At 43.9% G+C, this 72,089-nt stretch overlaps 2 protein-coding genes across 2 annotated transcripts; one reads left to right on the top strand and one right to left on the bottom strand.

Moving 5' to 3' along the window:
• Positions 1-19,770: 19,770 nt before the first annotated feature.
• LOC147427549 (uncharacterized) lies at positions 19,771-21,493 on the top strand. The gene has a single exon (XM_086497554.1). It carries the CDS (start codon positions 20,415-20,417, stop codon positions 21,048-21,050), a length of 636 nt encoding a protein of 211 aa, XP_086353680.1. The 5' UTR covers positions 19,771-20,414; the 3' UTR covers positions 21,051-21,493.
• A 3,408-nt stretch (positions 21,494-24,901) lies between these two features.
• On the bottom strand, positions 24,902-47,244 carry LOC147427548 (uncharacterized). Its single transcript, XM_086496348.1, has 2 exons — positions 47,012-47,244; positions 24,902-25,449 (listed from the first exon to the last, which is right to left on the bottom strand). The coding sequence occupies exons 1-2, from the start codon at positions 47,197-47,199 to the stop codon at positions 25,263-25,265; spliced, it is 375 nt and encodes a 124-aa protein (XP_086352474.1). The 5' UTR covers positions 47,200-47,244; the 3' UTR covers positions 24,902-25,262.
• Between the last annotated feature and the right edge of the window lie 24,845 nt (positions 47,245-72,089).

The following is a 72,089-nucleotide window of genomic DNA, read 5'->3' as shown; positions in this document are numbered from 1 at the left end:
TACTGCACAAGCTATTTCGTCATTTTGTGCAGAATTTTTGTTAGTGCCGTTTTCTGCATAACATGTGCCTTATAGTCTTCTACGGTTTGTGCTATATAGCAGGTGTTGTTCCCGCTCCGTTTCTCCTATTTTCGGGCAGTTTTCACATCGGGTGCATCATTTACCATGTGAAAACAACAACTGGGGACAACTACCCTATGTGGGCTTATATGATGCAACATGTTCTTGTGTTAAAGGGCGTCTGGAACATTGTGCAAGGCATTGATGTATGTCCTAGTTCTGAGGATATAGGCGATGTTGAGGATGTTGCAAGTCTTGTTGCAAGGATTGTTGTTGTTAGAGTTGTTTTGCCTACGGCAGAACAAGCTCGTTGGGATGTAAAGTATGCGCAGGCTCATGCATTGATTGTGTTGTCTGTGAAGTGCACCATTTTTCCTCACATCCGTTCAGCGAAATTCTGCAAAACAGGCTTGGGATATTTTGGCTGGTCTTTATGCAAGTCACAATGAGGCTAAAATTGCTTGTTGCGTAAAGAGCCGGAGTCGAAGATTATGCATGAGGAAGATGATATGGACACTTTCCTTGCTAGTGTCAAGGATATCAGCGAGCAACTCATTTCTACAGATGAAGTCATTTAAGACAGTTCCCTAGTGTAGACTGTTCTTGATGCCTTACCAGACTTTTGCTAGTACTTAGAGACTTATGACCCAAGGAAATCCTGAAGTTGTCAAGTTTGATGCATTATGCACATTGCTGTTGCAAGAGTCACTTTCCAGAAAAAATAGGACTAGGCAACGTGCAATTGAACAGGCTTTTATTCACCCTTTCTCAAAGAAAGGGTGGTAACAGCAATGCAGCCACTTCTTATGGTTCTGCTGCGAGTGGAAAAAATTATGTTCCTAATGCTTCTGCTGGCAGCAATTCATCTGGAAATTCTAGTGATAAGGGCAAAAAGAATATGCGTTTCCATTATTGTAAAGCTAACGATCACTTGATCAAGTTGTGTCCTAAGTTGAAGGCCAAAGAGGCTAAGAAGAAAGACGGTGGTTCCACTTCAAATGTTGGTTCCACTACAAATGCAGCCATTGTTGAGTCTTCTGTGAAAGGAGACTGTGATGCTGATGTTGATGCAGAATGGGCTTTTAGCGTAGAGTGCACTTACAATCCTGTTGTCCATGATGCATGCTTGTCAGTTGCTGCAGATTCACATGTGTGGTATTTCGACAGTGGTGCTACAAAGCACATTACCTCACATCGTGAATTGTTTACCTCTCTCGATTTTGTCTCTCATGGGAATTCAGTCACTTGTGCCAACAATGCCTCTTATCCGGTTCAGGGAGTTGGAAAGATTGTGCTTACTGCTGCAAATGGAAGTTCTTTCACACTTGTTGATGCACTTTATGTACCTGGGATCAAGAAGAATCTCTTGTTTGTATCCGCACTTGCTAGACTTGGACTTGTAGTCAAATTTGTGGATAACAGATGTACAGTTCATGATCTCAGTTTTGGTGATGAAATTGTTGCATCCGGCCTTTTGTGCCGTGGGCTATATAAGCTCACTTTGTATGACAAGTGTGGACAAAAGTTTGCAAATGTTGTTGTAGATTCAAGGGCTATTTCAGATGCAAAACTTTGGCATGCACATTTTGGTCATCTGAATTTTTCCAGTTTGCTGTGTTTGCAGAAATCTGATATGGTTGCTTCTTTGCCACCTCTTGAAGCACCTGTCAAACATGTTTGTGAAGGCTGTATTTTGGGTAAGATGCATCATTCTAAGTTTCCAAAGGATGGTTCAGTTCGGGCCACATGTAGGTTGCAGCTTGTGCATAGTGATGTTTGTGGGCCCATGCAAACTCCGTCCTTGGGAAATTACCTATACTTCGTGACTTTCATTGATGATTACTTCAGGCATGCATGGGTATTTCCGCTTAAAGCGAAGTTCGAAGCTTTTATGTGCTTCAAACAATTTCTGCTATGGCTGAAAATGTCTCGAAATGTACTATGGATACCCCCCGTTCCGATCGAGGGGGGGAGTATATGTCTCATGAATTTAACGCATTTCTGGCTAGTCGTGCGATAAAACACCAATGTACAGTACCTTATACACCTCAGAAAAATGGTGTTGCTGAGAGGAAAAACAGGTCACTGACAGAACCTGGCATGATGTATGGTCAAAAGTCAAGCTTTGCCACATTCTTTTTGGCTTGAGGCCATCATGTGTGCCACTTATGTACTTAACAGGTGTCCTACAAAAGCTTTGCAATCTATTACTCCATATGAAGCATGGCATGATAGAAAGCCTTCTATTGAGCACATGCGTGTTTTTGGCTATTTGGCATATGCTTTGGTGCCACAAACACAGCACAGAAAATTGGATGACAAGGCTGTCAAATGTATTTTTGTTGGTTATACTGCTAAAAGCAAAGGTTACAAGTTGTATCATCCGCAAACAAAACGTATTTTAGTTTCACAGGATGTAGTGTTTGTGGAAGATTCTGTTCAGCCCTTGCTGTCATGTACTAGAGACAGTAATGTAAGCTCACATGACAGTTATGACACTTTGTTGCCTCTTTTCAGTGGTGGAAATACAAATGTAAGTTCCAACGAGGCAAATGTACAGCCTATGGGGGTTTTTGAAAATGTTATAGATCAGCCTATTACTAATGCAGATGTACATGATGTACTTGATGAGGAAAGGGCTGAAAATGAGCAGGCTAGAGGTATGCCAAAATGGCTGGTGCACACTTTGCATGACAGTAAATTGGATGCACCTTTGTCTAGTCATACTCGTTCAGGCTCTCACCATGCATCTTATGCATCAGATTGTTATGCTTTGGCTGTGTCTAGTTTACATGACGTTGAGGAGCCTCTGTCTTTTGATGAAGCACAAAATTCAGAAAACTGGATGGCTGCCATGCAATCAGAATATGATGCACTTATAGAAAATGACACATGGACTTTATGTGATTTGCCTCCTGGCAAAAAGGCCATTGGTACGAAGCGGGTTTACAAGTTGAAACGCAAGCCGGATGGTGAGATCGATCGCCATAAGGCTCGACTTGTTGCAAAGGGTTATGCACAACAAAAAGGCATTGATTATGAAGAGACTTTTTATCCCACTTGTCGTATGACTACTGTGCGTTTTCTATGTGCAGTGGCAGCTCATTTTGATTGGGATGTACATCAATCAAACATTGTTATTGCTTTCTTGATTGGTGACATATTTGAGGAAGTTTATGTAACGTAGCCTCGCGGTTTTGTCATAAAAGGACAAGAGGACAAAGTGTGCAAATGTAAGAAGGCTTTGTATGGGTTGAAGCAATCTCCTCGTGCTTGGTATGAGAAAGCTGACACTCATTTGGTCAAACAAGGCTTTTGTAACAGTCCAACAGAAAGCACATTGTATGTAAAGCGTGAGGGTGATGTACTTCTCATGTGGTTCTTTACGTTGATGATTTGCTGATCACTGGACCAAATGAGAGACATATTGTTAAATTTAAGGCTGATTTGAATGCTACTTTCAAGATGAAAGATTTAGGGCTGTTGCATCACTACTTGGGTATACAGTTTAAGCAGTGTGATGGTGGTATTGCCTTGTGTCAGAAAAGTTACATAGAGACATTTCTATGTAAATTTGGACTTGAGGATTGCAAACCTATTGCCACTCCCATGGATACCGGTTTGAAGTTGAGTCTACATGATGTTGGCGATCCTGCTGATGTCACTCTTTATCAAACTGCTGTTGGCTACCTCATTTATGTATGCAACACGAGGCCAGATATTAAGTTTGCAGTCTCACGGGTAAGCAGATTCATGCATAGCCCAGGGTCTAAGCATTGGCAGGATGTCAAGAGGATTTTCCGCTACCTTAGTGGCACTTTACACCTTGGCTTGTTTTATCCCAAGGGGGGATCATTGCCGCCAGACTTACATGCTTTTTCAGACTCAGATTGGGCTGGTTGTTTTCACACGCGGGTGTTCGCAAGTGGTTTTTGTTTCATGCTTGGCAGTTCATGTATATCATGGTTGAGCAAGAAGCAACCTATTGTGGCCACTTCGAGTTGTGAGGCTGAGTATAGGGCAGTCTTCACAGCTACGGTTGAGTGTGTATGGCTCAGACGCCTTACGGCTGAGTTGGGTGTTGGACAGGACACTGCCAACACTATCTACACTGACAGTCAGAGCGCATTGGCAGTTGCGAGGAACCCAGTTTTTCATGCTCGCACAAAGCACATTGAGGTGCATTACCACTATGTCAGGGAGAGGCTCTCAGTAGGAGAGATCAGCTTGGCTTATGTGCCAACACAAGACAACCTTGCAGATCTTTTCACAAAGGCATTATCTCGTGAGAAGCTTGAAGCTTTCCGCAAAGCTTTGGGCTTACTCCCCTTTGTGGACTGATCATGTCCTCAGGGTATGGCACTTCCCTTTACTCATGTGACAGCTCTCGTTCACCGCATCACTCCAGGGGGGATTTGTTACCATATACATGTGGTAGTGATGTGTGTGAACATACTAGGACCGCCAGGGGCATTTTTTCCCTCTTTAGGAGGTTTTTTCCCCCGTGCATTGTATATAAGCCCATCACTCTAGGGCTATCTATCTTTCCATTGCACACTAAGTAACACACTCTCTATTGTGTGCCTTGAGCTTCCTTCATCTTCTCCAAGCTGTGTGCGTTTCTCTGCAACCGTAATTCCAGCATGGCCCCGTGTTGAGATAGATCCGTAAGCACATGTCTATATTCTAACCCTTTTTTCCATTTATTATCCCACATTTAATGATCGATTTAAATATGAGAAAATCATTTGGGTTGGTTAGATATTAGATATTTAATGACAATATTTTTCCAGAGATTGATGCAAAGGATGAGCTATTTAGTAGCTCAAAAAAAAAAACTGAGAAATAAAGAGGTGATCTCCCATGATTTACCTAACCAAAAATCCAAGAGAGAAGAAAGGTATCGTGCATAATGAGCAAGGAAACAAAAGCAGATGCAAAGAAAACCTATGCTTCTTATGAAGAACAAAACACAGTATTTGATGCTTATAGGAGCAACTAATTGTGTCAAAGGAAAAATTACATGAGGATACAAGAAACCTACTACAATAAAGACCAATCCTAAGAAATGAAGCATTTGATGCTTATAGGAGCAACTAATTGTGTCAAAGGAAAAATTACATGAGGATACAAGAAACCTACTACAATAAAGACCAATCCTAAGAAATGAAGCAAACCTAACCAAGGACACAATTGAAATGTCATCAAAGATGACCAAAACTGAGTGAAAATGAGAACATCAAAAGTTGAAAAAAACTTTGAAAGAAGTGTGGACAACCAAGATGGGAAGTGAAGAGGGCTTGGACATGGACATATTTGATGCACCCTCACACTACAAAAAATACACGGTCCAAGATCAAAAGATTGTAGTTTGAAAACTGATGCATGAACTTAAGGAACCAGGGACATCTCATGATGGAGCGAAGAAAGCCAAGCGCATTGACTTAGCTGAACTAGGAGAAGAACCAAAGTCAGCATACATTGATACTGACTTGATGGAGGAGGAAGAGAAAATATTAATAGCTATGCTCAAAGAGTATAGAGATGTGTTTGCATGGTCACACAAGGATCTTAAGGGTGATCCAAGCAATTTTTCAACATACAATACCCCTTAAGAGTGATGCTAAGCCTCGCAGAGACAACGTCCCTATACCTACAAATAAATATTTTCTAAAAAGGTCAAGGAGGAGATAGACAAGCTTAAGGAATCAAAGATCAAGGAGGAGATAGACAAGCTTAAGGAAAAAAAGTTTATCACAGAGATTGAGTGTCGTCGATTGTGGTAGTGCCCAAGAAAAATGGGAAATTGCGAGTGTGTGTAAATCTTAAACATGAAAACACAACTACTATCAGAGATAACTATCTATCAATTATTGATCAATGTGATAGAGCGAGTCGTAGGAAAGAAATCTTATAGCTTTCTTGATGGCTTTTCAAGCTACAACCAGCTTGCTATAAAGTCGGAGGATCAACATAAGAGAACCTTTGCCACCGAATGTGGCATATTTGCCTAGAGAGTGATGCCATTTTGCTTAATTAATACATTTGTCACATTCCAAAGACTGATGAATCATGCTTTAAGGAGTATCTAAGGCAATTCTTAGATATTTACATGGACTACTTATGCATGCATTCTCTCTTGAGAAATAAGCACATAGGACACTTGAAGAAGATCTTTGAGAAGTGAGAACATATCATATCTGTTTAAATCCAAAGGAATGTGTCTTCATGATAAGATGCAAGAAAAATCTAAGGATCCACGAATGGCATTTCCATGTATCTTGAGAAGATTCAAGTGATTGTAGCTCTATCGATACCAACAAAATTTAGGGAGGTACAAAACCTCATGGTCCATTGCAGATACTATAGAAGATTCATCTATATGTATGCAATCATTGTTGCCAAACCTATTTACTCTCTTAACTACGAAATTTGGGTGGACCGACAAATGTGAAGAAGCATTCTTGAAGTAGAAATTGATTTTTGCTCCAATTTTGAAAGCTCCTTATTAGACAAGGATCCTCCATGTCCACATTGATGCATGTGCTTACACTATAGGATGCATTTTAGAACAGCATGGAGAGAACAACATGGATTTTCCTATGAGTTACTCCAACAGTTAGCTAAATAGTGCAAAAAAGAATAACACAACCACACAAAGAGAAGGGCCTTAATTGTATGTGGCGAAGAAGTTTAAACACTATCTTCTCGGTAACAAATTTGTGTTTTTCGTGGATCATCAAGCACTTTTGTACTTCATGAAAAAATCTTGCAATACAGGACGTACTGTTAGATGATTCATTATATTTCTTGAGTTTGATTTCACAGTGGTGGTAAAAAAGGGGACCACTCATCAAAGAGCTAACCATTTGTCAAGACTGACTCATGGAGAAGCATCTTACCTTTTCAACATTGACATGGTGCCAAGGTGGAGTCAACATGTCATACCTTTGCTCACCATTGGGTCACTACAGATTAAAAGGCAATCAATTGTCATTAAGGAAACCCGAACAATCATATTGATAGCTAGAAGGCTATACAAGCAAGGAGCTAATAGATATTGACATTCTGTATAGATCCAAATGAGAGAAACGTATGCTTCAACCAAGCTCATGTGGAAAACACAAGAATTCATAGTGGGAAAGCACAAACATTTTAAAGATTAATGAAACTAGGTGTACACTAGCCTAAAATGAAAAGAAGCATTCATGAATATGTTAGTTCATGCAGCATTTGTGCAATAAAGACCCTATAGAATATGCGACTCTGTTGAGACTCACGGTTGCACCTAAGTGGAACTTATACATTGTGGATTACTTGAAGACACTAAGCTTACTAGAGGGGTTGACCAAATCAATACTAAAATCCATTCAGACCAAAGCAAAGAAACATTCTCTAGCTGTATCCAATTAGCACTAGAATATTGCACATCATCAAAGTAATGAATAACATCGTCTTCAAGAGATGTCAGAATAATACCTAATGCTTGCTCGTCCTTGCGTTGTTACTTGGCAGATAATGCTCTCGTAATAGCAACGAATGTGCTTGCTTCGTTTATTGATAGAGGCTTGACAACTCTCCAAAGGCGCTCCCGCATGCGGTCAGAGCTGCCCTGTTGTCCCTCTAGCTATCCTCTGAGAGTATGAATCAGCTCTAGCCAAAAGTCAAGAACAGTCTCTACTGGTGGCACAGAGCGAGCCTCAAAAATGCAAAAATAGCGGGCCCGCTAGATGAACCAAAGTGTCAGGCCACTGATGAGCTCCCAACAATCCTCTCTCTCACTGCACCACTCCTGTGGAGTAAGCTCTGTAGGCAGGCTGGAGTGTAGGTCGCCCCCCCTGTATCACTATCATCCTCATGGTGGAAGATAGCTCAAACTGAAGTACCGGGCGCGTGAAAGTGGACCAAGCCACTGCCCCCCAAGTGTTGTCTAGCCATGGAGAGAGTAGGCATTAGCCGAAGAACTTGTAGCCACACCTGCTGGGCCAAGGGACATTCCCAAAGACAATCCACCAACTGGTCACAGGCTGCACGTACGGTCGAGAGACCACTATGCACAAGCCAACTCCCTACTGCTGTAGCTCTGTGTGCAACCAGCCACTGAAACAAAGTGACACGCCTCGGCTGTCTGGAGTCCCACAGCCTCTGCCAAAAGGCTGCCAAGAACTCGACTATGAGGCCCTCCTCTTGCCAATGACGTGCTGCAGCTGGGCGGGCCTCTCTCTATTCTGCAAGTATATGACGTCCAAGCCGAACAATGTACTGAAAGAAGGGGACTCCTGGGTGATTTGCAGAAGAGAAGGGGTCCCTCCATAGCCACTCACCAGGATCCCACTGTACTTGTGCTAGTGGACAACACTCCCAAGCCCATAGCCTCCAGTGTCCAGTCTCAAGAGCTGCTGGGTCAGGGTCTATGACGCAAGTCCTCCCACAGATGCCCACAACTCGGATCCTCTAGAAACAGCACTCTGCTACCTGCGAGGCCTCTACTGCAACTCGCTGTAATCGTCCCCCACCATGAAGCTCGAAGAACAGGGCTGGGACAGTCTCTGAGTAGGCCCTGACTGAAATGAGAACCTCCAGTTGTGTGAAGGCTCCCATCCACCGGGGTGCTACTGGCTCGAGAGGCGTGATCCACTCAGCTGGAACTGACTCTGAGATGTCTGACACATCCTTTGCACCCCTCTCATGCCCTGTAGCTGGAAACCCTGCACCTCCTCTGACAAACCTGTGAACTCTAGCCAGTCACCTAGAAAGCGCGCTGGACCTGCTGCCATGCGACCCCAATAAACATGAGGCCGACTACCAACCAAGTGGACTCTCTGAGAGCTAACCATGGGGTTCCAGACGAGGGGCTTTCGTAGGCGCTCCTTCATGCACGTCGGCTGTCTCTTCTCCAGGCCACGCCATAAGAGCTCCCAAGATCGAAGCAAACTCACAGCGAAGCAGTCCTCCAGTCTCCTGCTCAAACCAACTCGGCGCATCTCTGTAAAGATCCATCTAGTCGAAGGTTGCCAAGGGCCTCTTGACTGAGGCACCCTGGCATGAAGCCGTTGCAGCAAGAACTCCTTCCAGGGCTCCTCATCTGGAAGAAGTCCTCTGACTATGAACTTCCCAAGAAGGGCTCTGCTGTGCTGTGCTGGATCAGTGATCCCAAGCCCTCCCTGAGAACAAGGAAGCGTGATGACCGACCAAGCCACCTTGGCTCGAGCTATCTGAGTGTCACGTCCTGACCAAAGGAAGTTACTGATCAGCCTCTCTACCTGGATGATACAAGAAGTCGAGAAGATCCAGCAGGAAGTGATGTACCACATAGTCGCCAACAGCACCTGGTTGGCAACTACTACTCTACCAGCCAGCGAAAGTCGTGCTGAGCTCCAATGTAACAGCTTTCTCCTGATGGACAGGAGAAGAGGAGCAATCTGCTGCTCAAGAGACAAGTCCAAAGCAACCTCAAAATCCAAGTACCGAACTGTAGTCCCTGGGGGAATCCACCTGAAACCCTCTCCTGGCATCCAATCTGGCACAGAAGCACTACCAACCGAGAAAGCCACTGTCTTTCTCTAGTTGATCAGTGTGTCGGATGCACAACAGAAGGTCTCCAAAGTGTGCTCACATCTGTGAAGATTGGCCTCCTGGCCATCTAAGTACAAGGATGAGTCATCGGCGAACTCAGCATCCAGTAGCTCATCTCCCCGAATAGGGAGTGCTAAGCCTCGTAAACCAACCTGCTGAGACACCAAAAATCTGCTCATCGCCTCCGCATAGAACAGAAAGAGAAAGGGGGCAAGAGGACAACCTTGTCTGACCGAGCGTGTGAGCATGAAACTCTCACCTCTCCCTCCTGCCAAAAGCACCTGACTGTGAGCCTGTCTGTACAAAGCTGACACCCCTCTGATCCAAGCATCTGAGAAGCCCATCCTGCGTAGAGTGCCCTCTAGAAATTCCCAGTCAACTCTGTCGTATGCCTTCTCAAAATCGAGAAGAAGAATCACAAGGTCCTCACCACGGAGCTATGCCAGGGCAGAAGCCTCCCAGAAAGTAAAGTTATTGTCATGGATACTGCGTTCCTTGACAAAACCTGTATGAGTCCCATGTATAAGGCTCTCTGAAAGTGGCTGAATCCTCAAACTCAGAGCTTTGGCAAGAATTTTGTAGGCTGAGTTGAGGATGGTGATGGGGCGCCACTGTTGAATCTCATCCAAGGAGCCACTTTCCTTGGGAATGAGGTAGATCAGGCCCTCACTCATGCTGTCAGGCATCACTCCTGTGTGCAAAATGTACTGAAAAGCACTACAAAGATCTCGGCCAAGCAGATCCCAGTACTCGAAGAAAAAGCTGGGAGTCAATCCATCCTCACCTGGACAACTACCACGAGGGAGGGCCCTAAGAGCCGTGTGCAGCTCCTCAAGCTGAAGTGGCATCTCAAGCCTCTGGCGCATTTCCTCTGTCACAAGACATGGCATCTGTGCCCAAACCTGCTCCCTGCATGTATCCTGCCGCTCTGACTGAGGCTCAACCGACAGTAACGCACGGTAAAAGTCAGTAGCAACTGCACGCATATCCTCGGGCTCACAAGCAACTGACCCATCGTGCCTCCTCAACTGAATGACCTTGGCATGCGAGTGCCGAGGTCCCACTGTCTCAAAAAAAGCACGAGTCACTCTGTCACCCAACTGAGTCCACTGAGATGCCTATCGGTAAAAGGCAAACTCATGACGCCTGTGCTCTATGCTAGCAAGCTCCTGTGGAGCCTGCTGTAACTGCTCCTCCAACCATGGACTGTCTGGATGTTGCTCCTCTAACCATGGACTGTCTGGATGCTGCTCCTGCATCCTCTGTAGTGAAGCAATGCCTCGTCTGAGACGCTGCTCCACCTCTCTCGCTGCAGCCCGACGAGCCAGAGACTCCTGTAGAAAAAAGTGGCTAAGCTGAGCTAGGCTTGAGGCCACTCTATCTGCGGGTGAAACCTGGCTGTCCATGCCCTCTGTCCAGAGAGCCTCTACCCTCTCTCTGAGTGCTGAGTCCAACAAGACCCTCTCTGGGATGCGAAGCATCCTGCTCCCACTCCTATGCCTGTCTGCCACTGTGAGGATCACTGATACATGGTCCGAGAAGGATGTCCACGCCAGGATGCCCACTGATCCCCCCAAGTCACTGAAGTGGTCACTATTGTAGAAGCGATCTATCCGCCGTGATAGATTCACTCCTCCCACTCTGCGGTCCGATCTAGAGAAGGCAAGACTGTCTGGGGGCCTCACAAAACCAGAGTGCTCCCATGTATTCGAGACCCTCAAAGTCATACACAACCTCTCCCAAGCTGCCAACTTGACTCTATGCATAGTAGCATGGTTGGTACCAATCCTGTCAGAAGGGTCCTCCAACATGTTGAAGTCCCCTCCTATACACCAATGATCGACCTACGGCAAAGACTCAACAATCTGAGACCAAAACTCTGCACGAGCACTCGCCACAGTGGGCGCATAGATGTTTAGGAAGCCCACAAGGCCACCCTGAACCTCCATAGTAATCCACTGAGCCCTGCCTGGCACAATAATCCCTCTGTCCACAATGGCCTATTGCAATGAGTCCGCAATAGTCATATATACCCCACCCTGGATGCCTCCAGGTCCAAAAGCAGCTGACCAAAAGGTATCATATCATCCACACAAAATCTGACCACATCACCGAATGCGTCTCACACAGATGGTGCTCCTGAACCATAAGGAGATCAATATCTCCTCCCACAAGGCAACGTTGAAGCTCCTGACACAATCGGTCCCACTATCGCTGAAACTGGGGCCCACCTAGTCCCTGCACGTTCCATGAGACAATCCTCATGGGGAACGAGAGAGAACAAATGCCGCCGCAGGAGTAAGACGGGCTATCTTCGAGGCTGGCTTGTATGGGGAGTAATCCGCATCCGAGCGTCCTCTAGATAGGCGTGACTGCAGTGAGTGCCTAGCCCAAGCCCAAGCAGAGCGAGCCGTGCGTAAAGCAACCTCCTCTGTCTAGGAGTCCTCATGAATGTATACATAGCAAGGCAAACACTGCGTATCAACAAATAAGTACACCACAATGTGCCTACATCCTGTTGAGTCTGGGGGTGTCACCGCAAACTTGGCCAATGGCCACAAAGTTTGCAGCATATCTGTAACTCCAAGTTCTCCCATGTGGTGAGAGAACTCTAGGATCTGTGTATGCAACCATCCCACCACTGAGTCGAGGGACCACTCTGTCTCAGCCCTACCATAGAGGGGGAAGGAGAAACCAACTGTTGAGTCCAAGGCCTCTGTCCCCCTAGCGGCGAGGAACAAAACATGGACCCTGAAGCAGGCTGCCTCATGGTCTGCTGCGAAATCGTCGAGAAAATGAGTGAAAGTCGAAGAAGTCCCAGCGGCATCGGATGTCAATGCTCGTCAGACCACGAGGGATAGCTGCAAGGGAAGACGTCTAAATCTCCAAAGGGGGCTGCAAGAAGGGCTGACCCTCTCTTGCTAGGCGACTCGTGGCAAAGGCGCTGCCAAGAGATCTCCTAGCCGCCGGAGAGGGACCTGTCCACTGAGTCAAATGTGAAACTGGAGTAGGAGGGGGGGAGAAGGAGCTGGGGGAAGCGGAGGAGAAGAGGGGCGGGATGGGGCGACAGAGGTAGAAGGGCGAGGTGGAGAGGCGACGGGAGCAGAAGGCGGGGGGGAGGATGAGAAAGAGGGGGGGAACTCTGGGGGGGAGCGGCCGTCGAGGGTGAAGCGGAGGTGGGGGCTGGCGCAGGGATCTCCTCCTGCTCAAGAGGACCAAAGCGGTTCCCTGTGGGAACCCACTGCTGCTGAGTAGGCACCTGAGGGCCACTCTAAGTACCAGGCTGACGTTGTGGCCCCTAACATCGTCGGCCACGGGCCTGCTGCCGCCCCTCCTCCGCTGGAGCCCCAGGCTCGGAGGGTGGCTCTGTATGTGTGCGCTGTGCCGCTGACTGTGGCTGCGGGCTAGCCCTGTCAGGTTGGGGCTGAGGCTAAGGCTATGGTGCAGGTCGCGGCCTCCTCCGTGGACAGGCCTTTGCTAGATGGCCCATCTGTCGAAAAATGAAGCACTGGTTCGGGAGGCCCCAGTACTCCACACTCTGTCTAAACCAACCCCCACTCACCCGAGGTAGAAGGATAACCTTCGGGAGCGTGTGGGTATCTCTGACCAAAACTTGAACTGAGAGGATGCCTGCCGCCTTGGCAGCTACTGATGCTGCCGTACGAGGTGTCTCCAGGACAGTCCCAATGACGGAGCCGATCCTAGAAAGAAGTGGTAAGTACTATCTTTGTAAACCCGGAAAGCAGACTGAGATGGGGATGTCTGCCTCCTCTACTAGAACATCCGAAGCCGGGTCAAAACCATGTCGCCACCACTGTCGAAAGTGGGCGCGTGATGCTCGGATGGCCAATGGACTCATAGCTATGACCTTGGACGCCGTCTCGGAGGTCTCAAACTCGATCTGATAGTAACCCCGTCCGAGAATCTGGACATCCAAGATCTTGCCCACCTCTGCAAGAAGGCGGGCCTTGAGAAGGTCTCGCAGCTCTCCTCTGCTAGGTCGGGTACCGAGAACCTTGCAGATGACCGAAGTCGCCTGCAAGCACTCTACCTCTACGGCTAGGCTCGCTTGCTCTGAAGGTAAAAGAGCAAGTCGAATGGTGGGCTCAGCGGGGTCGAGCGAGGGGGCTTCGGGCGATTCCCTCTGTGGCGGAGCTGGAGCCTCCATCTATGTCTACTGCTGTGTCGGAGAAGTGGATATAAAGATAACGCTGCAAGCGACCTTGATGAGCACTTCCAAGGAGGAGTACTGCCAATGCCGGCTGAAGGATACCTTCGGGAAGAAAGGCAGAAAAACAAAGGAGGCCGCGGGGGGGGGGGGGGCGTAATGCAGATTGGGCTGGGATAAGGCGGCGGGCACGGTAGGGAGGGACAACGCGCTAGAGGGGCTGTGGGCTGGGATTGGGGGCCGTAGCAGGCCGGGGGGGGGGCGGGGCACGGGGCGGACAGGGGGGGAGGCCGCGCAGGAAGGCAGGCAGGGCGGGCTGCGCAGGGTAGGCTACGCAAGGGGGGCAGGGGCGGAGGTGCAACGCAAGGGCAGGGAGGAGGAATGGGAATGGCGAGGAAGGGAGAAGGGGAAGGGGGGGGGGGGGGCAGCAGTAGCGAGCCCAGAAAAGATCAGATTGCCGCCATAGTTATATCCAGCATTGTAAGGCTCTTCTTTTAGTTAATCAATCAATAGCATAGCGTGTTTCTTTTTGGGGTGGGTGGACTCTCTCTTTCTCTCTTTTCTCTCTTTTACGTTCTCTCTCGCCATGGCTTGCAGTTGACTCCATCCTCCCTAGACTCAAAGCTCAACACTAGTATCAGAGCACGAGGATCTTGGAAGCCTCGACTCGAAACACTGCTGTGGGAACCGGGGATTGAAAGGGGAAAGCCAGTGCGTTGACCTGCATCAAACTACTCAGAACCGGCATCAAACATATTGCCTTGATTTGAGAAGCACTTTTTGACAGTGTAGCTCCTACTATTTCCGCCTCCTCAGCCGATGGCAAGTGCAATTTCTTCATCCACGCCGTCGTCGGGACTGTCTGCAATAGAGCTCGTTTATTCTTGTGTTCATACTTTATTTAAAGAGGTCACCTTAATTCCCTTATTTGGTCTTAGGCCTCTAAGAAAGTGGGCATTCACAACATTCACACCCTCGATTATTCCATGATTACACCTTCTGTGCTCGGTGCTCAATAGCATATTGGCTAGTGATTTTGAAGGCATCTTTTCAAGCTCAGAAACAATAAATTACAGTAGCCAAGTCATAAAGCATCAACACACACTTTTTGGGACATACTACTTGCTTCGGAAGTTGATTGGCTTGGGAATTCTTCCACAGGCTGAATCTTGCCAAACCCTTCATCTTCTAAAGAAAGTTTCTGCAGTATCTCAATATGCAACCAACGCACCTGCCACAACTCGTGAAAAACTAGTACTCCATGGACGCAAGTATGCTTATGTTCATAGCCAATCAAGAGTATGGTTCAAAGAACATTCTTACCAAGCAAGAACAACCATTGGCTGGATTGTCAGCTATGAAACAAGAAGGTCCATGCTATGAATGTGGAGAGGTGACCATTGGGCACGAGGTTGTCCAAACAAGGGCCCACAAAGTGTATGATTTGCTGTTGGGCAATGATATACATATATCTCCTACACCATCTATGTCACATGTTGAACCATCAATGAGTCACATACACCAAGTCTCCTACTAGAAAAATTACTAAACCACTCGCGACATGGTGTGATGTGGAAAGCAGCACCGCCATCTAGTAACCACTTTGGATAAAGTGTGGTATCCATAAACATATATGCAAGAGATATACTTGAGGCAAGCATGACATCGCCATCGTTGGCATATACCACCACTACAATTGCCTCTCTAACATGTGTCAAAGCCGCATTTGCATCTCGCATACCTCTCTTCTACTACCTCATACATTTAAGCCAACTCCTTTAATGTGCCTTGTGTGACCACAATGCCAATATCTCAAGTGCCCACATGAACAAGACCGCTATCTCACATGAGCCATTATCATGGACTCAAAACTATCACAACATATCAGTTGGCATAAGTGAATGTCAAACTAAGAGATCAACTCGACCACTATCACCAAAACAATGACAAATCTATCAAGTACGGAGCATGATTTACCCCTTGTAATTTTCTGTATTAAAAATGCACATTTGTAAGGCCCCCGTTATGTTGAGAAGCCATCATGCGTGAAGAAAAATCACTCGTCGAAAACCAAAAATTTCACGGCCAGCAGTCCAGAGCTTTGCTGGAGACTAACTTCGTTGGAATGTTCCTTTTTGTCGGAATATTATGACCGGATGGCGGCCGATCATTTGGCCGGTGGCCGGTGGTCAATGGCAGGTTGCCCATGGTCGAATTCAATGACCGGTGGCCGATTTCTAAGGCGGACTTGTATTCTCAAGGGCGGTCACACATGGGGCGATTGAAGGGTCCAATTTGGACTTGCCTACACAAGGGCGGCTACACACGACTGCCTCTCATGAGAGAGGGCAGCCCTTTTTGCTTATAAAAGGAGGCCATTTCTACACACATTTGGAAGTGTGAAGTTGATGCAACAAGGTGGGTGTGAGGTGGTGAGAGTGAAGCAAGGCGGGAGCTCTATCAAGGGTATAATCCCTTTGTAACCTACTTCTCGTTTGAAGTACTAAAGCCATTGAGTGGCTGCTTTCCTGTGGATGTAGCCCACATTGGGTGAACCATGTATATCGTGTGCGCTCTCTCTCTCTCTCTCTCTCTCTCTCTCTCTCTCTCTCTCTCTCTCTCTCTCTCATCTCTCTGTGTGAAAATTTGTCTCTCTCCATCAAGTAAGCTACTCAAATATCTATTTAGCTACGTCCTATTTCCTAACAACTGGTATCAGAGCAAGGTTTTCTCGTAGCTAAAGTATCTCAAGGAAAGGATTCCTTGAATTGAGTGGGAGTAATGGCGGAGAAAGGGAAGCTCAAGATCGAAAAGTTCAATGGCAAAAACTACCAACATTGGAAGATGAAGATTAAAGATTATCTCTACCAGAAGGACCTTTATTTTCACTAGGCGGTCTTGCAAAGAAGCCCGCACAATGGCAGATGAGGCATGGATTGTCCTTAACCGAAAGGCATTAGGAACAATCCGGCTAAGCTTGGCGTCAACGGTGGCCTTCAACGTTTCGGAGATGAAGACCACGGAAGACTTGATGAAGTCACTTGACGCCCTCTACAAGAAACCATCGGCATCCAATAAGGTATTTCTCATGAAGCACTTGTTCAATCTAAAGATGGCAAAGAATGGTTCAGTTTTGCAGAACACCTCGATCGGTGAAAATCAATTTCGATGACGAAGTGCGAGCTCTCCTTATACTATCTCTCTATCGGATAGTTGCAAACAACCTTGTAATGGTTGTAACTAACTCTATCTCTAGCACAAATACTCTTAAGTTTGATGACGTTGTGGGTCTTCTCCTAAGCAAGAAAATGCGAAGGAGAAGCACAGGTGAATCATCAAGTGTTGCACTGTCATTGGAAACAAGAAGAAGGCCTAAGGAGAGGTTCAAAAACCAAAAGGGTCGTGGTCGCTCAAGACGGAGCAAGTCACGCACAAAGTCAGTTCTTGAATGTTGGAACTGCGGCAAGAAGGGCCACATCAAGAAGGATTGTTGGTCCAAGAAGAAGAAGGAGTCAGAGTATCAAGACAACAAGCCAACAAGCCAACATTGGAGGCCAATGTGGCAGGTAAAGTAGAGCAAGACGCTCTAATTCTCTCTTTAGACAATGTGTCTAATTCTTGAATAGTAGATTTCGAGGCTTCATTCCATGCGACACCACACAAGCAGCATTTCCAAGATTGCACCAAAGGCAATCTTTGGTATGTATACTTGGGAGATGATGAAGCTTGTGAAATTGTCAGTAAAGGTACAGTTTGTGTCAAAACTGCTAACGAAAATAAATAGAAACTTAAAGATGTTAGGCATGTTCCTTCTCTTTGCAAGAATTTAATCTCTACAGGACAATTAGACGATGAAGGTCACAACATTGCAAACAAACGGTGGAAGATCTCAAAGGGATCAAAGGAGAAAAGGTTGGCACACTTTACTTGTGTACTGTCAGCACGCAATCTTCAACTTGTACAATAGCTACAGAAGTCGACAGTGCGGTGTGGCATACCGGGCTTGGGCATATGAGTGTCAAAGGAATGCAAATCCTTCAATCAAGAAGCTTCTACCAGGTTTGAAAGAAGTAAACTTAGAGTTCTGTGAAGATTGTGTTTATGGTAAACAAAAGAGGGTAAAATTTCAAAAATCAAGAAATGAATGAAAAATTACCCTATGCCATCTGTGAGAGAAACAATAATATTTGAAAATGCCTTCCTCTTGCGCAATTCAAATGATTTTCTTTACTTAGGGGTGTATAAGGACAATAACAAGCTAAAGGATGGGTTTTCACAAGAAATGCATTATATGCTCATGGGATGGAAAACAAGTAGAAACTTTTAAGTAAATGATTGGCTTTTCATATCGTCATTGTGGACAGAGGTCTTCCTCTGTCCTATGGGCGGCCTCGTCTAAACCCACCTTTTTTTTGTTCTTTGAGGTAAGTAGAAAATTGAAATATTAAAAAAAAAGAAGGAAAAATACAAGCAAAGGCACCCAGATTCGGGGTGTGGGGATAGAGCACAATTTAAAAAGCACATGATACCATAGTTTCTGGTATTTCTTTGGACCTCAATTAGTTGAATATCTCCAATAGTGTTTATAAGCTTTGAAGCAATTTCACAAGTTCAAGCTTGTCAAAAAACAAAAGAGTTACCACATATCCATACATGCTACATATAAATACTTCTCCACACATTTCATAGAAGAATGTCCATATCCTTACAAATTCCTAGCACAATTTCTTGACCAGAGAAGTCCTTCATGTGTACAAATCTGCAAGTGTCCGAAGTGCTTTTAATAGAACTTGCATGAATGGGAATAAGTGAGTCACTGATTCATCTTCCAACCTACATCTTGGGCATATCCGATCACTTTTCCCTATTCTTCTAGCCTTTTGTCCACACCCCCTAATGCATGATCAACCAAAGCAAGGAAGGTGCTATGCTTGGAGCCTGGGGGACGCTGATGATACTTTAAACCTATATGCCCATTGTTTACAGCTCCAATTAACCTTCCACTTCTTGTTCAGGGTTTGGTTGAGGGAGTTATTTAGAAGGCCCTGGTTTGTCAACTGCAAATAGACGTTTTGTGCAACCTTACTAATAAGGCACTGCACATTCTGGGTAGAGTCCATCCAAGAGTGATCCCTATAGACATCCATGCAGGAGTGAACCCACCGATATTGACGGGCTTCAAGAGCTTGATTAATGCAAGGGCTTGTGGGACTAGACTCCAAATTCAAGATTTCCAGAATAAATAGCATAGATTTTGAGTGGGGTTTATCCATTATAGTAAGCCAATCGCAAGCAAGCATTTTCAGGAGCGTTGCTAAGGAGCAGTAAAAACCAAAATTTTCAAAGGTTAGGAGCTGTACCTACTCTCCTCTTTATTTTTATGTGACCAAAAGTCCCTCTTCTTGTCAGGACCTAGAGAAAGAGACGCTGCCAAGAGAGAGAAGAGAGGGGGATAGGCTATAAGGAAGAGAGAGAACGGACACAAAGCAGATGCTTTAGAGAGAGAGAGAAACAAAAGGTAGCTGAAGAAGATAGTGATGAGAAGGAAAACGCTCTCCGCCTCCTTCACACTAGGTGCCTATGCAGCAAAAGGCTTGTAAGGAGGCTGCCATTGATTTCTACCTTTCACACATTCTCAATCTCTCTCTCTCTCTCTCTCTCTCTCTCTCTCTCTCACACACACAGTGCACACACCGCCCATGCTACCCATCTTGTCACACCAGGCTACTTCCTCTTTCAAATCGAACAGAGAGAAATGATGGGAGTCGGTTTGTGCATGTGAGAGGAGATTGGAGAGAAAGGGGAGAGAGAGACTCTGAGAAAGAGAGAGGATCGCATCGTTGCTCTGTAGCCACATATCGCCCCCTCTGGCTCGTTGTCTCTTAGAGAGAGAGCCATGCATGTTTTCTTCCTTTTGAGAGAGAGTGAGAGAGTGTGTGTGAGAGAGAGAGAGAGGGCCGAGGCCCATTTGAAGTGAAGCTCTTTTGAGAGAGAGAGAGAGAGAGAGAGGGGGTGGGAGAGAGAGATACTTCCTCTTCGTATAAAAGCATCTGCAGAGCACAGCAAGATTCTATTGCGCGCAGAGAGAGAGAGAGAGAGAGGGTCAGGGCTAGAAAAAAACATTTTTCCTAATCGAAGAAAATAAGGGCAAACTTGAAATTCTCCCGGTTTTTAGGTCAAAACTTGAAGCTTTTGCCGGTAATTACACTAAAACTTTCCCGGTTTTCTTCAAGGCCAACTCAAAATCTAACCGAGATTTTAGGATTTCGGCCGGTTAAAATACACTGGACCCCGGTTTTTTTCTAACCCTGGAGAGGGTGTTCCGGAACTTCTTTTATTTGAGCAAGAGAGAGACTGTAAAGCCCTCTACGGCCTACGTCCTTAGGCTCGCTAAGAGAGAGAGAGAGAGAGAGAGAGAGAGAGATATAGGACCCCAATTTACGCCTGAAAGATACAGAGGCTCCTAATTTAGGCCGACACGCAGAGGGAGAGAGAGAGAGAGAGAGAGAGAGAGAGATGGCAGTTCCGTGTTAGCCCCCCCCCCCCCCCCCCCCCAAAGGAAAACATACACACACAACAATCCAAGCTACATTTCTACTGTCAAGGGGATATGGAAGGAGGAGGGAGGAAGCGGGAAATGGACTCGCAAGGCGTTGCCCAGAAGCTATCCCCAGCAAGCGAGACCACCGTCTATGTCGACAGCGATCAAGACCCGTCTGAAAGAACCCCTGTTTTTGTTGCCCGCGAGACGGCAATGCAGGCACTTAACACTATTGTTCAGGTGCACTTTGAGAAGACACTTGAGAAGAAGAGGTCTGTAGATCTGCAAAAGAAAGAGCTATGGAAGCTCTTCCAGTTCTTCTTCTTGTTCTTGGCAGTGCTCTTTGGAGCCGTGGTGCAGTCGACGCGCCTCCAATGCAGGCATGCCTGGATGCCCATCCTACTATGTGGGCTTGGTCATGGAATCTTCTATGTGTCTATGGCCCAAACTTTGAGGTGCATCAATGGGTTTAAGTACCAGAGGAGATGCCATAAGCTCACTCTTGGCCTCGCGACAGAGAAGCTGAAGAGATTGAAGGTTAGCTCGGGGGAGAACGTACCGGAGGATGAGTTCGAAGTGAGGTATCAGGAGCCAGGTGAATCCTACTTCAACAAATTCAAGAGAAAGTGGGCTCTTTTCTTTGCCTTCCTTCTCATCACGTTCTTGTCAATGGTGGCTACTATGGTCTCTCTACTGTGCGCATAGATTGGCAATTTGCTCGGCTCGGATACACCGCAACATCTCACGATGTGCAAATGGCTGCGCTTAATGCTAGAACCAGCTATGTCCATCTGTATTCCCAACACAATTAGCTTGGGAGAGTAGGGTGTGCATCATGCACATGCTACTCGCCACTTTCAAGAGAAATGTCATTGCATGCTGCACGTCTGCTGTAGCATCTCTCATCATTACACATGACCAACACTGGACACTTTTGGGGAAGTCCATCTTTTTGTGGTACATCATTTGAGCTTGTTTTGGAGGTACTGCTGCTCTCCTGAATAGGAGGTTTGTCAATTCACTTAGGTTGATGGTCATGGGTGGTTTTGAGAAGTTGTAATTCCACATTGCAAGCTGAGAATAAAGTCTGCACACAGCTTCAATGGTCGACAATAGGCCGATCTATGGGAGTGATTATGTCTGCTTAATGCATGTGCTGGAGAGAGAGAGAGAGAGAGAGAGAGAGAGTTACAAAATACATTTGTCACTTAGGATTGTTAGTGTTTGACCTCATCTCTGTTTCCCACGGGCATGCGTCCACACTATCTCACATGGGCATGCTCAAATGGGCGACGGCTGAGGTGATCTGGGCCATCGGATGCGCACTTGGTAAATTCGGGAAGAAAAGTAAATTCGGACAGGCTTGTATATTCGGGTCGATACGCACCCATGTCTCAAATCCCCAACCTCCCCACCACGAGCTATGTGCACTAACCACTACACCCTCATGTGTACGTTGAAATATAGGCGATTCGAGTATGTCATATCCGATTTGTAAATTCGGGGCAACCTCAGATCTGACGGTCCATAATTGTCGCGCGTCGCTTTTTCCTCCTCCATTGATCCCATTTGACCATGCCCGTGTGATATAGTGATGAGGGCGAGCATGGGTGGGAAAGAATCAAGGCCGAGCGCGATTTTGGGAGACGCAGCCATAGTTTTGGTTCAAAGTTCAAACCCAGCCATTGTCCCATCAAAGAGACTTTGCATTTTCTTAATGGATGTGACTTGATGGATGTGTGTACAGTATCTGTAGTCAACTACTATGGTGGAGCCTCTTAACAAGCTGGGGGACCCAAGTTTTTACAGATTTTGGGTAGGAGGAGACTAGACTGTAAGGCGCGGTGCAATGAGGGCATTTTCCTTGTGCATATTTCCTCTCAAATTATGTTGCTTACTTGGGGAAAGCACTTGTCATGAGCAAATGGTTGGGTGAAGTGATTTCCATTTACACACTATTGTTTATCATGTTAGATGCTTGTAGAGCTCCTTGATTTCTCAGTGTTCTCAGTGTGAAGTAGTCTAATTTAATATCCAGTACCTCCAAACGCAAATACCTGATAGATGTCATAGAAGACTTCTTTTGTACTTGGTAAGTGTAGAGTGTACTTGGTAAGTGTAGAGTGTAAGTTCATGCATGGGAAGCATGTTGAATGTCACCTTCCAAGTGCTTCTTGGGCAATAGTCGCGCTAGACACAGTTATCAATTGCTTTTGTTCACAACTATGACTCCTAGTTGGTTGCTACGAGTTCTCTCCGTTGTTCCCATCATGAGGTGCATCAATTAGGTGGCCATGGTGATGCCTACGTGTGGCTCTTGCTCGATGGTACGCGGCCCTTGCTTGACCATGTAACATGGATAATATTTGGAAGGGATAAACACCTTCCCCGATGGACCCTCTGGTGTGTCAATAGAAAAGAAAAAAAGAAAAACTCACACCAATGATTTGTCACATCTAACTATGTAATTTCTTGCAATGACATAGTTACACTAATGAGTGCTCGTGTGGGCATAATCTAAGACACACTAAATGTGATACATGACCAATACTTGGCTCAAGGGTGCTTGGTTGAAGTTGGTTTAAGGTTATGTGATAAGAAGGATAGGATGTCACCTACTATAGTAAGAATCCGAAAAGTGTGAATGGTGAACGTGAAGGTTGGAACATAAGGCGAAGTGGAAACCTTGGAGGTTAAGGTGAATGGCAACAAAGATTGTATAAAATAGGGGCAAGAACTTATGTTTATGGTATTAGCTGTGGTGAGTAGTATCAAGGATGCATGACCAAAAAGAAAACAATATGTATGTTCATTTAAATAAAATAGTACGCATTTGTTTTATGCATAAGCTATAATCCTTGATTTGCATTTTTAGCGTCGAATCACATGACATATGATACATTATAAGAACTAGTACTACCGACAGCCTTCAGCCGGCTCTCTCTTCGAAGTTCGTGCAATCTCTCTCAGCACGCTGAGCGCATAGGCTGCATGGCACATTGCCAGAGCTTGTGAGATTGAGGAGCTTACGCCACATGTTTGGGGGAGGGGGTTGGCGTCCCTCCCCCTTTCATAATAGTATAGATAGATAGGTCCACTAATGTTTTATATGAGTAAAATTTAGGTGGTGTAAAGATAGTGTAATGATTGTACATTTAGGAAACTCAGATTACATCTGGGTACTCAGATCTCCAACGCAAACAAGACAAGAGCTAGTCTAGCCCAAACAAGCTAATATCTAGATCATACTCCACAATTCAATGACACCATGTTGCCCCTCGTTCAATGCATTAATTCATTCTAGATCATTTATGAATCATTAATTCACAAAAATCCTTTTAGGCATATTAAACTCGTTGTTTAATCTTCTAGTGATCTCCCTTTTAAAGTAAAACACTAAGCTTTTATCAGCTATATCTTGTGAACACTGCCATGGCAATATGTCATGCCTAACTACAAGTCCAATTATTGAGAAGACTCCAGAATAACACCACCATCAAAATGCATTAGGTATCCCTACTTCACAATGGAGGACTCAAAACACCTGTGGACCACCTATGACTAGTTGATTCTATCTTGTGTGAATATATGGTCGTGGTATGAAAAATTATCCTCTCTCTCTCTCTCTCTCTCTCTCTCTCTCTCTCTCACACACACACACACACACACACACACACACTTTTTTTCATAAATCGATTGATTAATTTACTAGTGGGAAACCTCAAAGCGAGGAAAACCCACCGAAAAGATCATATACAAGGGGAGGAGCACAGAACTCCTCATCTGTAGAGCGTAACTAAAAACATTCATATGAAAGCTGATGCATCTCCAAGGTGATATCACCAGCTTCCAAAGCAAACCGTAACGATTGCCTAAGAGAAAGCCTGAAGAGAGGGAATGGATCCGTATGAGTACGATGAAACATGTAAGCATTACGCTGACTCCACACGGTCCAGAAAGCCGAGTATCTGACCCACATGAAGAAGACCGCAAAATGCTGTAACGTCGGTTCTCTCTCTCACACACACACACACATCAGGTCTAGACTTGTGAGATAGATCTTTGAGGTCTCTTGGGAATACTCCTACAATTCAAAATATCTCCTCTCCACATTTACATATCGGCATGAATCTCGCTTACACTATTAATCACTTACAAGGCTCAAACACGACATGTGAACTTGTGCCAAAAGGAAGTACATGCATGAGTGGCCACAACATTTGCTAGAAGCCACAAGAGACGTCAATATTCTGCAAATGTTGATGCACATTAATTAGGAGGATGAAGAAGACATGGACACCCTCCTAGTGTGAACCCCTCCACAGCTGCTTCTTTACGTAAGACATGCACTGTCTGCCCACTATGTATGACCCTTAGTCCCCATGATACTCTTGCTTTTGTATAAATTCCTTTACCCCTTCCTTGGATACTTCGATGTAACATTTTCTCTCTCTTAATATAACTTACTAACACTTATGGTTTTTTTAAAAAGAGAATCTTTCTCATGTTTCAAGGCTCATTCATCATCACAATCAGAATACAAAAGAAGCCCACAGTACCACAAACTTGGAATCCTTTGAAATGGTATGCACAAACACATAGCTAACAATGGTAGTCACCATCTGTCTTGAGACAAGTGCAGTAGTCTGATTCTGCATTCCTGCATTGCTTGGAAAGGGAACACAAGATGCAAATTCCAAAGAGAGAGAGAGAGAGAGAGAGAGAGAGAGAGAGTAGATTTACAAAAAAAAAGTGTGTGTGTGTGTGTGGGGGTGTGAGATTAATTCTGTCCATGCTACAAGGCAATCTGCACAAATGCCACCGCTCAGAGATTGAAACATTCTCTGGCTCATATGGGTAAAATCCCAAGGAACTTTAAACTACAAAATTTGCAATCCTCGGTAAGAGATTCCGTTCCTAGACATAGTATCCCGTGAGAGTAAAGCCTCTCCCAATAATCTCACCGACACAAAACCAAGCATAGCATTCAGCCGTGAACAAGGCAGCTACTCCAAGCTCTTCTATCTTCAAATCGTGCCTATTTTTTATCTTCTGCTTCAAAAAGTCTAGCTCTTTCCAAAACAGATCATAGCGCTGTGGCAAGCTGACGTCAGAATGCAAATAAGAAATTGAGCCAGAAACCTTTGCAAAAACATCAGAGATGCAATGCTCAAGCCATATTTACCAATCATGCATATACAATAATTTCATCAACAGAAACATGTACCTCCTTCTAAGAAACTTCTTACAAATGATACAACATGCCCAGAATACATATACCTTCATAAGGTCAGAACTTATGAATTATAACAGAGGCTAAAACTCTCACAAAAATACAAAGGAAAGGCACAAATGAAAATGGATAAACAAGCAAAATCAAATCACTTTATTTGATTCTAAACAAAACATAGATAAAAATAAACCATTATTGACTTGATCATGCTTTTAGAAAAGGCTTAGGCAAAATAAGTTAGAGAAGCTTACTTGACTAAAACTTTGAACAAGCACTCAACTTTAAACAAGGGAAAATTACCAAAATACCCCTCAAATCTCAAAAATTCCCAATATACCCACATCATTTTGGGATGGATTTGCCCCGATTTTTGCATAGTCTAATGTTTATGACAATGGAGATCTATCTTTGAGCATCTTAGACAAAATTATTCACCATGAGCTCACAAATAGAGGCATCTATGTTCAAAAATGATGAACAATTTCATCTGAAGAGGCCTCAATACCATCTAAAATCCTAGTTCTATCATCTTCTATTGAGAAGGACCAATCTTCCTACAAAGAGAAAATTGTTTTTAGAGATGTTTGTGAGGTTGATTAGGGGAATTTTGGGAATTTCTGTAAGATTGAAGGGCATTTTGGGAAACTTTAGCCAAATATGAAGGGTAAATTGGGAATTTTCGAAATTTGAGGGGTATTTTGGGAATTTCCACAGATTTGTGAGAGTGCGCGTGTGTGTGAGAGAGAGAGAGAGAGAGAGAGAGAGAGAGAGAGAGAGACCACAAACGCAAGATATGGTGAAGAGGGGGCGATCAGCCCCCCTTGACTACCATGAGTAGAAGACCTTGTCTATACAATCAGATGTGTGTGGAAGTGGGTACCCCCCTGCCCCCATAAATAGGTGCCCAAGGGGAGGTAGAGCAAGGCCCGATAAAGAACGACCCAACAGAAAAATGTTACATGGAAATATATATGGACGCCCAGACAAAAGTGGACGGCCGGTCCCAAACTCAAGCGGCCGGACCAGGTACAACCTAGACTATGGGTGGCCAGCCTGGAGACATACTAGCCGTACAAGTATGCCCTAGACCTTTGAAGCAACAGATTGGTGTAAGTCTAACAAGATTACAGGAGTATTTTGGTAATTTTCCCTTTAAACAATCACAACAAGGATATGGTAGCACATAGACTTACTCTTAGAATTTAGCCTCCACACAACAACACAAACAAAAGACAAAAAAATGAGTTCTTATGTAAGGTGCAGCAGAAGTGAATGTTGAACTTTGCTCAAGATGAGTGCTCCGAACTGTGCTCAAGGTTTCTTTTACTTACGGAAGGGAGAGCCTTCCGTTCCTTTAGTGAGAGAGTGCAATGGACACAAACAAAGTGATGAACACTGTGAATGAAGGTGCATGAGACTGAGAGATAGAGAGAGAAGAATACGACACCAAAATGTTGTCAAACCCTCCTCCCAAGGCCCCACTCTCTATGGCGAGAGTGGTCTACTATTGATTGCACAAATCTCTACAATGCTTTGGACTTGCCGACGATGTCGGCGACGATGAGGACGACGACGAGACGAGCTGAAATCTGAAAATGCTAATGGCTGAAATTTGCAAATCTTTATCTGCTGAATTCTGACTCTATGTCGATGGCGACGGTGCGACAATGAAGCACTAAAAACGCAGATGCTGAAATCTGCGTTTTCCGAGCTGAAACTGCAAACTGCGAGGATCTGCTACAGGAAGGTGAGATCTGCGGGGTTCGGGACTTGCTTTGTAGTGTCTATGTGCTGAAAACTGAAAACGATGGTCTAGATCTAGGTTCTGTCGCGGTGAATCTGCAAAACGCTAAGCTTGCTTGCTGATCCAAAAACGCTAGGGTTGGTTCTGAGTTCTACTGCAAAAACGCTAGTGTTTCTACTGTTCTGCTACTACCGAGGCTGATCTGCAATGGAAAATGTCACAAAGTGATGACGTGGCGGACAGCAGAAACCCTAAAATTCCTGCAAACCCTAATTTCTACCAAAAACCCTAATTTCCGGAAATTGCGGAGGCGGATTATTAAAAAAAAAAACATCTTTTTTTTTTTTGGGGGGAAATTTTGAGCGACGCAAATCTCAGCTTTTCGCTTTGATTTGGGAGAAAGAAAGAGAAAAAGAGAACTTGCTTTTTACTGACTCTCATTGAGAGAGAGAGAGAATCTGCTTTTGCTTTGAAGCTTTTGGGGCTCTGCTTTTGGGCATCCTTGTAACCTTTAAATTAGTGGTGAGGGCCTCACTTCTCAGAGCATCTGGACGCAGAGTCTGAGAGTGAAACCCTAACCGCTCTCTTGTACTTTGATGATTGATTAATACAAAAAGAAATACCGAAAGGGGCGCCAGTCTGTGGGGCCAATATCTCTAGGCACGGAACTCCGCCGGGCCAGTGCAAATCTATTGTGATCTGTGAATTGTTTTGAAGTGGTTATTTGGTGCTGTCGCGGTTGATTCTTGACTTGGAGTGTCCAAGTCTGTTACAGAAAACGCCAAGGCTCTACTGTTAGGCTTCTGCTTGGCAAAAACGCTAGGTATGCTGACGGGGGGGGGGAGTGGTCTTTCTAAGAAGGTGCCTGTTGGATCTCTGGTCCCTGCTGCCTCTTTTGCCCAATTGTGCTAGCGCTGGGTTCTCTTATATACATGCATGGCTAAATTGCCCTACCCAATTCCCAACAAAAGTCACTTAAAAATAATAAGTGAAAAATGTTGAAAAAAGAGGGAAAATAGGTCTATGCACTGTAAAAATGCTCCTGATGGGTTCTGATGGAAATTTATGATCATGTTGTGTGCAACCAGAGGATATGTATCTACTCTAAGTGCCTGGTCATGCACGGTCTACGAACAGACTCACAAAAGTGCCAGAACACTTCCTAATCTAGCTGAACTGAACCCATGTCATGAAGTAGCTTGTCCACGTACACATAGGGTTAGATGTGCACGTGACATCCCCTCCTTTTCAAAGTGAGGTATTGGTACTGAACTGTATGGCGTCGAGGGAGATCGCCAACAGCGTCTGGAATCCTGGAAAGGACTCTTCGGCCCACTCTAATGCGTGGGTCATGCGATACTTGAACTTCATAAAGCTCTGCAATGCTTGCTTCTATGGGCCACACAGAAAGCGACACCCAAAGTCATCTGTGGCTCCTTCAATGCTTCAACTTCGTCTATAGTTATGCGTCTACCTTCTTCAAGAATCTCCAAGGATGAAAATTCCTGAAACCACTTCCAACACAAAAACATGAACATACCCATTCCATGTAAAGTGACGAAAAAACCGTGCATGCAATGTAGATGAACATAGAGACGGAGTGCCAAACCGTTTATCAAACACACGCAAACAATGGGGTCGAATCTCGACTTTCTGATCTTAATCGATTAACTGTGGCAAATCACAATGGAAATGACGATGCATTGTGTCATGCCAAGGAAGAGACATGGAATGTGAATTCCTTGAATGCAAACATTTCATCTTTTCATCAGTAATCTGCATACATCCGTGCTCATTCATGAGTGAATCGTGTTAATCGTACAATATGTCATGCCTAGGAAAAGGGATCACATAAGGACGGTGACTAAAATACAGGCAAGCATTACGAATGAAACACTCGAACAATGCATGCTGACTAATCATTCGAACACATAATACTTTCCTGTGAGAGATCTTTGGACCTCGACTTGAGAGCCAAGATCGGTTCTTCGTGATCCATCGAATCTGCAATGAGGTTAGCTTCACTAGAAAAAGTATCCACTAAATCATCATTCTTGTGAACAATCACAACTTCTTCCTGCAAATCATCATGCTCTTGAATAATCACATCTTGATCATGCTTATCATTATCACGCAAATCACGTGTGTCGTGCTTTGGAAAAGAAGAGACTGAGAGAGTCTCCTTTCCCGGATTCTTTTCAATCTTCGCCTACACATTAGAAAATGAGAGATGAAGAATAAAAAACTTGCTCTCCACGAATGACAAGGGGAGAGTCACTTTTGGCATTGAAAGTGAATGTATTTTCCGCCCAATCAATGAGAGGGTTATATAAGCTCACGAAACCATCGAATGCCCAAAAGCATATCACATCGTGAAAGAGGAGAGACTACAATTTTTTTGCGGAAGGACACTTGTTGAACAGTGAACAAAACATCAAGGTACTCTAGCGTGTGATGAGAGAGTCCATACCGAGAGAGAAGCCTGACACCTCGAAAGGAGATGTCTTGCTTACCTCCAAGCGGGCTCTTTCGAAAAGAGTCACTAATCAAATCATGCATACTAATTGGATCAAACAATATGACAAAAAGCTGACCCTTCACATGACCATAACACTTAATGAGAGACTCATCAATGGGATGATCATGAGAGACTTGGGTGACACTCGTATTCTCATTTACTGCATTGACAGAGGAAGTGGGTTCTGTGGGTTCTTTAGAGTCATTAGATTCAAGCTTAGAACATGTTCTTTTTATGTGACCCTTGATGTGACAATGAAAACGACGACCTTCCTTAGAATAAATGTTTTGCTCTTCCGACGTGATGTATCCTCCTAAAATTCCTTGTTCTGACTTTTCATCTGGAGTGAGCTTAGGAGTAGCAATTGTGTTAGCTTTACCCCCAAGTTCGTTTGGAGAGGTCTTTTCTGAGAGACTATTGGAAGATTGGTTAGAAGAATTACCATTCTTACCGTTCTGAGGGTTCTGAGAAGTCTGAGAGGTACTTGTGGAAGTCTTGTTTTCCTTAGGCTTTCCCTTGTTGTGCTTCATCTCCTGTGCGAGAGCAATCGCTACAGCCTTGTTGAGATCGATTGGGTCAAGGACTTCGACATCAAACCTGATATAGTCGTCCAACCCGGAAATGAAAGCCTCCTTGCGCTCATCATCCGATTTGTGTAATTGGGTGCCGAACTGCAAAAAAAAGATATAGCTGGTATACCATTTTGCTTGAGACCGTGCCAATCGTCTTTCAACCGTGCTAGGTATTGTGGGGGCATAAACCGCGCCTTGAGCTTGTCTTGGAAGTTGGCCCAATTGAAGGAAAGGGGCGTGCCTTCTTCGGCTTCCTCTAAGTGCGCGGTCAACTGTGCCTCTTGCCATGCGTGGTACCAATTAATGGCATCATCGGCAAGGTACATAGCTGCCGTCAAAACCTTGCTATTTCTTGTCTTCTTACTTGTCGCAAAATAAGCATTAAATTGATACAACCAAGAATGAATAATCGTAGCATCCATCTTACCATCATACTCAATAAACTTGATCTTCTATGTGACGGGGTTGTTGGAGTCCAAATCTCGGCTTGCACCACTTGATGAACTACCAACCTCATTGGCCGGCTCGGACTTCGAGGCGAGAACCTGTCGGACCAACTCTTGCATGCGTAGTTCTCTCTGTGCCTCACGCTCTACCTGTCTTTCTTCGACCGCCAAGCGACAAGCTACAGTATGACCAGGGTTCAGTTCAGACAAGTCAATCTAGAATAGGAAGTGATCTGGCACTTTTGTGAGTCTGTTAGCAGACCGTGCATGTCCAGACACTTAGATTAGATGCATATCCTCCGGTTGCACACAGCATGATCATCAGCATTCCCATCAAAATCCATTAGGGGAATTTTACAGTGCATTAAACCTATTTTTTCTATTTTTGACATTTTTCACTTATTTATTAAGTGACTTTTGTTGGAAACTAGGTAGGGCAATTTTGCTAAGATAATATATAAGCAACCTAGCACTAGCACTATCTGGCAGAAGAAGAAGCAGAGCATCAGGCACTCAGTGCAGCAAGCCTCTAGAGAACCTTCTCAAGCAAGACAAGAACCACCCCTCAGTCTGGCGTTTTTCCTCACCTCAGGCCAGCGTTTTCAGCCCTTGGAAACCTCAGTGTTAGGTGCAAGACAAGAACCTTCTCAAGCAAGACAAGAACCACCCCTCAGTCTGGCGTTTTTCCTCACCTCACGCCAGCGTTTTCAGCCCTTGGAAACCTCAGTGTTAGGTGCAGCGGAATGATTGTTTGCGCTTTGCTCAAGATGAGTGCTCCGAACTGTGCTCAAGGTTCCTTTTCTTCTTATGGAAGATAGAGCCTTCCATTCTTAATGAGAGAGTGCTATGATCACAAACAAAGTGAGTGGACATTGTGTGTGCAAGTGTATGAGAGAGAGAGAGAGAGAGAGAAGAGAGATACGACACCAAAGACGTTGTAAAACCCTCCTCCGAAGGCCCCACTCTCGTCGGCGAGAGTGGTCTACTTATGATTGCACAAACTGGTACAAACTGTATGCATGAGACTGATGCAAGTCTAGGCTATGTCGGCGATGACGACGGCGATGGCGATGGCGAGACCAACACTAGGGCTGAAATCTGCAATCTTTCTACTGCTATCCAAAAACGCTATGGGCTGAAATCTGCGACTAGTCCAAAAACGCTGATTTGGAAATTGGGGGCTGTTTTCTGTGGGTCTTTGTCGCTGAAATTCTGCAGGTTTAGGGCTGAAAAATGAGGTTCTTAAGGGCTGAAAACTGAGGTTTCTTCTGGGCTGAATCTACTACTCTTTAGGGCTGAATTTGGAGGTCTTCTACTGCTGCAAATCGCTCCATTGCTGTGGCTGAAAAATGCTGAAAATTTGCATATGCTGGGATCCAAAAATGCTAGGTCAAGGATCTGTCAAAAGGCTGGCTTCCTTCAAAAACACTAGGTGTTGTGGATAGTCTGTTGGCGAGAATCTTCTTCAAAACGCTAGGGGATGGGATACGCCGGTGGTGAAGATCTGATCCAAAATGCTAGGGATACATGTGGAACGAAAAGGCTAGGCTATGGGAACGGTTCTTTCTTTGCTTGGAGGAAATCCGCCAAGGGTCTTGTGGGAGAAGTTGTTGGCTCCTGTTGCCTCTTCTGCCATTTAGTGCTAACTTTGGTTTGCTTATATATTTTCTTACCCAAATTGCCCTACCTACTTTTGTTGGAAAGTCACTTAAATTAATAAGTGAAAAATGCCAAAAATAGGTAAAATAGGCTAAATGCAATGGAAAATTTCCCTGATGGATTCTGATGGGAATGCTTATGATCATGTTGTGTGCAACCAGAGGATATGCATCTACACTAAGTGACTGGGCATGCACGGTCTACGAATAGACTCACAAAAGTGTCAGATCACTTCTAATCTAGACTGACTGGACTGACTGAACCCTGATCATGTTGTAGCTTGTCCACGGACACATAGGGTTGGATGTGTCACGTGACATCCCCTCCTTTTCAAAGTGAGGTACTGGTACCGAATTGTATGGCATCGAGGAAGATCGCCAATAGCATCCGGAATCCTGGAAGGGACTCTTCGCCGGCCCACTCTGATGTGTGGGTCGTGCGGTACTTGAACTTCATAAAGGTCTGCAACGCTTGCTTCTTTGGGCCGCGCCGAAAGCGACACAAAGTCTCCTGTGGCTCCTTCGCCGCTTCAACTTCGTCAAGTGTCATGCTTCTTTCTTCTTCAAGAATCTCCATGGCTGAAAATTCCTAAAACAATTCCAAACACAAAACCATGAACATACCCATTCCATGTAAAGTGAGTGGAAAAAATCTCGTCTTCCTCAAAGACTGTGCATGCAATGTAGATGAACAAATAGACGGAGTGCCAAACGGTTCACCACACACACGCAAACAATGAGATCGAATCTCTCTTATAATCTAGAGCAATCAACTGCTCACAACGGAATTGCCCATGCTTGGTGCTCATACTTTCATCTGCTCCTTCTACGAATGTGTCATGCCAAAGAAGAGACATGGAATGTGACTTCCTTGAATGCATACTTTTCAGCTTTTCATGAACAATCCGCATACATTCGTCCTCATTCATGAGAGAAACATGCTCAATGTGCAATATGTCATGCCTAGGAAAAGGGATCACATAAAGACGCTGACTAAAATACAGGAAACAATCATGAATAAAACACTCGAGCAATGCGTGCGTATCAATTATGCGAACACATAATACTTCCTGTAAGGGTTCTGTGGACCTAGGCTCGAGAGCCAAGATCGGTTCTCCCTCTTTCATCGGATCTTCCTGTGGGGTTTCTGTGGACCTCGACTCGAGAGCCAAGATCGATTCTTCGTGACTGATCGAATCTACAACGAGGTTAGCTTCACTAGAAAAAGCATCAACTAACTCATCATCCTTGTGAACAATCACGTCATCTTCATGCAAATCATCATGCTTGTGAGAAATCACATCTTGATCATGCAAATCATCATGCTTATCATTATCATTCAAATCATCATGCTTCTCACAATCATGCAAATCCTGTGTGTCATGCTTGGGAGAAGAAGAGACTGAGAGAGTCTCCTTTTCCCCAATTTCTTGCATCTGTGCTTGAACTTGAGAAAAGAGTCGCAACATCTCTTTCATGTGTCCGTCGCTCTGTTCTTGTCTTGCTTTGGCTTCGCGATGTAGGGCTACTACTCTTTCTTCGTGTTCACACTCTATTTCTGCTTTTCTTTCTGCTTGTCTTGCTTCGCATTCTAACTTTCTTTCCATAAACATCTGCTCCAACTCCTCCATAGGAGTTAGTGAAATCCTTGACGTAGATGGGGAAGAGGGAGGGTCGGAAAAACCTCCTGGTGGGGAAAATTCTTCTTCGCCTCTCTCATGCTCATCACCTCTAAGCGAAGTATCCATTCCGCTTCGAGTGATGACCATTCTGGAGTCGTGGGTTCTTGTGGGTTCTTGTGGTCTTGGGTTCTTAAGTTCACGAGGAACTTGGGTTCTTGGGGATCTTGGTTCTTGGGGTTCTTGAGTTCTTGAGGTTCTTGTGGGTCTTGAGGTTCTTCTTTCGCTTGCGATCTGTGTTAGAGAAGGATCTTCTCTTCACTCTCTTTCCCGCGTGCGCACCCCTTCGCGGCCTTGCGCTCACACCAAGGTTGCTTTTTTCCACCTCACGTCGATTGGCCGGCCGCTAAGTGCACGGTCCGCTCTCAATGAGTGAAAAGAGGCACAAGGGGAGGCTGAACAAGCCCTTCTTTCCTGGGATTCCTGTCACTCTTCAAAAACACGATTAGGAATCGACACGCCCAAGCGAACTTGGGTTCGTGCGACCTCAACAAGCAAAAAAAAAAAAAAGTGGTTCTTGTGGTTCTTTCCTTGAGTGATACAGAACACTGCCAAAGCTCTGATACCAATGTTAGGTGCAGCCGAATGATTGTTTGCGCTTTGCTCAAGATGAGTGCTCCGAACTGTGCTCAAGGTTTCCTTTGTTCTGATGGAAGGTAGAGCCTTCCGTTCTTAATGAGAGAGTGTTATGATCACAACAAAGTGAGTGGACACTGTGCGTGCAAGTGTATGAGACTGAGAGATAGAGAGAGAAGAGAGATACGACACCAAAGATGTTGTAAAACCCTCCTCCGAAGGCCCCACTCTCGTTGGCGAGAGTGGTCTACTTATGATTGCACAAACTGGTACAAACTGTATGCATGAGACTGATGCAAGTCTAGGCTATGTCGGCGATGACGACAGCGATGGCGAGACCGATACTAGGGCTGAAATCTGCAATCTTTCTACTGCTGTCCAAAAACGCTATGGGCTGAAATCTGCGACTAGTCCAAAAACGCTGATTTGGGGGCTGTTTTTTGTGGGTCTTTGTCGTTGAAATTTTGCACGTTTCATAGTTACACGGAACGGGAACGGAACGGGGAACGGGAACGGGGGGCTCCGGGACGTCTCCGGAACTGGGGGCCCTCGGGTGGCGGATCAGGAACGGAGGCCGGAACGGTAGCCTTGAGGGAAAAGGAGAGGGAGAGGGAGAGGGAGAGAGAGCCTTCAGGGAGAGGGTGAGGTAAAGACCTTGAGAGAGAGAGAGGGTTTAAAGCCCTTCTTTATATAGGAGAGGATGGAACTAACACCCCCCCAAAAGTTCAAAAAACCTGCCGCAAACTGTCATTTTTATGACTTTGGTGTTCCGGATTTGCCGTTCCGCGTTCCGGATGCCGTTCCAGGCCCCGTTCCGTCTGCCGTTCCGGTTATGCCTAGAAAGGGAACGGAGTTCCGGTCCAGTTTCCGTTTCGAGGAGGCGTCGGGCTTGGGAACGCGTTCCGAGGGCCCCGTTCCACCCGTTCCCTGTTACTATGGCAGGTTTAGGGCTGAAAATGAGGTTCTTAAGGGCTGAAAACTGAGATTTCTTCTGGGCTGAATCTACTACTCTTTAGGGCTGAATTTGAAGGTCTTCTACTGCTGCAAATCGCTGCATTGCTGTGGCTGAAAAACGCTGCAAATCTGCATATGCTGGGATCCAAAAATGCTAGGTCAAGGATCTGTCAAAACGCTAGCTTCCTTCAAAAACGCTAGGTGTTGTGGATGGTCTGCTAGCGATAATCTTCTTCAAAACGCTAGGGGATGGGATATGCCGGTGGTGAAGATCTGATCCAAAACGCTAGGGATACCTGTGGAAGGAAAACGCTAGGCTATGGGAATGGTTCTTTCTTTGCTTGGAGGAAATCAGCCAAGGGTCTTGTTGGAGAAGTTGTTGGCTCCTGTTGCCTCTTCTGCCATTTAGTGCTAACTTTGGTTTGCTTATATATTTTCTTACCCAAATTGCCCTACCTACTTTTGTTGGAAAGTCACTTAAATTAATAAGTGAAAAATGCCAAAAATAGGTAAAATAGGCTAAATGCAATGGAAAATTTCCCTGATGGATTCTGATGGGAATGCTTATGATCATGTTGTGTGCAACCAGAGGATATGCATCTACACTAAGTGACTGGGCATGCACGGTCTACGAATAGACTCACAAAAGTGTCAGATCACTTCTAATCTAGACTGACTGGACTGACTGAACCCTGATCATGCTGTAGCTTGTCCACGGACACATAGGGTTGGATGTGTCACGTGACACTCAGCCCTTCAGCACTTGTAAAGCTTAGCAAGATCAGCGATTTCACCTCAGAAGGCCAGAGTTTTTCAGCCTTGCAACTTGCGTTTTCAGCCAGCCATACCAGTGTTTTTTACATCAGCAGAATTCAGCCACTTCAGCGTTTTGCCAACTTTGCATTAGCGTTTTTGCACTGCCAAACCAGTGTTTTCAGCAAGGCAAAATTCAACAGATAGAAGAGCAGCATATCACGTACTGCATCAGCAAATTCAGCGACATGAAGCCTAGCAAGCCAATGTTTTTGCCACAATAGCAAGTCCGGATTCGAAGCATTCAATTTCCAGCCATAGTCTCGTCCTTGTCGTCACCCCCGTCGGCCTCGACATAGCAAGCATTATAGACTCATTGCATCAGCCATTGTATCAGATTGTGCAATCAATAGTAGACCACTCTCGCCATCGAGAGTGGGGCCCTTGGACGAGGGTTTGCCAACATCTCCGGTGTCGTATTCTCTTCTCTATCTCTCAGTCTCATGCACCTTCACGCAGTGTCTATTCACTTTGTTTGTGTCCATTGCACTCTCTCATTAAAGAACGGAAGGCTTTCCCTTCCCTAAGTAAAAGGAACCTTGAGCAAAGTTCGGAGCACTCATCTTGAGCAAAGTTCAACATTCACTTCCGCTGCACCTTACATTTGACCCCAAATCTAGGAGAATGTTTTTTGACGGCTACAATACTCTATCCGAAGAATATCGAATTTATGATCCAGTAAAGAAGGATATTGTACTCATAGTCACATGGGGACGGGGACGGGTCTCGGGGACGTGGCGGGTCCCGGGGACGGGGACGTGGCAAAACAGGGGACGGGGGACGCGACAGGGGACGCGCTTTTAAAAAAGACTTTGAATTTTGAAATTTGAAAGGCCCCCAAAAAGTGGGCTTTTGAAATTTGAAAGTCCCCCCCCAAAAGGGTGCTTTTGAAATTTGAAAAACCCCCCAAAAAGTGGGCGCTTAAACAATGTTTGAATTTTGAATATCCCGCCCCCCGTTGGCTGCAGCCCGCCCCTTGCCTGCGTCCCATCCGGCGGTGTCACCGGGGACCCGCGTCCCGGGACCCGTCCCCTTGCCCGTCCCCTGTGAGGGACGTCCCCACGTCCCAAAAACGGGTCCTCGTCTCCGTCCCGGCGTCCCCCATCCCGTCCCCACATAAATGGGCCGCGTCCCCCCGTCCCCTGTTTCTATGACTGTACTAAGCCGTGATGTCGTCTTTGACGAGTTTCTTCTTTCAAAGGGGGCTTTCGCTCCCAAGCCTTCCACGATGACCCCAGATTTGTCGATACTTGGAGATCCAGATGATGATTTGCCTCTTGAGGTTGATGAACCCTCTTCTCATATTCCTGTCCCTCAAGCTACGGAGGAGGATGCACCCATTCCAGATGAAGTGGTTCTCATCATAGTGCACAGGCAGACGTACCAGTAACTCCTCCCTCGAGAAGCAAGTAAGACAAGTTACCGAAGTGGCTGTTGGAGACCTTGCAAGATGCAATAACTTCAGATTTTCCACCACATTGGCGTGATGGCGGTACGACACGACGTTCTCAGTGGCTTCGATTTGGTGAGATAGATGGGACTTTATTACACGTGAACTATGCTTTGATGTCGACAATGATCAAGGACAGAGACCCTCTGACAGTTGAGGAGGCCCTTTCACAACCAAAGTAAAAGTAGGCCATGCAAAAAGAGCTTGATTCCATCAAGAAGGATAACCAAGCAGAAAGAGATTCGTGTCAAACCAAGTACAAATCAGATGGTTCTTTGAATAAGCGCCAAGGGCTTCTCTCAGAGACAAGGTGTGGACTAAAGACCTTTGCACGGACTGCAAGAATGGCAACCATTCAAACAGTTTTTGCCCTCGCTGCCTTTTTCGGGTGGCCCGTTTTCATATGGATATAGTTTCGGCTTTTCTCAGTAGCCATTTAGAGGTGTATTAGAGCAACCTCCAAGGTTCTTGAATCCAAATTTCAGTGACATGGTTTGTAGGTTGTTGAAGTTGCTTGAAGCAGCTTTTGTAGTTTTGTGAGTGTTTTATCTCCTCTTATAATTCGTGAGTTCAGACTATTCTGAACTTCTAAAGGTATATGTTTCTTACTGCTCAATGAAACTGTCCCTAAGCCAAAAGATAAGGTGCAACCTATAGTTGACCGTTGTCCATCTAGATCTCCACCCCAATCTGAATCACTCCATCCTCGTAGAATGATCTTGGAGTGTTTTTCTCCAGCTGCATAGTGAATGCCTAATGACTTGGTCGCCTTTACCGCAGAGTCGGAAGACTCCAAATGTAACTTAACAGATCTATCATGAAAGAACTAAGAAGTCCCACTGGGGAACTGACATCAAACCGGTTGTTGAGAACCCAAATAAGAGAACCCACCAGTTTTCGATACTTTGTAGCATTTACTACAACTGAGGGGTCATAATGTGACAATTTCTAATTGGGATCCATAGGAGATGAGATAGGTTTACACTCAGTCACACCAAATGCTTCCAACAACTCTTGGACATAGCGCTTCTGAGAGAGAAAGATGCCCCCCCTCTCTTTGCCATATCTCCAATCCAAGAAAGCAATGAAGCAAGCCGAGATCCGTCATCTCAAACTCCTTAGCCAAGGTCTCCATAATATTGCGGATGTGCTCAACATGGCTACCCATAATCACAAGATCATCGACATAGAGGATAAGAAAAGTCACCAATCCTCCCTCACTGTAAATATACAAATCCAAGTCTGCAGAAGAACATCAAAAAGAGTGTCGTAGGAAGAAAGAATCTATCTTCTGTACCACACTCGAGGGGCTAAAGGACACAAGAAAACAAAAAAAAAAAACTAAATCACTTTATTTGCTACTAAATAAAACTAGATAAAACAAACCATTATTCACTTCAAAGTGATTTTAAAAAAGGCATAAGCAAAATAAGTTGAAGCAACTAACTCGGTCACAACTTGAAACAAGTAGTAAACTTTTAAACTAAAAAGCATAAGACATCTCAAAGACTTAATCCTAGAAATCACTTGGTTAAAACTTGAAACAAGTACTCAACTTTAAACTAAAAAGCATAAAACATCTCAAAGACTTAATCCTAGAAATCAGACTCCACACAACAACTTGTGAAGGAACAAATTCTTTAGCCCTAATGTAAGCTGAATTCTAGAAATGAATACTACTACACACCTACAAAGAAGAGGCTGAAAATAACCAAAGTACAAAGATCCAAGCTTGACAATATGAGACCTCAACTTCGCTGCTTGTCTAAACAAGAAGAATAAGATTATCACCTTTATCATGCATAGCTTGGACAACAACTATGACATCCCTACTCACATCGTCAGTGCCCAAGAGTAGGTGTAGGTTTATATAGAGGTTAGTCATGCTTTGAACGTACTCTATACAACCAACGAGCGGAGTCTCTATCACCCTCCGGAGGTGATGGGCACAGTACAAGGCTATTTGCAATGCTACATGTGAGTCACCGTGGTTACGAAGGCTACTTTTGGAGATTGAATTTCCCCAGCAAATGACCACAATGTACTATGACAACCATAGTTGTACAGCCATTGCAAGGAACCCGGTGTTTCATGCTCGGACCAAGCATATAGAGGTACATTATCGTTTTGTTCGTGAGAAGACTAAGGATACCTTGCTGATATCTTCACCAAAACTCTTCCACAGGCGACATTATCTTCTTATGCCAGCTCCCTTCGACTTGTTTCCTGTCCAGGAGCTAAGAGAGTTCAGATTCATGTCCGTTGGTGGCTCCAGTATCTCTTAGGAGCAGATTAGGAAGTGGGGGCTGTTTTGTGGCTGTGCCCGGTCGTATTTCAAGTAGACGTACCTTTTCTCGGTGATGCACTCCATGGTGTTGTCCACCTAGTAGGTTGGCACAAGGCGGGACCCCTGTTCCTACGGTTACCTGGGTCAAAGACTCCAGTGTTCTGCACTCTTGCTACTAAATGTGTGTTGTAGATCGTTTTTAGTGAGTTTACACATTTATTAGCATTTTAGCCATTTTTCAAGATCATTGGGTTTTCTGGTTAGGTAGAGCAATTTTGCTATTGCCCACTTTTGACATGTTCTGATAAGTGAGTAGAGCTTCCACTGTTTTGGGCACACTCTCTCTCTAGTGTTTCTCTCTCTAGTGTTTTTGTGTGAATCTCTCTCTCTCTCTCTCTCTCTCTCTCTCTCTCTCTCTCTCTCTCTCTCTGTGTGTGTGTGTGTGTGTGTGTGTGTGTGTGTGTGTGTGTGTGTTGTTTACAGCCATTGATCCCTCTCTCTAGCGTTTTCAGCCGATCAGTGACGTGCCCGTTCTGCGGGCGGTACACGCTAGGAGCTTGTGTACAAGGATCTATTGGCTGCCCGGTCCCAAAAGCAGGTTTGCTCGTGGTTGCAGACGAGATCATCACCCGATTCACCCTTTCCCGCTCCACCTTCGATAGGGACATCTATTAGGGTGATGATGGATCTAGCGACAAGAGGCTTGGAAACACTGATGAGAGATTTTGATGTTAATGGTGATCATGCTGGAAAACGCCAAGGTGTTGCTGATACTTGTACTATAGATATTGATGAGACTAATTGATGCCTAGAGAAGTGACCCCTAGGGTCAGGGGTCACTTACTTCTATAGGGCAAAAGTGACGGGTCGAGCAAGGCAGATTGAGCCCCCACGACTTTATAAAAATGATGCTAATATGTCACTAATAAGTTAATGAACCAGTAATAAAAGGTGCTTTGTATGCATTGATTACCTAGGCTTGGTCCTAATGGTGCGGTATGGAAACACTCCCCAATGCCTACACCTAGCAGACATTGGTTGTGCTCGTGTGCAATCAGAGGATATGCAACTAATCTAAGTGCCTGGACATGTATGTCCTGCGTACAGGCTCACAAGGGTGCCATAACACTTCCAAGATTTACCTAAACCCCAGAAATAGAAGTTAAAGCTTGTCCACATGCACATAGATGTGCACGTGACACGAGTTCTTGTTAATTGTGAGCACCTCCTCCCACTCTCTTCTAGCTCGAGACGCCCTCGTCACACCACATGCCAACTGAAAAGAACAGACTAGGACAAACTTTTAGCACTTCAAACAATTGTACACACAGAGAGAGAGAGAGAGAGAGAGAGAGAGAGAGAGAGAGAGAGAGAGAGAGAGAGAGATCCACACAGTAGACACGGAGTGGCGGAGTTCCACTCCCATATCATTGGAGAGTTCCACTCCTAGATCACTGGCCCCAAAACCCTCACGCCCATTCCGGTATTTCTTTTATAATGCTTTATAAAAGATACAACTGCCAGAGATCTTTGTCTTTGCTTCTGCACATGCAAGAATTTAAAGGCCCTTGGCCCAAAAGCATCATACATGAAAAACTTCCAAAAGCTCTCAAGCCAAAAACTAGGGCCAAAAAGCTATTCCGCAATTTTCGTACAGTTTGCCACGTCAACAACTGTTCTGCACTTTCCGGGTGTTCCGAAAAGTTTGCCATATAACAGCTTTTCCGCAATTTGCGGGCTGGCCCGTACGCTTTGCCACGTCATCACTTTTTAGGGTTTTTGATCCCGGGTTGTGCCACGTCACCAACTTGTGACATTACCCCCTCTTAAAAGAGCACTTATCGTTCGCGATTAGAGCTGCAAAACTCAATCCAATTCTTTAGCACACACTAGCTTTATGCATGCATGCTAATGTCCATCATTGTCAGATAGCACATTCTCTAACATGTATTACACCATACAGTTCTACGATCAAAATCTTCATCCACTCATCTCATTTGCACTGGAGCTCTAGATATCCCTCGTAGCAATGTTAGTCATCGCACCCAAACCGAGTTGATCTTATCAAGGGGTGTCTCGATGCACTAAGATCACGTACCCAAGCAATCTCATTCAAATTGGAACCATTGATGCACCAGATTTATATGCTCCACAAAATGCTTTACAAATGACACAGAGTTCACATGCACAAATCACGATAGCGAATGATTGAATCTCTCACACCACTATAACGGGAGAACACCACGTGCCAACTACAAAGGATTGCACTTCAAAACAACTAAATAGAGAGAGAGAGAGAGAGAGAGAGAGAGAGAGAGGATCCACATGGTAGACATGGAGTGGCGGAGTTTCGCTCCCAGATCACTAGCCCCAAAACCCCTGGCGCCCCTTGCAATATTTCTTTTATATTGCTTCACAAAAGGTACAACCACCCGGGAGCTCTGTCTTTGCTTCTGCACACGCGAGAATGCCGGAATGAGCCCCTAAAGGCTCAGAGGTGATTTTTGCAGAGGATGCGGTATCTATTCAGGTCCTAGGATCCTAAATCCGGCAAGGAGTCAAAGGGGGCTCATTGGAGAACGGACTCTACAGGCTCCATGCTCTTTCTTTAGCAACATAGATACCTACACGTGATCTTTGGCATTACAGATATGGTCATTTAAACAATGATGCTCTTCGTCTTGCTTTTCGTGCTTACAGGCTTACCAGATGTTGGGAGTAAGCATGGGAAATGCATTACTTGCATTCGTGGAAAGCAACATCGAGAATCTATTCAGAGGCCTGCTACACGCCGAGCCATTGCCGTCGTGGAGTTGGTTCACACTGACCTTTGTGGACCTATGCAGACTACTCTCGGCAAGGCTCCCTATTTCATGTTGTTGGTGGATAATTTCAGCCACTTTACTTGGGTATCCTTTCTACAACATAAGTATGAGGCATTTGGCCTCTCCAAGAATTAGCCTTCTCTTGTGGAGAAGGAAAGCAATCAAGTGTTGAAGACTATTTGATCGGACAAAGGTGGGGAATTTACCTCCAAAGCATTCATTCAATTTTGTGCAAACAATGGCATCAAGCAAGAGCTTGCGAATACTGGATCCCCTTAAGAGAATAGAGTTGTGGAGCGGAAGAATAGGACAACGGTAGAAATGACACAGACCATGCTTGAGCGTGGAGACTTGCCAAAGTCTTCATGGGCATAGGCAGTTGCGACGGCAGTCATACCATAAACCGATCTCAAACCTCTTCGGTTCCCGGCAAGACCCCGTTCGATGCTTATTATGATAAGAAGCCTGACGTCTCCCTTTTTTGGATCTTTGGAAGCAATGCATATTTCCATGTACCGAAGGAGCAGAGGGGAAGTTTGACCCCAAGTCTAGGAGAATGTATTTTGTTGGCTACAAATCTCTTTCCGAGGGATATTGACTTTATGATCCAAAGAAGAAGGATGTTGTACTCAGCCGTTCAGAGGGGCTCCCACTCCCAAGTCTTCCACGACGACCCCTGATTTGCCGATACTTGGAGACCCACATTTTGTTTTGCTTTTTGATAAACCCCCTTCTCCTACCCCTATCCCTCAAGCTTCGGAGGAGAACCCGTTCCAGATGATGCAAATGACAGCGGTTCTCATCATATGTAAGGTGCAGCGGATGTGAATGTTGAACTTTGCTCAAGATGAGTGCTCCGATCTGTGCTCAAGGGTTCCTTTTACTGACGGAGGGAGAGCCTTCCGTTCCCTTAGTGAGAGAGTGCAATGGACACAAACAAAGTGGATAAACACTGTGAATGAAGGTGCATGAGACTGAGCGATAGAGAGAGAAGAATACGACACCAGAATGTTGTCAAACCCTCCTCCGAAGGCCCCACTCTCTATGGCGAGAGCGGTCTACTATTGATTGCACAATCTCTACAATGCTTTGGGACTTACCGACGATGTTGACAACGATGAGGACAATGATGAGACGGGTTGGAATCTGAAAATGCTAAAGGGCTGAAATCTACAAATCTTCTATCTGTTGAATTCTGACTCTGTCGGTGACAACGGCGATGACGACGATGCAACAACGGCGCGCTGAAAATGCAGATGCTGAAATCTGCGTTTTCTGGGCTGAAACTGCAAACTTCGCGAGATCTGATCGTGCGGTGAGGATCTGTTGCAAAAGGTGAGATCTGCGAGGTTCGAGACTTGTTATGATGTGTCTAAGTGCTAAAAACTGAAAACGCTGATGCTTCTAACTGTTCCGTCGCGAAGGATTTGCAAAACGCTAGGATGGTCTGCTGATCCAAAGACACTAGGCTGAAAATGGGTCCTGCGGTGGAAATCTGCTAACGCTAAGCTGATTTGCTGTGTGGCTGTGGAATCTGCTAACTTCTGTTGCCGCCCGGGCTGATCTGCTGTACAAAACGCCTGGGCTGATCTGTCTTGCAAAAACGCTATCTTCTCAGATGGGTTGAAAACGCTAGGTTAGTTGCGGGGGTTGGTCTTGCTGAGAAGTTGCCTGTTGAGCAAGTGCTCCTGCTGCCTCTTCTGCCAAAAAGTGCTAGCGCTAGGTTTCTTGATATACTTACTTAACAAAATTACCCTACCTAGTTTCCAACAAAAGTCACTTAAAAATAATAAGTGAAAAATGTCGAAAATAGGGAAAATAGCTTTAATGCACTGTAAAAATTCTCATGATGGGTTCTAATGGAAAACTGATGATCATGCTGTGTGCAACCAGAGCATATGCATCTACTCTAAGTGTCTGGACATGCACAGTCTGCGAACAGACTCACAAAAGTGTCAGATCACTTCCTATTTTTAGTATTCTAGACTGACTTGACTGAACTGAACCCTAGTCATGTTGTAGCTTGTCCACGTGCACATAGGGTTAGATGTGTCACGTGACATCATAGTGCAGAGTTAGAGTCAAATCTACCAGTAGCTCCTCCCCAAGGGGCAAGTCAGACAAGTTACCGAAATGGCTATTGGAGACCTTGCGAGATTCAACGACTTCAGATTTTCCACCCGAGTGGCGTGAAGCCGGTAGGTAATACACGACGATCTCAGTGACTTAGACTTGCTAAGGCAGATGGACTTTATTACAAGTGAACTATGCTTTGGTGTCAACAGTGATCAAGGACAGAGATCCTATGACAGTTTTAAGGCGGTTTCACAACCAAAGTGGAAGTTGGCCATGCAAAAAGAACTTGATTCCATCAAGAAGAACAACACTTGGGAGTTGGTTCCACGGCCTACCAAGCTGAAAGTAATTGGTCTCAAATGGGTCTACAACATCAAGTACAAATCTAATGGTTCTTTGGACAAGAACAAGGCAAGACTAGTTATCAAGGGCTTCTCTCACAAACCTGGTGTGGACTATGACGAGACCTTTGCACAGAATGCAAGGATAGCGACCATTCGGATAATTTTTGCCCGTGTTGCCTTCGTTGGGTGGCCCGTGTTTCAGATGGATGTTGTTTTGGCATTTCTCAATGGGGGTTTAGAGAAGGAGGTGTATGTGGAGCAACCTCCAAGGTTCGTAGATCCAAACTTCGCAGACATGGTTTGTAGGTTGCTAAAGGCTCTCTATGGCGGCTGTAGCAAGCCCCTAGAGCATGGTACAAGGATATAGACTCTTTCTTCCTACAACACTCCTTTCAACGATCTTCTGCAAACCCAAATTTATACATTTACCGTGAGGGAGGATTGGTAACATTTGTTATCCTCTATGTGGACGATCTTGTGATTAGAGTTAGCCATGTTGAGCACATCCGTAGTACTATGGAGACCTTGGCTAAGGAGGTTGAGATGACAAATCTTCACTACTTTCTTGGATTGGAGAAATGGCAGATACAGGGGGGCAAATTTCTCTCCCGGGAGCACTATATCCAAGAGTTATTGGAAGCATTTGGTATGACTGAGAGCAAACCTATCTCAACCCCTATAGATCCCAATCAGAAGTTGTCATAGTATGACCTCCTACATGTACCAGACACTACAAAGTATCGAAAATTGATCGATTCTCTTATTTGGGTCAGAGTTACCCGGAACGCGGAACCGGAACGGTGACGGGGCTACTTGCGGAATGGAGGAACGGCAAGGGGTCCGGAACGGGAACGGCGCTAAAACGGGAAGCATAAAAAATACCCAAATATTATAATTCTAGTGCTATGTGTTTGAATACAAGTAATAGTAGAGTTTTTTGACTCTAATACTCACAAAAACACGATTTGAAGACCATTCAACCTTATTATGACTTGATTGCATCGTGTGGTGTTGCGTGGTCATAGTACATACACAACAGACACAATGCTCATACACAATAACACATGCAAGTACAAATTAAAGCTCTCAAATTATGAATAATTACAAGAGTAAAAGCTAAAAGATAAGACTTGAAAGTTGAGCCATGACATTGAGCAAAATTAATTTTCGCTTAATTTTGGCTAACAAGGCCCGCCAAGGCACTACAAAAAAGATAAAACTCAAGAGACTAGAGAAGTCTACACTCTAGACTCTAGAGTACCAAGCCCAAAAGTCTAAAAGACTAAAGACTAAAGTCTAAGTGTTCTGAAGAGTTAAAGTAATGAAGTTTGCAGTTATCTCTATGTTTCCGCCCGAGTACTCACCAAGCAAGCATCTCTCTCTCTCTCTCTCTCTCTCTCTCTCTCTCTCTCTCTCTCTCTCTGCATTTTCATAAAAATAAGCTGGCTCTAAGGATCTGTGCGTACGCATGTACTGTGATTGTGCATGTACCTTGCGAGGCGTGTGTAAAAAAGCTGCTTGGAGAGTTCTTGGCACTTAGGGACAGTGGGAGGCCTCACGATGTAGCAATCGTTTTGCGCGAGCAAGTCTTTGTACCACGCGCACCCTCGCTTCGTAAGCACCTTGGACACGTCTACCGTCTTGCTGCGTAGCTGTTGTACCAAGCTTTTTGACGCCATAACCGTTCCGTCCTTTACGTGTGAAGGATCAACACTGCTAAGTAAAAGGTTTACGTGGCTCCCAAAGGTCAAAAGTTATACTACTTGTGTGTGTGTGTGTGTGTGTGTGTGTGTGTGTGTGTGTGTGTGTGTGTGAGAGAGAGAGAGAGAGAGAGAGGAGAAGTTTTTAATGTCATAGGTATAGGTATAGGTATTAGGAACTATCCCAAGGGAACTTGAAGATAAACCGGACGAGTCTTGAACCCAAAACTTGTTACGCAAGAGGGAGGGAGAGAGTATTTTCCTTCTTCTAAAAGTACTATGCGAAGTAATTTTTTGATATGAAACAATAATATATTATTAAAAAGTTACAATGTTAACATTCACGTAGAACACTATGTTACTTCTTAGGGAACGGTCCAATTCACATCACATTCATGAAGTAAATCACCATTGAATATGCCCCAATGGAAGGGTAGTAATGTACCTATACTTTGTGTCGAAAATTGATCTCAAAGTGCATATATATAAGTTATCAATCATCCAGACCTCACAAGAATAGAAATTTAGATTTCAGCAGATGTCCGTAGCAATAACAATTTTATAGAGATGGGTTAAGAAGGTCGAAAATCGATCTCAAAGCGCATATATACAAGTTAACAATCGTTCAAACCTCACAAGAATGTAAATTTAGATTTCAGCAGATGTCCATAGCAATAACAATTTTATAGACATGGGTTAAGAAGGTCGTGATCAATGCATTGCATGCTCACATGCTTGTGCCCCCGAAAAAAAAAAGGCCATGCATAAGTATGGTGAGGAGGTCACACCTTCTGACGTAGTTAATGTAAATTGTAGGGAACATGCCCTTCCCTCGTATACTTGTTTTCTCCTCAAGTGTTAAAGGGTTACAATATGTTGCTCCTCTAGAGTTGAAGGGTCATTGTTTCTTCTCTTCGAGCATAGAAGGGTCACCTTTTTTTTAGTTTTGCAAAGCAGTGGGAGGAATTCAACATGGTACATTTCACGACCACTCTCCAATAGGAGGTTCTGCTCATCGTGCTCCCTCTTCATCGATCATGCTTGACTACCTACAAATCCACATCGGCCCTTGCTACTACAAACAAAGGCGCGGTGTCCCTTCAAAATACCGAGAAGAATGTACTACAAGCCATAAAACCAATGAATATGCATACCTCGCAAATCCCGAAGCACGTAATCGACGATGTACACATACACACACACACACACACACACATAGAGAGAGAGAGAGAGAGAGAGCAAGAAGGCACATACAGGCGCACCTCCTAGAGCAGAGTGCTATGCTGGCACGGCAAGAGAGAAGAGAGGAGACGGAGAAGAGTAACACAGACATTGGTGCAATCTCCCCCCGTGCAAGAGTAAGCATTTCCCTCTTGCACGTATTTACTTATAGATTTCTTGAATGCTCAAAATGAGTACAAAATGGCCGGCCGGTCATAAATGGACAAAGCTCATAAAGAGCCTTGAATAATTAAATGTACATAAAATGCCATATCCTTTCACATAGTCCATTAGCTATTAATTCTTTTTCCACCTGTCAACTGCAATAAATAGTAAAATATCAATTCCATTACATACCTCACCGTTGTAAGCAATTGTCCTCAGTTGCAAAGATAAGAAATTTGCAACTATACTGGTAAAAAACAGTGATTAGTATTCTGTGTTAGGAACATCTCAAAGAAAAAAAATTAAACTAAACAATGTTGTTTATGATTGTCATCATCCATATACTACCGATTCTAGTGTCCCATACCAATAAATAGTAAAATATCAATTCCATTACATACCTCACCGTTGGAAAGCAACTGTCCTCAGTTGCAAAGATAAGAAATTTGCAACTATACTGGTCAAAAATAGTGATTAGTATTTTGTGTTAGGAACATCCCAAAGAAAAAAAAATTAAACTAAACAATGTTGTTTATGATTGTCGTCATCCATATACTATTGATTCTAGTGTCCCATAGCACTAGAATAAGCAGTATATGTCATACCCTGATGTATTAGGATATCATTGGTCACACTCATCAGTCTATATATCAATTCTCATCAATCTCAAGTTCAATTCCATAAATATTGTCATGACAAGAAATCAGCATATACCAAGTCCAAATCCAATTTCAAATATAACTCCAAATCCAAATCACTTTAATTTTGTACCTGGGTAACAAAATCATACCAGTTACAGTGGTGGCCAGCCACTGCAGCATGATTTTGTGATCAATGTTGCCTAAATCGAGGAATCTACACCAATAAGATGTGCTGCCTAATTTGACGAATTTGCACTAATGCGGCCTAAATTGGCGAATCTACATTTGGTATTGTTTAAAAATCATGAATCTGTAGTTTGTTGTTGTGCTGCCTAAATCGGTGAATCTGCATGCGTGCTGCCTAAATTGGCGAATTTGCACGGACAACTGGTGCTGCCTATATCAACGAATCTACACCAGGATGAGCATTGACACACTGCCTAAATCGGAAAATCTGTGTGCATGTCACCAATGGACCAGACATGGCATAAAAAGTGGAAAATAAATTACATGTTTGATATGAAATTGGAATAGACTGGAATGTGGAAGCATGTACCAAATGTTAGCGATCATTGCACACCAAGTGAGCTCATGTAAGTAGTGGTATGGCAAGTCATCTCAATAAAGATTCCAAGCAACGAAAGTAGTAGCCATGACATTAGAAACAATGTATTTTGCAACATAATGTAAGGAAGAAAGGAAGTTATGTCTTCTTAAAAGTATTTGGAAGAATTATTGCCTTCTTCAAAGTTGCTTGGGTATTTATAGGGGTGTGAGAATATCTGCAAAAAGACTCACTTAAAAGAAATTAAATATAATAAATATTATTTTTCAAATCACTATTAAACAAGATGATTCTCGCATAAGGAGATGTTGTCAAGGGTGGGGGAATTTGGAGGGGCCAAGATAAGAGAAGAGATGGAATAATCACTTGTGGTGAATTAGATAATGTTACATTTAGGTCTAAAGATACATAGATAGATCGTACCAATCAGGGATAATTGAAATGATTTTTCAAGAGGGGTATTATCATAATGCATTAGGAAATTTTATACCTGAAGCTTGGTATGATAACATTGTATTTAGCTTTATCTGCAATTTTTTTTTCTCAAAAATGAAGCACTAAAATGTTACCATATACATGTGGTAGTGATGTGGGTGAACACATCACTAGGACCGCCGGGGCATTTTTTCCCTCTTTAGGAGGTTTTTTCCCCCCGTGCATTGTATATATGCCCATCACTCTAGGGCTATCTATCTTTCCATTGCACACTAAGTAATACACTCTCTATTGTGTGCCTTGAGCTTCCTTCATCTTCTCCAAGCTGTGTGTGTTTCTCTGCAACCCTAATTCCAACAATTGGTATCAGAGCAGGTTGCGTCCTCCTGGGCTTAGTCGCCAGCAGCTCCAGCACACGCCTGCTCGCTTTCTCCAATTTCAGTATGCTTTGGTGAGCGTTCGCAGATTTTTTATTCGGGCTCATTTCGGCCTTTGTCTCCACTACAGCCAAGTCTAGCACAGACAATTTTGTCATTTTGTGCAGAATTTTTGTCAGCGCCAATTACTGCATAACAGGTCCCTTACAATCTGTTATGGGTTGTGCTATATAGCATGTGCTGGTCTCACTCAATTTCTCCTCATTTCAGACAGTTTTCACATCAGGTGCAAGCATTTTCCATGGCTGACAACAACACAAATGTGTTCAAGATGTTTGCTGGCTGAGGACAGATTGGATGGGGACAATTACCCTATGTGGGCTTACATGATGCAACATGTTCTTGTGTCAAAGGGCGTTTGGAATATTGTGCAGGGCATTGATATACGTCCTGGTTCTGAGGATGTAGGCAATGTTGAGGATGTTGCAGGTCTTGCTGCAAGGATTGCTGCTATTAGAGTTGTTTTGCCTACAACAGAACAAGCCCATTGGGATGTAAAGGATGTGCATGCTCATGCGTTGGTTACGTTGTCTGTGAAGCGTACCATTACTCCTCACATTCATTCAAAGAAATCTGCTAAACAGGCTTGGGATATTCTGGCTGGTCTTTATGCAAGCCATAATGAGACAAAAATTGCTTTGCTGCATAAAGAGCTGGAATCGAAGATTATGCATGAGGAAGATGATATGGACACTTTCCTTGTTGGTGTCAAGGATATCAATGAGCAACTTATTTTTGTAGGTGAAGTCATTTCAGACAACTCCCTTTGTGTAGACTGTTCTTGATGCCTTACCAGATTCTTACTAGACTTTTGCTAGTACTTGGAGACTTAAACTCAAGGAAATCTTGAAGTTGTCAAGTTCGATGCGTTGTGCACATTGTTGTTGCAAGAGTCACTTTCAAAAAAGAACAGGACTAGACAATGTGCAGTTGAGCAGGCTTTTATTGCTTCTCAAAGAAGGGTGGTAACAGCAATGCAGCCACTTCTTATGGTTCTGCTGTGAGTGGTAAAACTTTTGTTCCCAATGCTTCTGCTGGCAGCACTTCTTCTGGCAATTCTGGTGATAAGGGAAAAAAGAAGATGTGTTGCCATTATTATAAAGCTAATGATTACTTGATCAAGCAATGTCCTAAGTTGAAGGCCAAAGAGGCTAAGAAGAAAGAGGGTGGTTCCACTGCAAATACTGGTTCTACTACAAATGTAGCCATTGTTGAGTCTTCTATGAAAGGAGATTGTGATGCTGATGTTGATGCAGAATGAGCTTTTGGTGCAGAGTGCACTTACAATCCTGTTGTCCATGATGCATGCATGTCAGTTCGCTGCAAATTCACATGTGTGGTATTTTGACAGTGGTGCTACAAAGCACATTACCTCACATCGTGAATTGTTCACCTCTCTTGAGTCTATCCCTCATGGGAATTCAATAACTTGTGCCAACAATGCCTCTTATCCGGTTCAGAGAGTTGGAAAGATTGTGCTTACTGCTGCAAATGGCAGTTCCTTCACACTTGTTGATGCACTTTATGTACCTGGGATCAAGAAGAATATTTTGTCTGTATCCGCACTTGCTAGACTTGGACTTGTAGTCAAATTTGTGGATGACAGATGTACAGTTCATGATCTCAATTTTGGTGATGAAATTATTGCATCTAGCCTTTTGTGTCGTGGGCTGTATAGGCTCACTTTGTATCATAAGTGTGGACAAAATTTTGCAAATGTAGTTGCAGATTCAAGGGTTGTTTCAGATGCAAAACTGTGGCATGCACGTTTTGGGCATCTGAATTTTGCCAGTTTGCTGCATTTGCAGAAATCTGATATGTTGCTTCTTTGCAGCCTCTTGAAGCACCTGTCAAGCATGTTTGTGAAGGCTGTATTTTGGGTAAAATGCAGCGTTATAAGTTTCCAAAGGATGATTCAGTTAGGGCCACATGCAGGCTACAGCTTGTCATAGTGATGTTTGTGGACCCATGCAAACTCCATCCTTGGGCAATTACCTTTACTTTGTGACTTTCATTGATGATTATTCTAGGCATGCATGGGTATTTATGCTCAAAACGAAGTTCGAAGTTTTTATGTGCTTCAAACTATTTCTAGCTATGGCTGAAAATGTATCGAAATGTACTATGGGCACCCCCTCTGTTCTGATCGAGGGGGGGAGTATATGTCTCATGAATTTAATGTATTTCTAGCTAGTCGTGGGATAAAACACCAATATACAGTGCCTTATACACCTCAGCAAAATGGTGTTGCTGAGAGGAAAAACAGGTCACTTACGGAAATGGCACAATGTATCGTCAAAAGTCAAGCTTTGCCACATTCTTTTTGGCTTGAGGCCATCATGTGTGCCACTTATGTATTTAACAGGTGTCCTACGAAAGCTTTGCAGTCTATTACTCCATATGAAGCATGGCATTATAGAAAGCCTTCTATTGAGCACATGCGTGTTTTTGGCTGTTTGGCATATGCTTTGGTGCCACAAACACAGTGCAGAAAATTGGATGATACGGCTATCAAATGTATTTTTGTTGGTTATAGTGCTGAAAGCAAAGGTTGCAGGTTCTATCATCTGCAAACAAAACGTATTTTGGTTTCACGGGATGTAGTGTTTGTGGAAGATTCTTTTTAGCCCTTGTCGTCATGTACTAGAGACAGTAATGTAAGCTCAAAGGACATTTATGACACTTTGTTGCCTCTTTTCAATGGTGAAAGTTCGAATGTAAATTCCAATGAGGCAAATGTACAGCCTATGGGGGTTTCCGAAAAAAATTACAGACCAGCCTATTAATGATGTAGATGTACTCGATGAGGAAAGGGCTGAAAATGAGCAGGCTAGAAGTATGCCAAAATGGCTGCTGCATACATTGCGTGACAGTACATTGGATGCACCTTTGTCTAGTCGTACTCGTTCAGGCTCTCGCCGTGCATCTTATGCATCATATTGTTATGATTTGGCATTGTCTAGCATAGAGATGTTGAGGAACCTCTGTCTTTTGATGAAGCATAGAATTCAAAAAATTGGATGGCTACCATGCAATCAGAACATGATGCACTTATAGAAAATGACACATGGACTTTATGTGATTTGCGTCCTGGAAAAAAGTCCATTGGTACAAAGTGGGTTTACAAGTTGAAACGCAAGCCGGATGGTGAGATTGATCGTCATAAGGCTCGACTTGTTGCAAAAGGCTATGCACATAAAAAAGGCATAGATTATGAGGAAACTTTTGCTCCCACTTTTTGTATGACTACTGTGCGTTTTCTATGTGCATTGGCAGCTCATTTTGGTTGGGATGTACATCAATCAGACATTGTTACTGCTTTCTTGAATGGTGACATATTTGAGGAGGTTTATGTAACGCAGCCTCACGGTTTTGTCATGAAAGGACAAGAGGACAAAGTGTGCAGATGCAAGAAGGTTTTGTATGGGTTGAAGCAATCTCCTCGTGCTTGGTATGAGAAAGTTGACACTCATTTGGTCAAACGAGGCTTTCGTAACAATCCAACAAAAAGCACATTGTATGTAAAGCGTGAGGGTGATGTACTTCTCATTGTGGTTCTTTATGTAGATGATTTGTTGATCACTGGACCAAATGAGAGACATATTGCTGAATTTAAGGCTGATTTGAATGCTACTTTCAAGATAAAATATTTGGGGATGTTGCATCATTACTTGGGTATACAGTTTAAGCAGTGTGATGGTGGTATTGCCTTGTGTCAGAAAAGTTACATAGAGACATTACTATGTAAGTTTGGACTTGAGGATTGCAAACCTATTGCCACTCCCATGGAAACTGAAGGGGATCAAGGAGCACCACAGACGGAGAGTGAGAGAGAGAGAAGGAGAGACACACACCATGTGGGTGGGGAGACTCAAAGAGTGAGCAGCCCCCTATACACTTATGCTATGTATAAGGTATACAAGTCAGTGGGCGCCCAGACTCTGGGCGGCCGGGCAAGGCACAGACGCCTATACCCCAACAACCTCCCACTTAAAGGCGACTGTGCCTTTAAGCAAGAGAACCTAGTCTAAAGACTACAAAAGGCGAGAGAAAACCGCTCTCAACCGATGCCCACTGGCTGGCTGTGATCATGTGCATCCGACTGTCCTGCTCCCGTGTAAGTCCATACACCACCAGACGTACCGCACACATACTGCAAGTATGTACGCAATACCTGCATATCTCCCTCGTGCGCTATGCCATCATCAGTCAACAAACGACTGACAACCCCAACTGCAAATGCTCCCACTGCAGCTGCGATATCCGGTCTCAAGATCAACATCTCATACATGAGACCACCGAATGCCGATGCAATGCTAGCGGGCTCTGCTAGCTCTACAGAGCATGCATCAACATATATATCCCTGGCAATAGGCATCTCTGACTGACAAGGTGTGTCAGCCACATGCATCTCCTGACTGTCCACAAAAGACGCATCAACCTGTCGTGCAACCTCATAGCAAACCAGCTGCTCTAGGTGTCTGCTGGAAGACATATCCTGCACAACTATATCCCCATGCTCACTGTCGAGCATAGAAAGGAACGACTGCATAATCGCTGACATCTCAGCCTCCTCTGCAATCATCCATTGCAAACATGACCACTCAATCTGCTGTGACTCACTAGAGCTCTCATGCTCTAACTCCGTATGCATAGACTCTTGCACAACGTCCTCCTGTCGTGACTCACTAGAGCAAGACCACTCTACCTGTCTATCCTGCATAGAAGTATCTCGCACAACTGACTCTCTGCTTTGCTCAGTCACTAGCAAAGCATGTATGTCTGACTCTGTCACCTCTCTGTGTGACTGCTCAAGTCGTGCCCCAACTGTGTGCACAACGAGCTCACTACTCTGCACTCCATGCAAAGCATCCTGCAACCCACAAGCAAAAGAGACTCGCCTGCTCTCTCGCTCTCTACCTGGCTGCGTGATCACAAAGACAACACCGTCTCTCCCGTGATCCACATGCAATGGGTAACTTGTACCACTCCTGGCACCTCTCGCAATCACTAGCGAACCCAAATGCATCACAAAATCTCGCTCTCGTAGCGAAATCTGACATCCACAATCTCTAAGCTGACCAATCAAGATCAAACTCACTGTCAAATCTGGTACATAGCGCACATGTCGTAACAAGTAAGATGCACCACTTGGTAATGACAGTCTCACATCTTCTGCACCTGCTATCGCATGCACCGATCCATCGGTCAAACGTACAATGCCAAGCATCCCGCTAGAATAGCTACAAAACCATGCACGATGTGGCGTGACATGAAACATAGCATCTGCGTCTAGCAACCACTGCGAAGGGAGTGCACTATCCACATGTATAGCATCTCGTGCATAGCTCGAGGTAAAAGTGACATCCCCATCACTAGTATACTGCGACACTACATGTGCCTCAACTGTCAAAGCAACTGAGTCCATGGCATCACTACATACATCTCTGAGACTGCCATGTCTCCTACGATGTCGCATACGACGAAAACAACGCCGTCTAACGTGTCCAGAATGACCACAATACCAACATGTCACCTGTCGGCGTGCTCGTGAATGTACATGTCTCACACGAGTTCGTGATGACTCAGATCTATCATACATATCATGTAATCTGCGCCAAAGTGCTCTCGAAGTAGTCTCATACATAACAAGACCATATACAGATTCCGCAAGGTGCAAAGAGAGCGTAGATAGTGCCATCTCCTCTAGCTCCTGCCACTGATCGTCAGACATGTTTGAAGGTCTACCTACATCACCACTCAATGGTAGATGCAACCCTCGCTGTGTCAATGCATCAAGCATACACTCTCTCCATGCCGCAAAGTCTGACCCATCAAACATGCGCATCTGTGAGAGGTCACAATCTGATCGATCACCTGTCTCTGCCATGAGCACAATGTAGCAAACTGGAAAGCAAAACCACCTCACCAACAACACCTGAAAACTGTCTACCAATATGGCCAAAAACACAATGTAAAACCTGTGAGACACACTCCCAAATAGAGCTCCCGCAATGTCAATACAAGCCTCGCATGCTCTAGTATCACACTGCAATCTATGAGCTAATCACCAAGCCCACACTATGCGGTATCGATGCATACATACGCACAAATCTCCCACCTACAGAGAACATCGCACGCAAATGCTGAGTGCAACCCGCAATCTCTACCTAGATCGCATAAATGATGCACATAAAACTCCTGGGAAAATTTTGCCAGAGTTTCGACGCACAATGGCTATCAACACAAAATAACCATTGTCCTGCAAGCTCAATACAATGAGCAATCAATGCGCATCAAACTACACTCAACATACATGCATAAGCTCTGCAAAACTATGGCAAACAATGCTCGAGATCACAAGACTCTCCCACCTGAGAGCAAACCACTGTCTCAAGCAAAGAAAGATACACAACTCCTCACTCTTGTGAGAGTGGATACAAAAACACAAAACTGTGTCCAAACTGACAAAACCTGTCAAAGTGAGAGTAAACACTCGATCACAAACTATGGCGAGAATCTGGGAAAAATCCGACAGAATTTCCCCTGAAAATTGAGCAAAAAACTCAAGTACAATCTCTACCATAAACCATAACACTACTCAATGCCAATGAGTAGAAATGCTAAAATGGCTCCACATTTTCACATACAATGGCAATCCGCACTCAACGTATATCAACGGAGTGACCGCGCATAAGCAAGCGCCAAAAGATTTGCAATCCGGAAACTTGATCAATGCGAAAACAATGCTCTCAAGAGAGCTCAACGGCACTTGAAAGTGCTCGCCAAAATGCATGTATAATGGGCATCAACCATGCGCCATAACCATATGCAAACCATCCGCAAAGACCATGAATCCAAGCACAAAATCACTGCCAAAGTATCCTGTGAAAACCAGTGAAAGAAGCTCCACCTGTGTGCTCCAAAAAACTGCGTCTCTCAAGAGATCGCCTCGATGGTGTGTAAACACCTCCGTACTTCGTTGCCCAAGTCTACCAAAAAACCCTCAAACCACAAGCTTAACACAATATGCAATTGCATCTTCAGCTCAGAATTTATGCACTCAACTTCAAGCATCTCCCGTGCTTCCAAAAGTGCATCAAACTCGCACACAATGCGACAACAGAAAATCTGGAATTTCTGTATACAGTCAGTCTGAGCTGAATATCAGCAAAACGGTGAGGAATTTGCAAAAAGTTTCTTCTGCAAAGTTGTAGACCACGTCGAAACGGATGGACAATCGAGACAAAATTCTCAGATCTGCATTCTACAAGGAGAAAAACGAATCTGAAAATAGTGCTGCTGCGCACACAGTTTTAGGGCAGCACCTTCACTTACACACAGTCTTCCACACTCGTTTCTGAGCTTCCACAAGAGCATACATCACTCTCAACTGAGCTCACAAGCTCCCATTGCATTCTCACAAAGCTTCCAAGCTTTCTTAATCTCTCTACCGTCGAGAGTGAGCGAGCTATCGCCTCGAAGCTCTCAAAGCCGTCGTGCTCTCCGCGGTCACCATAGCTCTGATACCAATTGAAGGGGATCAGGGAGCACCATAGACGGAGAGTGAGAGAGAGAGAAGGAGAGACACACACCATGTGGGTGGGGAGACTCAAAGAGTGAGCAGCCCCCTATACACTTATGCTATGTATAAGGTATACAAGTCAGTGGGCGCCCAGACTCTGGGCGGCCGGGCAAGGCACAGACGCCTATACCCCAACAGAAACAAGTTTGAAATTGAGTCTTCATAACGCTGGTGATTCTGCTGATGTCACTCTTTACCAAACTATTGTTGGATGCCTCATTTATGTATGCAACACGAGGCCGGATATTCAATTTTCACTCTCACAGGTCAGTAGATTTATGCATAGCCCAGGGTCTAAACATTGGCAGACTGTCAAGAGGATTTTCCGCTACCTTAGTGGTACATCTTGGCTTGTTTTATCCCAAGGGGGGATCATTGCCGCTAGACTTACATGCTTTTTCGGACTCAGATTGGACTGGTTGTTTTGACATGCGAGTGTCCACAAGTGGTTTTTGTTTCATGCTTGGTAGTTCATGTATATCATGGTTGAGCAAGAAGCAACCTACTGTGGCCACTTTGAGTTGTAAGACTGAGTACAAGGTAGTCTTCACAGCTACAGTTGAGTGTGTATGGCTCGGACGCCTTATGGCTGATTTGGGTGTTGGACAGGACACTGCCAACACTATCTACACTGACAGTTAGAGTGCATTGTCAGTTGCGAGGAACCCAATTTTTCATGCTCACACAAAGCACATTGAGGTGCATTACCACTATGTCAGGGAGAGGCTCTCAACAGGAGAGATCGGCTTGGCTTATGTGCCAACACAAGACAACCTTGGAGATCTTTTCACAAAGGCATTGTCTCGTGAGAAGTGAGAAGCTTTCCGCAAAGCTTTGGGCTTACTCCCCTTTGTGGACTGATCATGTCCTCAAGGCATGGCACTTCCCTTTACTTATGTGCCAGCTCTTATTCGCCGCATCACTCCAGGGGGGATTTGTTACCATATACATGTGGTAGTGATGTACGTGAACACACTAGGGCCACCGGGGCATTTTTTCCCTCTTTATGAGGTTTTTTTCCCTCGTGCATAGCATATACACCCATCACTCTAGGGCTATCTATCTTTCCATTGCACACTAAGTAATACACTCTCTATTGTGTGCCTTTGAGCTTCCTTTGTCTTCTCCAAGCTGTGTGCATTTCTTTGCAACCCTAATTCCAACATAAAGATGACTTCGTGTTAAATCATACACTAAATACATTAATTTTGTTTAAAAAGAACTATTAATGATAAAATTGATACAAAGTTGGGATTGAAGCAGACAAATTTCAATACAAAGAAACATATAATAAAGGTGCTATATAAATTTGCAAAGTGGTTTGCAAAGCTGGGAAAACCAGTGGGTATTGGTCTCGTAACAAAGCGGTACTTATAAGCTCAATGTATAACTGTTTGGATAGGCTATAAGTAGTGTTCCGAAAGTTGTTGGTATCAAATTCTGGTGTAGAGGTAAGTACCCATTAGTAAGCATTTCCCAACATATGCTTCATTAAAATCCATAGAAGTGCCACGTAAAGTGGCCAAAAGGCGGATTATCTTGAGTCTATTGATTTTAAAACTAATAATTCTTGTAACATTTAATGGCCTAATAACTTATGTGTAGTGGAAATTAGCATGAACATAGTGGGCATTTCATTAGAATAGATTCCTAATGAGAATTACAAGAGTGCTTGGGTGGAGAGAGCAACAAAAAGCATAACACCTAGTTAGATAGCATCAACAATACAGAGAAATTAAGCTATTGACAACAATTGAGGACCGGATTTGCATGGAGCCGGTCCCCCCTCCAAAAGGCTTTGTATTATGGTTTCTCCCATCAAGAGAGACATTGTACAATACAATTCTTTGTGTTCCTTCAAGACTAGCTAGTGCAATGAAGATGGAAGCTTCATACACCAAGCAAAACACTTAATCAAACACAACTTGAATTATCCCCGTTCTCAGACCCAAGACCTCACACACCTTCGAAGATGGTGAGAGCTAGCAGGGTATGAGAGTAGATTGAGAGGAAGAAGGAGTATCTTACAAGAAAGATGTACATCTCCTCACATAATCACTCATATTAGCATAGCTTAGCTTAGTAATTAGCTTGGTAGAGGAGATGAGCATGCATTGAAGCTTGGCTCTTGGTTGGATTTGCATCCACATGCCAAGAGAGTGTTGATGTAGGCTTCTACCTCACAAGCTTGGAGTAGGTGATGAGCTCTCCATTAAAGCTTGGTAGAAGATAGAGTATTCTTCCTTCACACATGGTCAAGTGTGAGTGTGTGTGTGTGTGTCAATGCCAAGCAAAAATCATTGGGCGAGCCCTTGTTGCTAATTTGGTCTGGCTTTTGCCTCATTGGACCTCTCCAAGTCAAGCCAATGGGTATTAAGCAGCATAAGTGATAGCCTTCTGACATGTGTCCCCCTTTCCCCTTTTGTGAGAGCTTTAGGTAATTAAATAATTAAACTAAACTCTCATTGGACCCCTTTGCCTCCTGGCCAATAGGAATCAGGCAAGCCATGGGGCTTTTGAATGCTCATTGGACCCTTTGGGAGACTGCCCAATAGTCTTCTAGGAGACTTAATTCTCATTTGTTTCTTTTATTAAATGTTTTTAAATTAATTAAACTACATTTACTCTAGCTTAATTCTTATTGGTCCACTTCAAGGGTCTTCCAATAGGAATTGGCCGGGCACACCTTGTGGGCATCTGGGCTAGGGAGCTGACATCTGTCCCTCATTCCCTTTGTGTAAAGGGAGCCTGTGTGTGTGTGTGTGTGTGTGTGTGTGTGGCTTTCTCTCTCATCCCCTACCTTTGGGGCTCGCCCCCTCCCATGTAGCGATGTGCAAAGACTTTTAGGGCACATACAAAGCATCCAATTTTCCCTAGGGTTGACCTTTGGACACAACCTTTGAATTTTGGAACCTTAGCATTTTGGAAGTCTTAATGGTCTGAACCTTAGGGTCTTTTTAGCCCATTGTTGCACATGGATCTTTTGCAGATGGCCCCCCCTTTGGATCCCTATTTTCCCTCCTTTGGATCCCTACTGTGGCCGGTCTGCTAGCTTAACCAATATTCTAGCTTTTTCTCCCCTGGCACTTCCCCACATTAAATGATCAGTTTAATATGAGAAAATCATTTAGGAGAAATAGATATTGATTATTATGACATTACCTCTCTCTTGAAATCATAGTCGTCCTCGACTATGGTGTAGAGAAGATAAAGCATATTCATGAGTCCTTTTCTTAGCGGGTAGAGGATCCCTAACGACATCATTCCATAATGGATTACTAGTCCATTTGGCGCTTGAGAGCCTGAGGCTACCGCAAGCATGTATGCACATCAGTCCTATCAGTCTTCCATAGTAGAGTGACAAGCTCTACTTGGTGTTTGGGAGACGTCGTCTCCACAAACTTGATCTAAGCATGCATACTACTTCATTTTTGTGCACAAATAAAGAAAAAGAGAGAGTCTTATAAGACAAAAACTTTGTTCATTTTTAACATTTTGTACATTTGCTTACTCTTGGGAAGCAAGGTGACAGAAATGTGTGTGAGGGTTAACACTTATACTCGTCATATTTTGCATGCAGTTTTGTGGGATGCATATTAAAATTCTCAATGCATTTTGTATGATATGTTTCTCAATTGTGATAGAGTTTGATCTCAGTGAGATAGTTAGCAGATTGTGGGTGTCAAATACTACTTAGAGAGTGGTTTTTCTAGATACATTGCAAATCACTAGTGATTGCCAGGGGAGCCCAAAAAGGGTTGGTATATCCTATACATGCATCTGAGGTACAAGATGACATAGTCTTAATTTTGTTTCTGGAATGTGATGAGCAAGAGGAGAGGCATGTCTCCTTTGCGATTGAGCTCCACCACGCTCATAAGATAGAGCTTTTAGTTGTGCACGACATGTCAATAGATTATGTAGAGACAGAGGTAGAGTGGAAGTGCTCTAGTGAGACACAATAGTTGTCATCAAAGTCTGTGTAAACATAGGTAGAGCAAGTCTACCCTCTAGAGACACAGGTAGAGATGAAGTACATGGAGTTCTTTAATATGCTCATGCTAGAGGCTGATGAATTGATGCTAGGATACATAGGTCTGCCTATGGTGGATGAGAGGGATATACCAGCCTAGTGTTGATGATGTCATCTCCATATATGATGAGTAGTTATGATGATGTAGTGCATGTAGATAGTAGTGAGGAGGCTAGTACAACAAGGTTTATACATGTTTAGTTAGCATTTGGGTGTCCCATGTACTACCTACTAGTGTTGAGGCCCAACCTAGTAGCTATAGTGGGAGAATTTGCAACAAGGATTGTCAATCATACGATTACTAACACTAGCATGATGCACTGTGAAGCTATGCAGACCATAGAGATATGTCTGTGGGATTTTCATGTAGGATCTATCATGGATAAGCACACTCACTTATCACTAGAGCCAACATGTCTACATGTAGATCGAGTGAACAAGCCAATGGGTGTAGGCTGAGAGAGTCTCTCACCTATTTTCTTGTTCATATTAGTAGTTTAGCTAGTAGCACCCACTTATTGTCATACTCGCCTTTAAGTGAGAAGTTGTTGGGGTAAAGGCGTGTGCCTTACCCTAGGTTGGACATTGGATCCGATCGTCCACACTTATCATTATTGCTTGCATATATAAAACCAATAAGGAGCACTCTCACTGCCACTTCTCCTGAGAGGTTGATCCACCCACATAGTGTCTCATGTCCTCTTTCCCTTCCCATTTTGCACACACAATATTTATGCATTCAGCATGCTCTGATACCAGTTAATGAGTGCATGAATGGGTGTGTGCAAAGTGGGAAGGGAAAGAGGAGAGGTGGCATTGTGTCAGTGGAGAAACCTCTCAACAAAAGTGGCAATGAGATTGATCCTTATTGTTGTATATACAAGCAATAAGGATAAGTGTGGGTAGCCGGATCTAGTGTCCAGCCACCACCTTTATCCCAACATAAGTCATCTAATATGCCATTGAATTAATAGACCTAGACGAGCAGTGGTTTGGAAATAATCCACATTAGGTTCATATGTGTGTCTTTGGATGGGAGGCATATGCATATGTGCCTAAAGAGCTTTGAAAAAGGCTAGACACAAAGTCACACAAGTGCATTCTCCATGGTTGTGGTGCATAATGAGAGATAGGATATAGTCTTTGGAACCCAAAATATTGCAAAGTAATTTTTAGTTCACACAACAAGTCAAAGATACACAAGAAACATGTCAAAGAGGTTGATTTTAGGAAAGTCATATTCAAGGACATTGATTTAGAATCTATGAAAGCTTAACCGATTAGTGATGTACCTTTCACTGGCAACACCATAATCAATAAGGCAGAGAGCAGTATTCAAGCTTTGAGATGATCGAGTAGATCCTTGCATCCACCTGAGCGGTTTTAGCCACGCTTTGAAAGACAATGGCATTATGGCAAGAACATTAATAGCCATTCATAATGCAATTAGTTTTTTAATTATAAGAGAGATCAAAGAGAGATTGACACTAATACAAAGCAGTAAATCATGAGCAAATTAATGATAAACTAATATTCAAATGGGATACAAAGTGGGCTAGAGTAATGGGTAGTGCATGGATGTAAGTTGGATACAAAGTGTGCAGCTTAAGCTTCTTTAATAGAGTTGAGAGAGGAATTTTGATGAGGTAATCAATGATGTCAAATGTGTAGGCTTCCAAAGTAGAAGGGGTTCTCACTTGTGGTGGTGCGGATGTGTCACACACCCCAACAAGCCTCCTCGCATGTGTCATAGTAGCACCCAAAAGTACAAAAGTATCCTCCCTAGAGAATTGTCAATTGGGTGTAGGACCAAAGTCAAAACATCCTCCCTAGAGAATTGTCAATTGGGTGTAGGATCAAAGTATGAATGTCCCTCAAGATCTTGACAGAAGGATACAAGCCAAATATACCTCCCCTAGAGAATGGCAAGCAACTAAGTGGTAGGTCAACTACAAATGGAGCTCTCCAATGTCGGAGATCAAAGGTGCAGTCCTACTACATATTTTGAAAGCATTTGTGTTGCGTTGCCAATGTCAAATGAAAAGTGATGCTTCCCCTCCCCTCCCAATGTGTCGTCAAAAATCTCCAAAGTAGATGCTAATGGCGGCATGACATGTGTGCCAGAGTTTGTGCAGCTGTGTGTTGAGGATGGTCTTATCGGTTGTCGGGTAGTGTCTAATCCTTGTACAAAATTTACTCTTGTGAATCCAAAAGTGATCATGCTTTGTGTCCCATACAAAGGTGAATGGAAATGGTTTGTGCAACATGAAAGAATATGTGTGTGTGCAAATGCATAGTGCAAAGCTAATGGGGGATTTTACAATATTGGGATTGGTTTCTACATACATTTCTTTGGGATACAAAGACTGAAATCCTTTCTTGCCTTGAAGAAACATCTTACATGCATATTTATGCTTTTGAAGCTCCTGAAAGCTTGATAAATTAGCCCAAATCTGCAAATCAAAAACTTTGCAAACTTCGGTGGTGGTCACTTTTGGCTACCTTTTAGCACTTTGCATATGTGGGAATAGTTGCCTTGGAGACTCCCCTTTAAGAGATGTGGCAAGGCTATAATACAGCATGGAAATGATGCCTCGATGTTCTTGGAGCTCACAAAAGAAATTTGCTTTCTAGTGTCGGAAAGGGACCTAGCAAAGGGCTCAAAGAAGAGACCCTGGGAGCTGGCTCCAGCATGGGAAGGGGGGCTTGTTAAGAGTGGACCCAAAAATATCATCAAATTGAATTGAGCAATGTGGGACGTTCCATCGATCGGGGGAGAAGGGGGAAGAGGTATGCCGAGATCGATCGATTGCAAGTGTCGTATACAGGCAAATAGTCGGACGAGATCAATTGGCTTGATGCAGTTGGTTGTGGCCATTGATGGACCTAAAAACTTCCATGAAGTATAGTTTGGCATGTAGCTTGGAATATAGGTGCTCAAATTTGGGATGGTTCCTTGGCCTTTGACTTTCTTAGCCTCCTATTTATAGGAAGGTCTCACCAAGAGATGTGAGACCTTCCTATAAATAAAGGGAAAATTTGTTAAGCATTTAATGCGCAAAAAACCACAGACACTCCCACACACAATTGTTGAGTTGTTGTAGTTCTGTAGAGATTACAAAGAGTGATGGTGCATAGAAATTACAAATTGATCAAGCAATTAACTCTCAATGCTTGAGCCAAAATGGGCATAAATGGATGCAATAGAAATCTCTTGCCGAGGCCGCCTTCCACACATGTGCAACGCAAGTGTATCATGAGCTCAAAGGAACTAATTGAAAGATGAAAACTAATGGAGGTGATGCAAAAAACACCGAGCAATGTGGAATTAAGTCCCTCTTGACTAATCATCATGGTGAGTGGAGCATGCTCATATTCCAAGTGATGATTAGGGAGTGGATCTATAGTAATGCAAGAGATTAAATTCAATTAACTATGCTAATGATTAATGATGTAATGGCATAGTTAATTAGACCTAGGTGCCATCATGCTCTGCATTATGGCAGAAACATTAATGAGACATTCATGATGCAATTAGTGTGTTAATTAATTAGAGACAAATTGACGCTAATACAAGTAGAAAATTATGAGTAGATTGATAAACTAATATGAAAATGTGATACAAAGTGGGCTAGAGTAATGGGTAGTGCATGGATGTAAGTTGGATACAAAGTGTGTAGCTTAGGATTCTTTTATAGATATGGGAGAGGGCATCTGATGAGGTAATCATATCAGCGATGTTAAAATGTGTGGGCTTCCAATGTAGAGTGGGTTCTCACTTGTGGTAGTGCGGATGTGTCACACACCCCAACAGGGTTGAACTATGGCATGCTAATAGACTGCAGTGAGCCATCTTATTATAAAAAGGCATGCTTATGGATGACCAGATCAAGTGGGAATAGGCCATGCAAATAGAGTACAAGTCAATTGTGAACAATGAAACATGGGACTTGGTTGTATTTCCAGAATGCAAGTAGTCCTTAACTTGCAAATGGGTTTACAAAAAAAAATTTACATCTAATGATTGTAAGCCTAAGTACAAGTCTAGGTTGTTTGCTAAGGCATTAAGCAGGAGAAAGGGAGTTAATTTTGACAGAAAAATTCTTGCCCATAGTCAAGATGGCTACACTTTGCATAATGCTTAGACTAGTTTCTATTGAGGACATGGAACTTGTCCAAATGGATGTTTACATGAAGTAACTTGAAGGCTTTGAGAAACCTAGGTAGAAGCTTGTATGTTAATTTAAGAAAGCACTTTATGGCTTAAAGAAGGGTTCAAGAATGTGGTCTCAAAAGTTTGATGTTTTTATGTGGTCCCAAGGATTTAGAAAGAGTTAAGAGGATCACTGCTTGTATACACAAAAACTCAGTGATGGTTCAACGGTCATTCTCATCTTATATGTAGATGACATGCTCATTGCAAGAAAGTCCACCATGAAGATTGCCAAATTGAAGCAAATGTTGAGAAAATCATTTCCTTGGTATGGGTATCAAGAGAGATAGAAAAAAGGAAATTCTCACATTGTCTCAGTAATCTCATATCCACAAGGTCTTGCAGTGTTTCAATAAACGGGGGGGGGGGGGGGGTAGTGAGTACCCCACTACCACCATCATATTTGAAACTTAGCAAGAAAGATGCTCCCAAGTCAAATCTTGAGAGAGAAAAAATACCAAGTGTGTCATATTCTTCAGCTGTAGGTAGTCATATGTATACTATGGTAGCCATGAGTCAAGACATTGCATTTATAGTGGGAGTGGTTAGTCAATATATGGCTAATCCTGGCAAGAAACATTGGATAGAAGTGAAATGCATCCTCAAATACTTAAAGGGTATATCGAAGCAGTTGTTTACACTTTGATAATAGTGATGCATCTATTGTTGGTAACGCGGATGCAAATTATGTAATTTGCAAAGACAATAGGAGATCTATTCCAGGCTACATTTTCATATTTGTAGGAGGAGCCATTTCTTGGAGATCACCTCTCCAAGATTATGCGTCTTCTTCCACTAAAAAGATTGAGTACATTGCACTGTCAAATGCCAGCAAGGAAGGTATATGGTTGGCACATTTCATGGGAGATTTAGACACTCAACAGGTTCTAATTTTGCCTTGCAATAATTAAAGTGCCATTTTTTTGGCGATAAATCCCATGTTTCACTCCAAGTTCAAACACATTGAGGTGAGATATCATCTCATTCAAAATGTGTTGATGGATAAGCAATCGGAGATTATCACGGTCCACATTGATGAAAACCCAGTGGATGCTCTTACAAAAGAGCCTAGTGTTAGGTTTAATGGCCATGTGGCCGACCGCCCATCACTAACTGCTACTAACCTTAAGTGTATAGCTATACACTTGTGTGAGCCACTAACACAAAGCTAGAAAACAAAGAAAGGGGGCACACAATGTGTGTTGGCTCTCCCCCTCCAACCTGTGTGTGTGGCTATGGTGGTGTCTGTGTGTGAGTGTGTGTGTGCATATTCATCTTCCTCCTCCCCTGTGCTCCTGGCTCCTCTCCTTCATCTGGTATCAGAGCTGGTTCATTCCCGAAATTGCTTCCACGCACGCGTGCACTTTCAAGAGTGCAAATAGGGTTCTGACTTTGGCATCGGCAAATTTAGCATTCCGAGAGCGTTTCCAGTACACATTTTGGGGTTCTACCCCCCTTTCGAAGCCATTCGTGCCATCCATTTGAGCTACGGTTTAGGAGCTGCATTTTTCATCTCTCTTTTGGTAGTTTGTGTTGCAAAGCTTCCATAGCCATTACAGGTACCATTGTTGCAGTCTCTTCCATCTACGAGAGCCCACGGCTCATTCAGGAGTGTGTAGCCTCTTTCAGAGTGGCCTCATACACACTTGACGGCATTGTCTTCTTCGACTACCGGTACAGATATAGGTACAGGTGCAGGTACATAGAGCGGCTTGTTTAGCTTCCTCATCTGTGCTTCTTGGTCTCAATTTTGGCTTCAGTTATGGCATAGGCATCGACTCACAGGCTACAGGTTTCAGTGTTTGCGATATTCTGCTTCTAGTGAGAGCATTTTTTTATGCGTACATGCATTTGTTGGCACTTTTGATAGTGTTTGAGCTCTTTTCAGACAGTTTGACTCCCGACAGGGATATTTCTTTGCATGCACATGCTTTTGGCGTCTGTTTGAGAGTGGTGACAGACTTGTACGTCTTTGTGGATACTGCCATTGTACGCTTTTGTAGAGCCATCTTTTGGCTAGTACGGTAGTCTCGGCCGTTTCTGAGACTTGGTCCGGATGATAGCCATTTCTGAGACTTGGCTATACGTTTTGCTGCATAACCTATGTTGTTGAGGATCAATAGCATGAGGTTTTCATTAAGCTGCGGTATTCTCAAATGTGGAGATACCTTCGGTGATACAGGTAGCTGGAGCATCCCTTATGAGGCCTCGTCATAGGACATGTATAGAGTGGTATAGGTGCTTTTGATGCCGAGTTGGCGGTTTATGGTCAGTTTGACAGTTTATGCGCCTCGGTTGGTCTCTATACAGTGTGCTTTTGAGAGGCATTGCCCTCTCGTGAGTTGATGGGCATTGAGTGACGTGTGGTCCTCTTCCATCCTTATGGTCTCCCACATTGGCCATCAAGTGGAAGAATGTTAGGTTTAATGGCCATGTGGCCGACCGCCCATCACTAACTACTACTAACCCTAAGTGTACAACTATACACTTGTGTGAGCCACTAACACAAAGTAGAGTGTGTATTGTGCTTAAGTGCATAAGATAGAAAACAAAGAAAGGGGGCACACAGTGTGTGTCGGCTCTCCCCCTCCAGCCTATGTGTGTGGCTATGGTGGTGTGTGTGTGTGAATGTGTGTGCGTATTCATCTTCCTCTTCCGCTGTGATCTCGTCTCCTCTCCTTCACCTAGCTCTACAGAGCATTTTGCACATTGCATCAAGTTAATGGGTGTAGGGTGTACACAATTGTACAAAGGTGAAGCTGTCATGCTTCACGGTTGTACATACTAGCTTTGGTCATAGCCACCTATGGCCACAACTAGCCTTTAAGTGGAAGATTGTTGGGGTAAAGTTGTGTGTGGCTACTCGCTCACTTATCTGACCCCACACATACTAACTCTCTATACACTTCATATGCATATGCAGTAAAGGGAAATAAACTTTACTCCTTCTTGGTATGGTTTTCTCCAAGGACTCTTCTCCTCTTCTTCTTACCCTTCATGCGGGCCTGGCACGTGCACGCCCTTACAATTCTTTTAGTTTGTGCTTTGTATAGCTTGTATCACTCCAATTCATGCCCTAAGCTCAAGCACCACAATCAAGTGAAACTCTTCAATTACATCATGATTGTTAATTTGGTTATCCTCCATAGATTTCTTACAAGAGGTGCAAAAATTTGAGATATCACGGCCTTCAAATTGTTGTAATTTATAACAAAATTTGGGAGGAATAGACCCTTCAAGTGAAACCCTTCAATTACATCACGATTGTTATTTGGTTATCCTCCATAGATTTCTTACAAGAGGTTCAAAAATTTGAGATATCACGGCCTTCAAATTGTTGTAATTTATAAGAAAATTTAGGAGGAATAGACCCCCACCATCACTTGAACGTCATCAAAATAATACATTACTCGTATAGCTCACCGAGACCTACAAGGTGAAGGCTTGATTGACACTGAAACCAGTAGCGTCTCAAAAGACTATGACAACATGATTTGGATTTTGTATCATCAGTTCAAACTGAATCTGAGGACAAAGAATTTGAATTGAATATTGGCGCAAATATGGAAACGAACCATACGGAGCCCAACAGTGCCCTAATTAACAATCTATCCCGGAGAGGAGAAGACACGAGAATCGATTCATCTAGTGAATCTTCACTGGAGGAAGGTCGTAATCAAAAATTAAACAAGAGAAGTAAGAGATATAAGGGGCGACAATATCAAGCAAATGTGCATGCTAGGATAAATGGAAAGAAATCTACTACAGAATGGCTTAATTATGTGGGGGCATGTGATGCTCATCAGAAGTTGGTAAATAATTGGATTGAACACCTTCAAAATGTCATGTGGTGCAGTCCACAACCCATTGACATCGCACAGCTAGAAGCTACAAAGAAGCCAAAGTTGAGCCATACTGTAAGGAGATGTCAAAATCAGGAGCTAGCTCAACAACAAAAGGAGCGAAAGAGAAATCACAGTCCACAAAACAACAAGACCCAACAGATTTACATCCTGCCCCTAAGTATTTCAAATCCTACACCATGGAGGAGTTTGATTGTGTATACAAAGGCCTAGAATACACCTATCGATGGAAGTAGTGGAGTCTATGATGGTCCAGTGATAGTTAAGTAAATAGAGTTATTAGACCCAGGTGAGGAGTCCAAACCTATTTTCATTGCCCAAGAGCTGACAACGACTGAAGAATATGTACTTAAGGAGCTTCTTAAGGAATTCAAGCATATATTTGCTTGGATATATCATGATATGAAAGGTTTTCCACCTTCCATAGTACAACACACAATTCCCATGAAGAGCATGGCTAAACCACTCCAGCTACAGCCCTACCCAATGAATCCTAAGTATGCAAAGATTTTTCAAATATTTTTCAAGAAGAGATTGAAAAGCTTGTAAAATGCGGATTCATATACCCTATTGAGCACTCAGAATGGGTGTCTCCAATAGTTATTGTTCCAAAATAGAATGGGAACTCAGAGTGTGTGTGGATCTCAAGAAGGTCAATGCCACCACTAGGAGAGACCATTACCCCTTTCCATATTCTGAACATGTGCTTGAAAGAGTTGCAGGGAAGGAAGCTTATAGCTTTTTAGATGGGTGCTCTGGCTACAATCAAATCACAATTGCACTAGAGGACCAAGCTAAAACTGCTTTTATAACCAAATTTGGAGTGTTTGCATTTTGTGTTATGGCTTTTGGCTTAACCAATGCCCCTACTACCTTCCAAAGATTAATAAACATTGCTTTTAGGGAATATTTGAGGGAGTTTTGTGAGGCTTTCTTAGATGACCTTTGTGTTTATTCTTTGTGGAAAGAACATCTATCATTTTTCCGGAAAGTGTTCGAAAAGTGAAGATTGTATCGCATCTCATTAAACCCTTTTAAAAGCCAATTTGGGTTAAACATGGAGTCATTTTAGGGCATATAGTGTCCAAAAATGGGATTTTCACATATGAGAGCAAAATTAAAGCCATTTCCAATTTGCCACCACCTACAAACTATAGAGGAGTTCAAAGGTTCATGAGCCATGTTGGTTATTACCGGCGGTTTATTTTAAACTTTGCCGAGATAGCTCATCCATTGTACAAGCTTCTTATTGAGTTTCACTGGACTGGGGAGTTTGACCATGCTCATGAGTTATTAGAAAAGGCTTTGACAAGTGCTCCAATCCTATGAGTGCCCGATTGGAATGTAATTTTCCATGTGCGTATTGATGCATCAAAATTTTCTATTGGATGTGTTCTAGCTCAACCAGGAGAACATAACTTGAACTACCCCATTAGCTTTACAAGTCGTCAATTAAATGATTCTGAGAGGAACTACACCACTACATAGTGGGAAGGTTTAGCTATTATTTACGTAGTAAAGAAATTTTGCTACTACCCTCTTGCCAACAAGTTTGTTTTCTATGTGGATCATCAAGCGTTGTTGTATCTAGTGAATAAACCTTGTTCCACGGGAAGAATTACATGATGGTTATTTATTCTTCTTGAGTTTGATTTGCCATTGTGATGAGACTCGGTAAAAACATGTCATGGCGGATTATTTTTCTTGCATA

The sequence above is a fragment of the Adiantum capillus-veneris genome, chromosome 23 (assembly GCF_014529385.1).
Source record: "Adiantum capillus-veneris isolate H3 chromosome 23, ASM1452938v2, whole genome shotgun sequence".
Classification (NCBI taxonomy): Eukaryota; Viridiplantae; Streptophyta; class Polypodiopsida; order Polypodiales; family Pteridaceae; genus Adiantum; species Adiantum capillus-veneris.
This window is presented reverse-complemented; position numbering and strand designations above follow the sequence as displayed.

Bases quoted from the DNA above. Each gene is read 5' to 3' on its own strand.
- LOC147427549 (XM_086497554.1), top strand. From the start codon at position 20,415: ATGGAAGGAGGAGGGAGGAAGCGGGAAATGGACTCGCAAGGCGTTGCC.
- LOC147427548 (XM_086496348.1), bottom strand. From the start codon at position 47,199: ATGGCGTCAAAAAGCTTGGTACAACAGCTACGCAGCAAGACGGTAGAC. The intron at 25,450-47,011 runs GTACATGCACAA...TTCTGACGTCAG, and splicing joins TTTTACACACGCCTCGCAAG to CTTGCCACAGCGCTATGATC.